This window comes from Lissotriton vulgaris, chromosome 3_1, assembly GCF_964263255.1.
Source record: "Lissotriton vulgaris chromosome 3_1, aLisVul1.2, whole genome shotgun sequence".
Lineage (NCBI taxonomy): Eukaryota > Metazoa > Chordata > Amphibia > Caudata > Salamandridae > Lissotriton > Lissotriton vulgaris.
This window is the reverse complement of record NC_141689.1, coordinates 1,783,294,897-1,783,366,985: the sequence shown is the minus strand read 5'-3', so window position 1 is coordinate 1,783,366,985 and position 72,089 is coordinate 1,783,294,897.

The following is a 72,089-nucleotide window of genomic DNA, read 5'->3' as shown; positions in this document are numbered from 1 at the left end:
GTCTTAAGTTTGCTCCAGTCCCTTGTCTGTGAATTCCAGAGAAGCCCAGCGACCAAACTACTGTCTTCTGATGTTGTCTCGGGAATATGTTTGTTGAGTTAGTGGATAAAATATGCATTTGAGATAGAAACCAACATATTGCACTCAAGGAAATGCCTCAGTGAGGGGTCTTTGTAGGTTATTTGTATGAGAGAAAAATTGGCAGTTGCAGCACTGCTGTCCTACATGAACAGTCATTGTGGTGTCTCCACGTGTGCATGCACCCACCCATACCCATTTGCATGCCTCACTACTCTCAATAGAAGCCAGCCACCACTGGTGGCTGACCCGCAAAATAACAGGCTCCCTAAGCTACAAGGAAAGATCAAGACTTCATCTTGCAAATTGACCAATTCTGATGATGTGGGTAGCTGTGGTATTTAGGCCGGAGCTCAGTCCACACTGAGAGAAACCTACCAGGCCCGGCCATTTCCTAAAACAATGTACCCTATGAATTCTGGGGTGGTGTAGTGTGCATGGATCACCAAACTTTAGCTACATCACAGATTATCCTCTTATTTCTGTGAAGGGAAATTCCAGAATCTGTGAGGATCCACAAGATTCCTACCATCCAGTGGTCCCACAATACTCCCAATAAAACCACTACCCCAAATGTTTCCTAAATATGTATTTAGTGCATTAATTATATAGGACCTCATAACAGCAATTTATTTGGTATGACCATAAAATATATAAAGGTAAAGTTGCTTTTTAGAGGAGTCAATACATGTCAAAAAGCAGATTCATAATCCACAGATAATAATTTACAATATAGAAAATCTGAAATTGTTAGTTGATGTTCTGCAGAGATGTCTAGAGAGGTCAATTATAATACTACTACTAAACGCCTCATATGCCCTGATTATGGTTCCCACATTTAGTTCAAGGAGATTTATCCTCCGTGTGTTGACCCTGGCAGGGTGAACGGCATATTAATCCATTAAACAAATATATATGTTTTTATTGAGTACAATACACAACAATACAGATAGCACTTAGTACATTCTTCAAATCACATTAATGATGCAGTGAAACTTGGGTCAAGCTTTTATAAATAACATTTCTCTTGGACAGAGCAACCCATCTCACTACAAATCTAAGTCTTCTTGGGACGCTTCCGCTGGTAAGTTGGGTGTAGTACATATGTTCCCTTAATAATCATTCCACTTGCTCCATATTTGTTCCCACTTCTTCTGCACCCACTGGATACGTATACTATTTTCTCCCAAAACATGCACCAATCCATGTCTTTTTTCCAGTCCCGTACTGTCGGAACGTCTCTTACTCCCCATTTCCTCGGTATATTCCTCTTAATCACCATCTGACCAAGCGACACCCATGTTCTCGCTTTACCCACCAGATCCATTGGCTCCCACACATTCAGTAGACATCTTTTGGCCTTAGGTATTAGTCTCTTCCCCAGCACCTCCCCCTTGCATTTGACAACTTAATTCTAATATCTACCAACGTGTGGGCACTCCCAAATAATATGGAGGAATGTACCTTCCCGACCGCACTGCCTCCTGCAACTAGGGTCTTTCCTATATCCCATTCTGACCAATGCTGGCAAAGTGACATATATTCTATGTAATATTTTTAACTGCACTAGCCTTAGCTTTGATGAAATCGCCACCTCTTTTCCAGTCCTCCTACTCCAACCCTGCCAAGTCACTCTCCCATTTTGCAGGAAGCTGCAGCAGGTAATCAGGTGAATGGTTGAATAGTTTTGAGTACATCAGGGAGGTTGCTTTGTTAGGCATGTACCCATCAAGGAGCCTATCCTCGACGGGAGAGGCCTCAGGAGTGGTCTCTCTCCTCCGGATCACTGCCCGCAATGCGTGTCTTATCTGCAAGTACCTGAATCTGTCAATCTCCGCCATTTTATATTCTTGTTTTAGTGTCTAGAATGGCACTACCTCCCTCTTTTTCCAAAGGTCACCCACCTTAGTTATCCCGATAGCATCCCATTTGTCGAACCCTTTCATACGCCAGAAAAAAACTTGTTGTTTTGTTTCCCATAGTGGGGTGGCTAGTGTTATTTTTTTTGCACCCAACCCATACTGTATCCCACAGCTGGATCGAATGCTTTGTGGAACTTGTCAGGTTTATTTTCGTGGGCTTCGAATAGAGTGCACAGGTGTGATTACTCCCCGGCAATAGCCATCTGTCCATTGCCTATCCGGGGTCAGTGGGAGATCGATACAAGCACTGATTGATGGCCGCTGGCTGTGCAGCTCCGTAGTACTTCCTGATGTTAGGTAATCCAATACTACCACCATCATACCAACCTTTGACTAATTTTGATATTGAAATTCGTGGTGGACTGTTTCCCCAAAGCAGCACTCTCTATGCACTTTCTACTTTGACAAAATAGGACGCGTTAACCGGGTCCAGAAAATTGTGCAGAGCATACAGGAATCGAGGCAGCAACATCATTTTGTAGAGTGCTGCCCTTCCCATTAGCGATAGCGGTGGATTCTTCAAATACTCTACATCCTGTCTGAGTTGCTGCAGTGGCAGCAACAAATTAGACTTATATTACAATTTGGGATTTCTTGTGATGAAGAGCCCTAGATACTTCAATCCCTCTGTGGTTATTGTCACCTTGCAGTCCCTGGGTAAGGACGGTGGCTTTCCGTGTAATACAAACATGACAAATTTGTCCAGTTGATATTGTAACTGGAGTAGGTACCAGAATTCGTAAATATATTTAATACCATGTGTAGAGATCTCTGTGGGGAGGCCAGATACAATAATATATCATTAGCGTAGAGTGAGATACGGTCTTCCCAATCCTCTGCCCAATGCAATCCCCTTGTTATAGGGTCTTTCCGGATCCAGTAAGCAAGAGGTTGTAACGTCAGGGCAAATAAAAGTGCGGACAGAAGGCAACCATTGCTGTGTCCCTCTGTGTAGGGTAAAGCTGGCTGACGTTTTGTTATTAACCACCACTTGTGAAAGAGGATCAGTATAAAGGAGTCGTATCCAGCCAATGAATTTTTGGACTGAACCCTAGTGCTTCAAGGACAGCAAAGAGATATGCCCACTCCATGGCAGGATCCAGGGACACCGCCACTGCATCTTCCCTAATAGGTTCTATGCACCCCATGCAACTGTCGCAGATTTAATGATGTGTTTCTGGACGGCGTAAATCCTGATTGATCCGGGTGGACCAACCCTGTTATTAACTGGACCAGCCATGTGACCAGTAGCTTTCCCAATATTTTGTCCTCTGCGTTTAACAATGATATTGGTTGGTAGGACAAACATTGATTTTTAGGTTTACCATCTTTGTGTATCACTACCAGAGTCGCTATTCTCTGATCTTTCGGGAGATATCCTCTCTCTAAGCTTTCTTCATCCATTCACTGAAGGTGGAGGGCTATGCCATCAGGTCTCAGTTTGTTGAGTTCTATCGGTAGGCCGTTCGGGACCATTGCTTTCCCGGATTGAAGGGATTCGTATGGCCTGTGCAATTTCTTCCTGTGTTAGTTTAGCATCTAGCAGAGCTAGATGCTGTTATCCCTGGTAGATGCATTTCAGACAGTAACGCCTTCACTTCTATCTCCTTCCTATTGGTCTTAGAAGCATAGATTAGCTCATAGTATCTAGCAAACTCGTCTGCAATTTCCTGCGTGTCTCCTGATTCTGATAGTGGTTCTGTAACTAGTCGGCTCGCTTGCTCTCTCCTATCTAGCCAGGCCAACAGTTTCCCAGCCTTATCTCCCTGCTCTCATATTCATCCTAATTTGTGTCCATATAGTGTTTTTGCCATGTTTCGCGCCTCACTTCTATACTCCGGACTCCACTGGACTGACCACAGCTGCGTCCACTTCAGCTTCAGGAAAACTGCGGCCCACCACCACCCGCAACAGGTTCCCCGCCGGAGCTGGAGCAAGATCACCGCTGAGCAGCTCACCGCCTCCCTCAGCCAGAACACACCCACCAACACAGCGGACCCAAACTAAGCAGCAAGCAACCTCGCCAAGTGGCTGACCGCCTGTGCCGACGACCTGGCACCAATAAAGAACCCTCCCAGCAGAACCGGCAGCAAGAAAACCCCCTGGTTCACCAACGAACTCAAGGAATCCTAGAAGAACTGCCGCACCCTTGAGAAAGCCTGGCGGCTCGACCAGACCACAGACAACAGGACCGCCCTTAAGCACGCCACCCGCAAACACCACCAGCTGATCCGCGCCACTAAGAAATCAGCACTCAAAGAACGACTGGACAACAACGCCCACAACAGCAAGGAACTCTTCAGCATAGTCAAAGAGTTCTCCAACCCCAGCGCCGGAAACAACGATATCACTCCCTCGCAAGACCTCTGTGACTCATTCGCCTCGTTTTTCCACAGCAAGATCGCAGACATACACAACAGCTTTGACAGACCACGCACCCTACCACCGAACCAACCTCCGCCACCACCACCCTCTGCAACCGGACCCCGATCAACACTGAAGACACCACCCGCACGATGAACTCCATCCACTCCGGATCACCAACCGACCCCTGCCCACACCACGTCTTCAACAAAGCCGACTCCATCATGGCACCCCATCTCCGGGACATCATCAACTCCTCCTTCCACACCGCCACCTTCCCGGAGAGCTTGAAGCATGCCGAGCTTACCGCCCTCCTGAAGAAACCAACGGCGGAACCCACCGACCTAAAGAACTACCGTCCCATCTCGCTCCTTCCCTTTCCGGCCAAAGTCATTGAGAAGACCGTAACAGACAGCTTACCACCTTCCTCGAGACGAATGGATCCCTCGACCCCTCGCAGTCCGGGTTTCGGGCCAACCACAGCACCGAGACCGCCCTAATCGCAGCCACCGACGACATCAGAACTCTGATCGACAACGGGGAAACAGCGGCCCTCATCCTCTTGGACCTCTCTGCGGCGTACAACACAGTCTGCCACCGCACCCTAGTGAAGCGCCTCAGCAACATCGGAATCCGAGAGAAAGCACTGGAGTGGATCATCTCGTTCCTCGCCGGAAGAACCCAGAGAGTCCGCCTCCCCCGTTTGGATCCGAGGCCACCGAAGTCATCTGTGGCGTACCACAAGGATCTTCACTCAGTCCAACCCTCTTCAAAGTCTACATGAGCCCCCTCGCAGCCATCGCACGCCAATATGACCTCAACATCATCTCCTACGCCGATGACACCCAGCTGATCCTCTCCCTCATCAACGACCCCACCAACGCCAGAGCCAACCTAGACGAAGGGATGAAAGACGTCGCTGACTGGATGAGGAGCAGCCGCCTTAAACTGAACTCAGACAAGACGGAAGTCCTCATCCTGGGATCATCACCCTCCGCCTGGGACGACACCTGGTGGCCCCCGGCCCTGGGCATCGCTCCCAAGCCAACGGACCACGCACACAACCTGGGCTTCATCCTGGACTCCTACCTGTCGATGACCAGACAAGTCAACGCCGTCTCATCTTCGTGCTTCAACACCCTGCACATGCTCCGCAAGATCTTCAGATGGATCCCCACCGAAACCAGGAAGACCGTCACCCAGGCACTCGTCACCAGCCGACTGGACTACGGGCACACCGTCTACGCCGGAACCACAGCCAAACTTCAAAAAAGACTCCAGCGCATCCAGAACGCCTCCGCACGACTCATCCGAGACATCCCCCGACACAGCCACATCACCGGGCACCTGAGAGACCTGCACTGGCTCCCCGACAGCAAGAGAATCACATTCAGACTCCTGACCCACGCACACAAGGCTCTCCACGACCTGGGCCTCAATTACCTCAACGCCCGCATGATCTTCTACACGCCCACCCGCCAGCTACGATCAAGCAGCCACGCCCTCGCCACCATACCACGCATCCGCAGAGCCACCGCCGGAGGAAGATCCTTCTCCTACCTGGCAGCCAAAACCTGGAACTCCCTCCCCACCCACCTTCGGCGAACCCAGGACCATCTCTCCTTCAGGAAACAGCTCAAGACCTGGCTGTTCGAGCAGTAACATACCCCCCCAGTGCCTTGAGAACCTCCCGGGTGAGTAGCGCGCTTTATAAATGCCGTGATTGATTGATTGATTGATTCTTTTTTTCATTTGAGAAGGTGTACTCTGTCTCGATCTTCTGTTCTGGTAAGATCACTCTCTAGTCCTAAGATTTCTTCATTTAACCCAACTAGTTTTGCCTTCTTTTCCTTTTTAGCTCCTGCTATCTGGGAGACTGCTGTGTATCTACCTAAGTTAACCATGCATTTTGTTTTATTGTCATTGGGAAAGATCGATTATACCCACGCCCTTAGAACCTGTGATGAACCCTGAGCTTGCCACCAGTTGATAGACCCATCTAGCCATGGCCTTGCACGTGTTCCCCATGAGATGTGTTTCCTGGAGCTGTATAAATTCTGGGGCATGTCGCTTAAATCGTTCCACGTCACGGTGGGCCTGTGCATCGGACGGCTGTGGGCCGTCCAATTTCCACACACACACATAAAATCCACCTGCATAGAGGGGAAATTTGTGCCACAGCCAATGGGTTAATGAATTGCAATACAATCCCTTGTTTTATTTTTCCCGAAATCCATTTACATTCCAGGACAGGAGTCTGAAACTTGTATCGCCTGATGTGCCCGTACCTTTGCTCATACCTCTCCTCCAAGCTGGCAGCCCATACTTTTCCTAATAGCTTCAGTGTCCAACCAAGGGGCTGGATGTGTTCCACAGGTTCCACTGATCAAGCCCCCCTTCCAACTTCCCTATCTCGTCCCTATTGCCATTTGTGCATCTGTAACAACATAACAATTCTATTATTTCAAAACCTCCTGTACCCTCCTCCCCTGCTTCCCTGCAGTCTGGGTTTTAAACTGCCCATGTCCCCAACTATACAGAGTGCCTGTTGCCCCACAGTCACTAACTATAAGTAATATTTGGGGGGGCTCCCTCCTTCCAGGCTCCTCCGTCCCTGCCCCTCTACTTGATATGTACTCATGTCTTTAAAGTCTAATATTCAATATCAATGGAGGTACTCAGCATTCTATACTTAACTCAATCCAGCAGCTACATCAGTTTCAAAAGGCTTTTCATCCGTAATTGTCATTCTCCTTCATTGCCGTTGCCAATGGATTCTTCCGCTCTCCCTGCTGTCAATCTTTGCTTTGGGAAAGGTGTTCTCTTCCTTTGCGGTGATTATGTTCTTGCGCCAGTCTCCAGCCCTCCAGCCAGTCTGCCCCTGCTTCTGGCATCTCGAAAAACCAGGATCTTCCCTCTGCTTCAACTCCAAGCTTTTCTGGGAACAGCATTGAGTATCTCATACCTTTTGCTCGTAGTTGTTTCTTAATTTATAGAAAAGTTCTTCTTTTTTTCTGCACAGCAATAGTAAAGTCCGTATAAAAGGTGATTTCACTGTTTTCATATTTGACCGTTGGGGACACACGAGCTGTCTGTAGTATATTGTCTCAGCCTTTGAAATGTAGGAGTCTCGCCAACAGGGGCCTGGGAGTGGCGCCTGGTTTTGGCCTGCCTCCGGGAATCCTGTGTGACCTTTCAACTGTGAAAAAGGTCGATAAAGATTTTGGTTTCAGATAATTGCAAATTAGCCTTTTTACAAAGAGGTCAGCTGCTGCCCCTCTGCCCTCTTAGGGACCCCTAACATCCTGACATTATTCCTCCTTGATCTGCCTTCATAATCGTCCACTAAGCTCTCCATTTTCCTATTGGCAACTTGGAGTTCCTTAATGTCCTGTTTCATGTGCTCTGTCCCCTCACTTAATACTGTGGTCACCGCTTCCATGGTCCTGACTTTTGCACTTATGTTTTTCATATCTGCTCTGGAGCATCACCTCAGTTGTTATCATATCCATTCTATTTTCAAGAGACGTGCGCACTCCCATTATGGCCTCCATAATGTCCTTTAATGACGGGTCTCCGCCTTCAATGCCCAGGTCTGCTGCTTTTCCTCCCTTTTTTTGGGCCGTCGGGATTAGTACGTTTCTGCAGCGTGTATTCATCCAATTTGGTTTTGAGGGAACTCTTCGCTCCCTTGCCCCGGACATGTTTACTCTATGCCGTTCTAGTGCCTTCCAGTGTTTCGGTTCATCCGTGGCCTAAATCCTTCTGTCCCCTCGCTCACTCAATCACTGCCGGAGAGCTCGCCCATCAGGATTACTGTGCCCGCTAACGTCTGCGGGTATTCCGGCTGTTTGCATTTGGCACAGCCGCCTTCCCTTTCTGCTGCCGCTGCAAAACCCACTTACTCACAGTTCGACTTTCATTATTCTGGCTGCATTTTGCAGATCCGTGGCTTACTTGGCATTGTGCTGTGGGTATAAGCGCTAACGACAGCCGCCTTCAATTTCTCTGGCCGTACGCGGCCCATGCTCTTCCCCCTTCCTTTGCTGGGCACAGCCGATAATTGAGCCCGGAGTCTAGACTCCTTTTTAAGCCTCAGCTCTGGGTCCGGTCGCCAATCTCTAGCCCGGCTCCCTTTTTCCCCGCACCGACATTGTCACATCCTCCGATTTCTATCCCAAGCTTCACCGACATGAGTTGCAGCTTTTTTAATGGATTAACTGTGGGCATAAGCTTTGGGAACCATGGAGCTTCACAGAAGTGCGACCATCGCGATCGGTGCCGAAGCCACACCCCCATATAAATCTTTTTTTGAAATATAGTCATAATATAATAGTAGTAATATAGTTATAACAGCCCTTTGTGACATGGTATGCTATTTTGATCCATTTCAGCTTCACACGACTGTTAGGGTATTTGCACCCCTCTGCAGAAGGCACATTAACCTAACAAATTATCTGACTCCTGCAAACAAAATAACAAATCTGTAGAGCAGATACATTAACTCATCAGGCTATATTTCACAATAGGAAGTGTAGGCTGGAGCAATGTCAGTCAAACTTAAATCATACCTGACTTTTGATAACTCTGCTCAGGCACAACAGGTTAAGCAAAGCACCATATCATATTGGAATATGGAGTTTACTGACTGAACAATGCTTATGAATGACTGGTAGGTTTGGTAGTAGCAACCACTTATGTATCAATGTGCAATCCCTTCACACAGTACATTCTTGTTTGACACACCATATGTGAAAGGTGAGAATGGAGTTCAGCTAAGGCCCATTGAATTCTTGGACTCTCAACTTTGGCAGCGATCTAGTGTTGATACTGCCTTTCATAACAGCTCCTCACACCCAACACTGTGGTGTTCCACAGGATTCAATCATATCCCCTCCACTATTCAACATCTACATAACTTAATTATCAAACCTGATTAAATTCTTCAACCTCACCTGTTACAACTATGTAGATGACACCAAATCATTTTTTTAAATGGATGGTCCGGAAGATCTCTACAATTTAAAACTTGATGTCTGACTTTGGGCTTTATCACATGGATGATGAATACCCATCTAAAGCTAAATACTGCTAAGACAGAGCTTAGGACCTGTGGACAATGATAAAAATACCAGCCTACTGCCATATGATTTGAGGGACATGACGCCCTTCCAACAATATCAAGAGAAGTCAGAAACCTAGGAGTAACCATTGAATCAGACCTATATTTTAACAACGTAAACAGAGTGCCTTCTACACAATGAAAATACTACGTACCTATAGCAAAAAGACAATGTTCAAGGCACTTAGCATTGTTTACAGAACCTGCAACAAAAGGACAGCTATAACTACAAGCTTAATTCAAACAATGCAAACAAATCAGGACACTGTGCTCCAGGCTTGCATCACTTATACCAGAATGTATGACGTTACAACACATACATTTACAATGCATGCCTTTACAACGCAGTTTTTACATCGCAACATCCTTTACAACACATTCTTTTACATAGCATACCATTACATCGCATTTTCAGAAACTACCTTTACAACACATTCTATTACATCGCATTATACCTTTAAAACCATACTATTACAATGCATACCATTACATTGAATTTAAAGTAAGTCTTGGATAGTACAGGGGTAATAATTACTATTCTACCTCCAGTGAGTGCAACAGTAGGTTAAGTGTTGGATAGTGTAGGGGTAAACATTACTATTCTAACTCCAGTGTGTGCAACATTAGGGTAAGTGCTGGATAGTGTAGGGTAATATTTACTATTCTAACTCCAGTGAGTGCAACAGTAGGGTAAGTGTCAGATAGTGTAAGGGTACTATGGGTTGTAATGGTATGCGTTGTAATGACTTGCGATGTAATGCCTGCATTGTAGTGACATGCATTGTAATGACATGCGTTGTAGTGACATGCAATGTAATGGCTCCGTTGTAATGACATGCGATGTAAAGGATGCTGTGATGTAATGACTGAAATGTAAAGGTAGTGCGATGTAATGACTGCGTTGTAAAGGTTGTTTCCCCTTATACCACCTTATCACAAAAAATCCATAGGACACACTACTTTCTTAGTATAAGCTGCCAAGCTCTGGGACACACTATCATTAGAAGCATCCAGGAGCCTATGCACTTCAGAGGACAGTTAAAATCATTGCTTTTACGAAGACAACTACACAACCACACATCCTGGCAACAGAACCTGGAAAGTTAGTCACACCCTCAAGCTCAATCTTTAGCTTACAATACACAGATTGGAAAAAACACAACCAGCAAACTACTTTTGATAACCAGGTAAGTAAAGGAGAGTTGACCTATGATTTTCGTGCATTCCCAGATTTACTAAAGCTAGAAAACCTGGGACTGCGTCAAAATGCTATGCCTTCCCCAGTGAGCCACAATGGGGAGAACTATCTTTATTTTTCCTTGTTACTTCCCGATTTTATGTGAGAGTCATTCTGCATCACACATAGATGAGGAATATGCCTCTAAGAATTGTTTTTGTGCACAAAAACAATCCTGCTTGTGTTGTTTCACACCGCGTGCCAGTGGTGGAGACAGCAAAAATGTGCCAAATCATTGTAAATATGGTGCAGCTCTGCTCTCGGACTTTCACACAATGCAGTGCAGCAAGTTGCCTTGCTGAGTTTCATGAAATGTAAGTAAATCCGACCCCAAACCCAGTGCAGTAGCCAGCTAAGCAGACTATAATCATAAGAAATACCATAATGGCGCCCAAGGAGTTCTTCAAAGCTGCCAGTGACTGAAAAGCTATAAACCTTAGTTTATGCGTCTGTGTCTCTCACACCTTATCATCCACCACACTGCTACATGCTGCAACCCATAACACGATAATCCACCTCAGTGGTCATCACTCACTAACAGGAAACACTTTCCTTCCTTGGATCACAAAAAAGGAGACAAAACCGTTCTAACCACACACCACCTATATAGGGTTTAGCATGCTGCCCACATAGGTACAAAAGGGGGTGGTGATGGACGGAGCCTCTGAACCAATCAAACATTCACACCCAGTCAACAGATCTGGCTTTAATCCATCACCATTCTTTAGCCCACTCTGCCACCCCAGTTCAGACATGGCCATATGCAAATCAGTCTGACCCTGTGCCTCATGGGAACAGTCCAGCCCGAACTGCCAAGCCATGCCTTCCCTGGACCGGAAACAAGCTTCCGAGTACTGTTTTCTGGCATTTCAGCCGTCTTCAGCCCGGCTTGCTTGAATCCAGTGGCAAAGTGAGCAAGGGACTCATGTCTGTGCATATCCTGCCAACTTATGGTGACAAAGCGGTACAAAAGGGGGGGTGATGGACGGAGCATCTGAACCAATAAAAAACACACACACCCAGTCAACATATCTGGGTTTAATCCATCACCGCCCACATAGGTAAGCTCTATCCAAATGGGCAATACAATACAATACAATATTCATCACTTTCCTCACCAAGATTTGTTTTGATCCTGCTAAAATCTTTGTGTCCAAAGCACTTCAGAATTAAAAAAACATAATGTATTGCTGGTATATGTTGAAATATGTATACAGTTCATTTACAGGTATATTATTTGATTGTGAATTAGAAACAAATTGCCAACCTACAGTATTTATTTTCACACTCCCTGTACATAAGGCCACTGGAATTGTGAGATTCTGTTGCCATGGGACTAAGCGAATCATAGCGCTACATTTTCAGCACAAATATGAATTTGCCACATTTGCCACATAATCCATCAGCTGCTGCAGATTCTGCAGATTTGAACAAAAGTATTTTGTTTCTAGCTTAAACAGATCAAAATTTACTAAAAATGTTGGAAATGTGCTGCCATGCAAAGGAAGGTCATTCGCAAAGGTTGAATGGCCACCTTTTAGTTACATACAGCTGTATGTGGATATGGAACCAGTACTAATGAAGTGAAACTTTTGCCCAGACAGTTCTAAAGTGTAAACAATGACAAAATAATGAAGTGCTTCGATTAAAAAATGTGGATCTTTAAGGTGCATAATTTGTGTTTTCTTGCCACATAAATTATTCAACATTGCCACAGAATCTAGGCCTCAGCTGCTGCCTTATTCCAGTGGCCCTGGCTATACACCACAGATTGTCACATAGTTCACCTTAAAAAATCCTCTCACTTTCTAAAGGAAGAAAGTAAACAACATTTTTATGTTTCAAGAAGCACTTTGTCAGACGACATAGCCGGATAAATGTCTTGGAACACGCAGAAAATGTAACAAGATAAAAACAACACTTAAAGGGATTTTTATGACACATTCACCTTCTGAACTCCCACACCTCTATAGTGTGCCAGCTGTCTCACTCATTTTATGGGGCCAAAGATTATTCTAGGCTGGCCCAGCCCTCAAATGCTCCCTGTAGCTATAGTCCGGCTTTCACTGAGCAAACAATACCAACGCTCCATCCAGCGGATGCAGTTTTAACCAAGTCACTGATTATTTCTAAGCATGGGCTGAAAATCCGTTCCGCTCGCAGAATTTGCAGATTTTCCGCGTTTTCGCGACCCACGGATCAGCGGGGACGAATTTTCAGCCAAGCACTTACAGGGTTACAGCAGCAGGTGCAAAAGTTGAAGCAAATTTTTTGTAATCCTTTACAAAAGGGTTACAAAGAAATTAACTTCAACTTGGGCACCTGCTGCTGTAAACCTGTAAGTGCTTCCTGGCACCTCGTTGCCTACTTGCAACAATTCTCTGACCCTGCTCTGACCCTGAAGCAGGGTCAGAGAATAGTTACCAGTAGGCAATGAGGCACCTGTCACGAAAATTAAAACTCAACAGGAAGCACTGACAGATATAAAAACAAGCATTTGCAATGCGATAGTTCTCGCATTAGGAAAGTTTGAGCTATTGGTCTTGTAAGTGACAGTTTTTTTTATTTATGTGTTGGTTTTGAAAATAGCTAAATTAATAGCTTTGTCATTTAAAATGCCAATAGTTATAACTTTCGCAAAAGTGACACCTATAGCATTTGTAATGCAACATGTTTTGTATTTACGTGACTTAGCTGTATTGATATTACAAAATACTTAAATAAAAGTGATTTTAATTTATAATGGCAATAGCTTAAAGTTTTGTAAATAACTTTTGTGAAGATTATGTTCAGTGTATTTTATTGTGACGAAAATCCAAGAACAGAAGTGAAATATTAACATCTTTTTGTGACATTTGTAATAAAGTTTGAAACATTGAGAGAACATATTTGAACAAGGTGTTGTTGAATGGTTGTGCCGATTGATGCTGGGGTGGCACTGAGTGGTGCTGTGGTGGTGCTGAGTGGTGCTGTGGTGATGCTGAGTGGTGCTGTGGTGGTGCTGAGTGATACTGGGATGGTGCTGAGTGATGCTGGGGTGATGCTGAGTGGTGCTGTGGTGGTGCTGAGTGATGCTTGGTGGTGCTGAGTGATGCTATGGTGGTGCTGAGTGGTGCTGTGGTGGTGTTGAGTGATAATGTGGTGGTGCTGAGTGATGCTGTGGTGGTGCTGAGTGATGCTGTTGTGGCGCTGAGTGGTGCTGTGGTGGTGCTGATTAGTGCTTTGGTGGTGCTGAGTGATGCTGTGGTGGTGCTGAGTGATGCTGTGGTGGTGCTGAATGGTGTTGTGGTGGTGCTGAGTGATAATGTGGTGGCACTGAGTGATGTTGTGGTGGCGCTGAGTGATGCTGTTGTGGCGCTGAGTGGTGCTGTGGTGGTCCTGAGTGGAGCTGTGGTGGTGCTGAGTGATGCTGTGGTGGTGCTGAGTGGTGCTGTGGTGGTGCTGAGTGATGCTGTGGTGGTGCTGAGTGATGCTGTGGTGGTGCTGTCAGTCAGTCAGTCAAGTAAGCTTTATTCGGCTTTTGAATTTAAAACCATAAAAGCAGCAGAGAAAAAATACAGACATACAAAAATTAACTCAGCAAGTCAATTCATAATTAAAAGAAAACAAACTATTTAAAACAAACTAGAACGGTTTAGCAAATCAACTATTCAAAATAATAACCCAAGATACACAGAGTCCTCCTTTATCACCAGGTATTGTGGTGATTTGATACTCGGGGCCAGGGTAAAAGTCATGCAGGTCCCAAATACGAATGGAGCCATCTCCAACTTTGTGCTGGGTAGAACGTAAGTAGGGGGCAATGTTCCTGTGTTTAAATTTAATTAAAATCAGATCTCCCGGAACGTCTTTTGGCAGAGAACCAAGCCACCCCACCCTCCTGACGCTCAGTATCCCGCCATTTAACACAGATGGTAGCGGTCTATTGTTTTTGAGCCAAAAAATGGCTTTATTCAGTAGGTCCTGGTGTAGTTCACGTTTACCCGGGCTGAGTGCAGGGACCCCAGATAGAACGGTAACGTATGGGGCGGCTTCGGGGGGTAGATCAATTCGATGCCTTCTTTCTGGTACTCTGTGAGGGGCATGTTTGAGATTAAGAGGAGCATTGCGACCACTTAGAATGGATGGTATAAAAGGGGGGTCACAAGTTGGAAGTATACTGGAAGCATTGTTCACAGACCTTCATGAGTGTTAGTGAGGGTAGAGCATGTGGGTGTCATGGTGTTAGCAGTTAGTGGATAGGACCTTTTTACAGTGTTTTCAATCCTGGTCAGCCTGTCCCCCAAATCAATAATTTTTTCGACCAGTGGTGAAAGAGCAGTGTTTAACAGTCGTTCGATTTGGGCCAGTAGGGTCAAGTGAAGGGGGGATACGGGGTCATTTGGTCGAGTTTCAGCCTAATCCAATGTTAATAAGACTGGGTTTGGGGCATATAAATGGGGGCAGCAGATATTTAATTGAGGGGGGCTTGTTTCGGGGGATGCGGGGGGAGTGGGAATTGCTTGGTCAGTGTCTCTACCCGCTATAGGGGGAGTTAGTACATCCTGGACATAGTTTGTGCCACACATGGCATTCAATTCTTCCCAGATGGACATCGTAGTTGGGAGACAGGATACCGGAGACAACAGTATACAGTACAAACCGATAGAGATGGAAAGGATAGCGCCTGACTGTACCTCCTCCTGTGATGGAGCCAAGTGTAGTGGCCCGTCCCGTCCTCCTCTGGCCTCTGAGGGCCACAGAGGGCCCGCCCTTTGCCCGGGCTTCGCCCGCACGCGTCCCGTGACGCGGGAGTTCTGCTTCAGATTTAGGCGCCGGCGGGCACAGCGTCAGCGGCGTCCTGGCCGCAAGTATTGCCGGGATTTGTAGTCCCCCGGTCAGGAAGCACTGCGGAGGTGACCCGGTGTCCCCCGTGGGTCTGGGTGCCTGCGTTGTGCCGTGGAGGTAAGGAGCGTCGTCCTCCGTACTCCGCTCTATGCCCCTTGCTCAGTCCCCCGCTCCCCAGGAGCTCTGCTTCCGATTTAGGCGCCGGCGGGCGCGGGCACAGCGTCAGCGGCGTCCTGGCCGCAAGTATTGCCGGGATTTGTAGTCCCCCGGTCAGGAAGCACTGCGGAGGTGACCCGGTGTCCCCCGTGGGTCTAGGTGCCTGCGTTGTGGCGTGGAGGTAAGGAGCGTCGTCCTCCGTGCTCCGCTCTATGCCCCTTGCTCAGTCCCCCGCTCCCCAGGAGCTCTGCTTCAGATTTAGGCGCCGGCGGGCGCGGGCACAGCGTCAGCGGCGTCCTGGCCGCAAGTATTGCCGGGATTTGTAGTCCCCCGGTCAGGAAGCACTGCGGAGGTGACCCGGTGTCCCCCGTGGGTCTGGGTGCCTGCGTTGTGGCGTGGAGGTAAGGAGCGTCGTCCTCCGTGCTCCGCTCTATGCCCCTTGCTCAGTCCCCCCTGGTGGTGCTGAGTGATGCTGTAGTGGTGCTGAGTGCTGCTGTGGTGGTGCTGAGTGGTGCTGTTATGGTGCTGAGTGATAATGTGGTGGTGCTGAGTGATAATGTGGTGGTGCTGAGTGATGCTGGGGTAGCGCTGAGTGATGCTGTGGTGGTGCTGAATGGTGTTGTGGTGGTGCTGAGTGATAATGTGGTGGCGCTGAGTGATGTTGTGGTGGCGATGAGTGATGCTGTGGTGGCGCTGAGTGGTGCTGTGGTGGTCCTGAGTGGAGCTGTGGTGGTGCTGAGTGATGCTGTAATGGTGCTGAGTGATGCTGTGGTGGTGCTGAGTGATGCTGTGGTGGTGCTGAGTGCTGCTGTGGTGGTGCTGAGTGGTGCTGTGGTGGTGCTGAGTGATAATGTGGTGGCACTGAGTGGTGCTGTGGTGGTGCTGAGTGGTGCTGTGGTGGTGCTGAGTGATGCTGTGGTGGTGCTGAGTGCTGCTGTGGTGGTGCTGAGTGATAATGTGGTGGTGCTGAGTGATAATGTGGTGGTGCTGAGTGATGCTGGGGTAGCGCTGAGTGATGATGTGGTGATGCAGAGGGCAGAAAGGCACAAAAAGCAGTCTTACAAAGGGCAGAAAAACAAGGGAAAACGAGTCTTAACAGAGGGCAGAAGGGCACAAAAAACCAGTCTAACAGAGGACAGAAGGGCAGAAAACAAGGGAAAAACGGGTCTAACAGAGGGCAGAAGGGCACAAAAAACGAGTCTAACGGAACAGAAAGGCACAAAAACGAGTCTAAGAGAGGGCAGAAGGGCACAAAAAACGAGTCTAACAGGGGGCAGAAGGGCAGAAAAACAAGGGAAAAACGAGTCTAACAGAGGGCAGAAGGGCACAAAAAACGAGTCTAACAGGGGGAAGAATGAATCCCGCCCTGCGTGTTTGTCCACGAAGATGCCACCTTTTTATGCAATACCTCTACTCAACTGGAGTACTTTCTACTGTCTAATCAGTAAATGCTCCCTCGTTGGCTAAATGTATAGGGGCAGATTTACAATAACTGGTGCATCCCCAGGGATGCGCCAGTTATTGTGCGCCGCAGCTCCGCCACCCATGATGCGCCGCATTTACAATGCTATTTACAACAAGGGGTGGTGAGGGACAGAGTCTCTGAATTAAACAGAATACTCTCACCCAGTCAAGAGATCAGGGCTAGATCCAACACCGTTTTTTAGCTCACTGCACCATCCCAGTTTCAGAACCTGACTGTATGCAAATTAGTCTGTTCCTGTCCCAGTGCATGATGGGAACAGGGCAAACCAAACTACAAAAGCCAATTCTTACACTGGGAAGGAAACAAGCTACCGGGGACCGGTTTCTGGCATTTCAGCCTCTTCGGCCCGGCTTGCTTGAATCCTGATGGTGCAATGAGCAAGGGACTCACATCTGAGTATACCCTTCCACGCTTAGGGTGGACAAAAATATTTACAACAAGGGGTGGTGAGGGACAGAGTCTCTGAATTAAACAGAATACTCTCACCCAGTCAAGAGATCAGGGCTAGATCCAACACCGTTTTTTAGCTCACTGCACCATCCCAGTTTCAGAACCTGACTGTATGCAAATTAGTCTGTTCCTGTCCCAGTGCATGATGGGAACAGGGCAAACCAAACTACAAAAGCCAATTCTTACACTGGGAAGGAAACAAGCTACCGGGGACCGGTTTCTGGCATTTCAGCCTCTTCGGCCCGGCTTGCTTGAATCCTGATGGTGCAATGAGCAAGGGACTCACATCTGAGTATACCCTTCCACGCTTAGGGTGGACAAAAATATTTACAACAAGGGGTGGTGAGGGACAGAGTCTCTGAATTAAACAGAATACTCTCACCCAGTCAAGAGATCAGGGCTAGATCCAACACCGTTTTTTAGCTCACTGCACCATCCCAGTTTCAGAACCTGACTGTATGCAAATTAGTCTGTTCCTGTCCCAGTGCATGATGGGAACAGGGCAAACCAAACTACAAAAGCCAATTCTTACACTGGGAAGGAAACAAGCTACCGGGGACCGGTTTCTGGCATTTCAGCCTCTTCGGCCCGGCTTGCTTGAATCCTGATGGTGCAATGAGCAAGGGACTCACATCTGAGTATACCCTTCCACGCTTAGGGTGGACAAAAATATTTACAACAAGGGGTGGTGAGGGACAGAGTCTCTGAATTAAACAGAATACTCTCACCCAGTCAAGAGATCAGGGCTAGATCCAACACCGTTTTTTAGCTCACTGCACCATCCCAGTTTCAGAACCTGACTGTATGCAAATTAGTCTGTTCCTGTCCCAGTGCATGATGGGAACAGGGCAAACCAAACTACAAAAGCCAATTCTTACACTGGGAAGGAAACAAGCTACCGGGGACCGGTTTCTGGCATTTCAGCCTCTTCGGCCCGGCTTGCTTGAATCCTGATGGTGCAATGAGCAAGGGACTCACATCTGAGTATACCCTTCCACGCTTAGGGTGGACAAAAATATTTACAACAAGGGGTGGTGAGGGACAGAGTCTCTGAATTAAACAGAATACTCTCACCCAGTCAAGAGATCAGGGCTAGATCCAACACCGTTTTTTAGCTCACTGCACCATCCCAGTTTCAGAACCTGACTGTATGCAAATTAGTCTGTTCCTGTCCCAGTGCATGATGGGAACAGGGCAAACCAAACTACAAAAGCCAATTCTTACACTGGGAAGGAAACAAGCTACCGGGGACCGGTTTCTGGCATTTCAGCCTCTTCGGCCCGGCTTGCTTGAATCCTGATGGTGCAATGAGCAAGGGACTCACATCTGAGTATACCCTTCCACGCTTAGGGTGGACAAAAATATTTACAACAAGGGGTGGTGAGGGACAGAGTCTCTGAATTAAACAGAATACTCTCACCCAGTCAAGAGATCAGGGCTAGATCCAACACCGTTTTTTAGCTCACTGCACCATCCCAGTTTCAGAACCTGACTGTATGCAAATTAGTCTGTTCCTGTCCCAGTGCATGATGGGAACAGGGCAAACCAAACTACAAAAGCCAATTCTTACACTGGGAAGGAAACAAGCTACCGGGGACCGGTTTCTGGCATTTCAGCCTCTTCGGCCCGGCTTGCTTGAATCCTGATGGTGCAATGAGCAAGGGACTCACATCTGAGTATACCCTTCCACGCTTAGGGTGGACAAAAATATTTACAACAAGGGGTGGTGAGGGACAGAGTCTCTGAATTAAACAGAATACTCTCACCCAGTCAAGAGATCAGGGCTAGATCCAACACCGTTTTTTAGCTCACTGCACCATCCCAGTTTCAGAACCTGACTGTATGCAAATTAGTCTGTTCCTGTCCCAGTGCATGATGGGAACAGGGCAAACCAAACTACAAAAGCCAATTCTTACACTGGGATGGAAACAAGCTACCGGGGACCGGTTTCTGGCATTTCAGCCTCTTCGGCCCGGCTTGCTTGAATCCTGATGGTGCAATGAGCAAGGGACTCACATCTGAGTATACCCTTCCACGCTTAGGGTGGACAAAAATATTTACAACAAGGGGTGGTGAGGGACAGAGTCTCTGAATTAAACAGAATACTCTCACCCAGTCAAGAGATCAGGGCTAGATCCAACACCGTTTTTTAGCTCACTGCACCATCCCAGTTTCAGAACCTGACTGTATGCAAATTAGTCTGTTCCTGTCCCAGTGCATGATGGGAACAGGGCAAACCAAACTACAAAAGCCAATTCTTACACTGGGAAGGAAACAAGCTACCGGGGACCGGTTTCTGGCATTTCAGCCTCTTCGGCCCGGCTTGCTTGAATCCTGATGGTGCAATGAGCAAGGGACTCACATCTGAGTATACCCTTCCACGCTTAGGGTGGACAAAAATATTTACAACAAGGGGTGGTGAGGGACAGAGTCTCTGAATTAAACAGAATACTCTCACCCAGTCAAGAGATCAGGGCTAGATCCAACACCGTTTTTTAGCTCACTGCACCATCCCAGTTTCAGAACCTGACTGTATGCAAATTAGTCTGTTCCTGTCCCAGTGCATGATGGGAACAGGGCAAACCAAACTACAAAAGCCAATTCTTACACTGGGAAGGAAACAAGCTACCGGGGACCGGTTTCTGGCATTTCAGCCTCTTCGGCCCGGCTTGCTTGAATCCTGATGGTGCAATGAGCAAGGGACTCACATCTGAGTATACCCTTCCACGCTTAGGGTGGACAAAAATATTTACAACAAGGGGTGGTGAGGGACAGAGTCTCTGAATTAAACAGAATACTCTCACCCAGTCAAGAGATCAGGGCTAGATCCAACACCGTTTTTTAGCTCACTGCACCATCCCAGTTTCAGAACCTGACTGTATGCAAATTAGTCTGTTCCTGTCCCAGTGCATGATGGGAACAGGGCAAACCAAACTACAAAAGCCAATTCTTACACTGGGAAGGAAACAAGCTACCGGGGACCGGTTTCTGGCATTTCAGCCTCTTCGGCCCGGCTTGCTTGAATCCTGATGGTGCAATGAGCAAGGGACTCACATCTGAGTATACCCTTCCACGCTTAGGGTGGACAAAAATATTTACAACAAGGGGTGGTGAGGGACAGAGTCTCTGAATTAAACAGAATACTCTCACCCAGTCAAGAGATCAGGGCTAGATCCAACACCGTTTTTTAGCTCACTGCACCATCCCAGTTTCAGAACCTGACTGTATGCAAATTAGTCTGTTCCTGTCCCAGTGCATGATGGGAACAGGGCAAACCAAACTACAAAAGCCAATTCTTACACTGGGAAGGAAACAAGCTACCGGGGACCGGTTTCTGGCATTTCAGCCTCTTCGGCCCGGCTTGCTTGAATCCTGATGGTGCAATGAGCAAGGGACTCACATCTGAGTATACCCTTCCACGCTTAGGGTGGACAAAAATATTTACAACAAGGGGTGGTGAGGGACAGAGTCTCTGAATTAAACAGAATACTCTCACCCAGTCAAGAGATCAGGGCTAGATCCAACACCGTTTTTTAGCTCACTGCACCATCCCAGTTTCAGAACCTGACTGTATGCAAATTAGTCTGTTCCTGTCCCAGTGCATGATGGGAACAGGGCAAACCAAACTACAAAAGCCAATTCTTACACTGGGAAGGAAACAAGCTACCGGGGACCGGTTTCTGGCATTTCAGCCTCTTCGGCCCGGCTTGCTTGAATCCTGATGGTGCAATGAGCAAGGGACTCACATCTGAGTATACCCTTCCACGCTTAGGGTGGACAAAAATATTTACAACAAGGGGTGGTGAGGGACAGAGTCTCTGAATTAAACAGAATACTCTCACCCAGTCAAGAGATCAGGGCTAGATCCAACACCGTTTTTTAGCTCACTGCACCATCCCAGTTTCAGAACCTGACTGTATGCAAATTAGTCTGTTCCTGTCCCAGTGCATGATGGGAACAGGGCAAACCAAACTACAAAAGCCAATTCTTACACTGGGAAGGAAACAAGCTACCGGGGACCGGTTTCTGGCATTTCAGCCTCTTCGGCCCGGCTTGCTTGAATCCTGATGGTGCAATGAGCAAGGGACTCACATCTGAGTATACCCTTCCACGCTTAGGGTGGACAAAAATATTTACAACAAGGGGTGGTGAGGGACAGAGTCTCTGAATTAAACAGAATACTCTCACCCAGTCAAGAGATCAGGGCTAGATCCAACACCGTTTTTTAGCTCACTGCACCATCCCAGTTTCAGAACCTGACTGTATGCAAATTAGTCTGTTCCTGTCCCAGTGCATGATGGGAACAGGGCAAACCAAACTACAAAAGCCAATTCTTACACTGGGAAGGAAACAAGCTACCGGGGACCGGTTTCTGGCATTTCAGCCTCTTCGGTGTGGCAGGGTATACTCAGACATGAGTCCCTTTCTCACTGCTCCATCAGGATTCAAGCAAGCCGGGCCGAAGAGGCTGAAATGCCAGAAACCGGTCCCCGGTAGCTTGTCTCCTTTCTGGTAAAGAATTGGCTTTGTAGTTTAGTCTGCCCTGTTCCCATGACTGATTTGCATATAGCCAGGTTCTGAGCTGGGATGGGGCAGTGAGATAAATAACGGTGATGGATCAAGCCCTGATCTTTGGACTGGGTAAGAGTGGTCTGCTCAATTCAGACACTCTGTTCATCACCACCCCCTTTTGTAAATCGCATTTACAATGCGGCGCACCATGTGGCAAAAACGGCACAGATGCGTCATGCATCTGTGGCATAAAAGCAGCATTGCTGGAGCTGCGTCGCGCTGGCAACGCAGCTCCAGCAATGCTCTGGGGAGCCCTATATCCCCAATGCTGCATCAAGCCTTGCGCCTGCTTCAAGCAGGCGCATGGTTTTGACGCAGCATTGGCCGAAAAGTGACTGAATGAAATCTTGTTGATTACACTCAGCCACTTTTAGGAGGCGTTCCAGTGCAGGAACGCCCTCCCCTGCGCCAGAACGCCTCCTGATGGCACAGGGCTTTACAACATGACGCATCTCTCAGAATCGTCACGTTGTTAATACCCAGCACCAGGGCGCATCTTTTGTGCTGCCGCTGCGTCACAAAAGGTCTTTGTAGAGGGTGGCAGTGGTGAACTAGAGGGGGGCAGTGATGACAGTGATGAACCAGAGGGCGGCAGGGGTGAACCAGAGGGTGACAGGGCTGAACCAGAGGGTGGCAGTGCTGAACCAGAGGGTGGCAGAGGCGAACCTGAGGGTGGCAGGGGTGAACCAGAGGGTGGCAGTGATGAACCAGATGGTGGCAGGGGTGAACCAGAGGGTGGCAGTGGTGAACCAGAGGGTGGCATGGGTGAACCAGAGGGTGGCAGTGGTGAACCAGAGAGTGGCAGTGGTGAACCAGAGTGTGGCAGTGCTGAACCAGAGGGTGACAGTGGTTAACCAGAGGGTGGCAGTGGTGAACCAGAGGTGCTGTGATGAACCAGAGGGTGGCAGTCGTGAACCCGAGGGCTGCAGTGGTGAACCAGAGGGTGACAGTGCTGAACCAGAGGGTGGCAGGGGTGAACCAGAGGGTGCTGTGATGAACCAGAGGGTGGCAGTGGCGAACCAGAGGGTGGCAGGGATGAACCAGAGGGTGGCAGTGGTGAACCAGAGGGTGGCAGTGCTGAACCAGAGGGTGACAGTGGTTAACCAGAGGGTGGCAGTGGTGAACCAGAGGTGCTGTGATGAACCAGAGGGTAGCAGTTGTGAACCAGAGAGTGGCAGTGGTGAACCAGATTGTGACAGTGCTGAACCAGAGGGTGGCAGGGGTGAACCAGAGGGTGGCATTGGTAAACCAGAGGGTGGCAGTGATGAATCAGAGGGTGGCAGTGGTGAACCAGAGGGTGTTGTGCCCATACACGACCGCATGGGTAACTTTGCTATGCAAGCGTCCCGCGAACACGCAAAAAGCCCCGCGAACACGCAAAAAAACCAAAATCCGCAAATTAGCACGAATTTGCGGATTTTGAGGATTGCAAATTTGATCTCGTGCAAATTCGCGGAACGCGAATTTGCAAATTTCACCCATACTTAATTATTTCACATGCCTGAAGTTTGCAACTAGCACACTTGATGGTGACAAAGAATTGTAACTGCAGATAGTTCCTTCTTTAACCAAAGTATTAACTTTTCTAAGGTCTAAAAACAAAATACAGAAAAGACTTGAAAGACTTCTGCACAGAAAGTTTTATCTATCTATCTATCTATCTATCTATCTATCTATCTATCTATCTATCTATCTATCTATCTATCTATCTATCTATCGTTCTCCACTAAGTAGTTAGAACTGCTTTTCCATTGACAGAGCATATTTTTTGGTCTGTTAATAACTTTGGCCACGTTTGTCAAATCTTCACAAAACTTTCTAAAAAAATGTTCTTCCACCTCAGCTCTTTCCTGAAAGGTTTTGGTGCTATCCATCAGGCGGGACAGAGAAAAAAGGGGGGTCCTGGGATATCCTGACCCCTTAGGGCCCATGTGGAAGACCAAGGCAGACCCCCCAATGGGACCAAAATAATAAAAACTGCAAAAGACTCTTGCAGGATAGGAAAAAATAACAAAATGACGGGTGGTCCGCATGTAAATATATATTAGGCCCCGGGGAGCCTACCCCTGGGGCTGTGTTTAGAAAGGTGAAAGGGCCTGTGCTGTGGTAAATAAAATATTACCCTGATATAATTTCTATACATTAAAAAGGAATAAGGATAGCTCATAAAATGAGAGGCAGAGTCCGTGGTGTCCAATTCAAAAGGGCTTTAATACAATGACTCGAGTCACTGGAGAATCGGGTTCCATCGCCACTAAGGTTCAGGAAGGGTCGTCATCTAAATCTTTATTCACATAACACATTATATATAGTGAAACCATACAATTGCATTGAATAGAGAAGGCGGAGCGCTCCAGGCGGAGCAAGTGAAAGAGAGAGATAAGAACACATAGGCGTGAAAGAAGGCGTGTAAGGAGGCGTACACGTGGGTGTTCACTTGACGAGTCATAGGTGTGTTATAGGTGGGTGGATGCATGAGGAGGTCTGCAGGGTCAGCAGGAACCTTTACCCTACTTTGTGCGCGCAAAACTGGTCATGACGTGAAATTGACGTGTAACTGGGGAGAGCTGGGGGGGAGCTGACTTTAGCACTAGTAGAGGAGTCTGGGATGTCAGAACGACCTGCACCTTTGGCATGTCTGATATCTTGTGTTTGGAGGATGTATTGTCTGAAGTAAAGGTCTCTCGAGCAAAAGCTGTTCATCACTAAATGCTAGGGTGTGCATACATTTCTTCGTGCATTGCGTGGGGGCCATGGGCCTTCTATGGCAACGGGTTCAGTAAATCACTCGAATGGAGACAGAAAGGCTAGGCCCTATGTTCTGCATGCGGAATATGTTTACCCCTTTCACTAGACTGGAATGTGTTGTTTCGGAGCTGAGCAGATAACTGTAGGCAAAATACCGTCTTGGCAGGCCAGGCTGGGCACCTCTTGGCTGAGCAGGAAGTAAGGGAGAGGTCAGGGATGCATAATTAAACTGCAGCTTTCAGAGTCAGAGGAGGCTTGGAGCCTGAATTCAGAGCCTGGCTCGGCTGTGCCACAAAAACGTGTGCATCTCGCATTTCAAACGTGTACCATGTAAATGCATTGGCAACATAGGCCTCAATGCAGAATTAACGTTTCATTCATGGAAGGCCTAATAACTGACATGCTAACGTTGAACGGAAATGCAGAGGCATTATTATTACAGGCATGAGAAGGGAATTACATGATAACATGGACGTACATGGGGCGTAGGTACATGGATAGGGTGCAAGTGGGGGACACACTGGCCACGTAAAATTTCTATTTCCTCATTCCCTCCTTGTCCCCTACTGTGCCCTTCAGGACACATCTATATTCATGAGACCATCTATTTGTTCATATAGCATCATTTGCTCATCCTTTTTCATTTGTGTACGGGAATGTGAACGTGGACGGGGAATACAGGCAGTGGCACACAAGCCGCAAATCGCTGGGCCACATTGCAGACAGAGACAGCAACTGAATACTACGAGCAGTATTATTCCTAGGAATGACAGTACTTTCCATCCCCAGGCTGATATCACACTCCAGAGCCAACCGGACCAAGTCCAGGTGCCTGGATTCTGGTGTATCTCGTGAGCTATCTTATGGAGCCTTGTTATTGCTGCATACACTGATGGTGCATTATTAGGAATAAACACACAACAACTCGAGCCGATCACTCTACAAGCTCCGCCCCTATCGGCCAGGATGACGTCAAGAACAAGGCGGTTCTGAAGAACAGCAAGTCTCATAGCAGACTGCTCCTCGGTCAAGTTACCTAAGGCAGAAGTAGTCTCATTCACTACTGCTTCCAAAGTTCTGGTTAATCTACGTATTAATTTACTATTTTGGACGGGACCTATGAACCAAAAATATCCTTTAATGAAATCCTTATACTGTTCCCACGTTGACTCAGTCTGATCGACAACTGGGGAATCGATCTCCCTCTTGTGTCTAACATGTACGAGTCGCGAATCTCGATGATAATGGGATGGGGCTAGAAAAACAGGTGGCAGTAGGAACGCAATATAACACGTTCCACCCCAGTCTAAGGGCAGACGTACATAGGCTGTCTGACCACAAATAAAATAGGAATGGCGAGAGGCTTCGAAAGTAGACTTTCCTTTATCATTGAATTCGACCACAGTATTACAATCACTGTGTCCTAAGTGCACTGAACCATTCTTTCTAACACATAATTCACCTTTTACTGGTAAGACTGTTATGAACGGTGAACCTGTATTTGTCTCGGACTGGACGTTCAGAATCATGAGGCTAAGGGAAACATTTCCTAATTCGTACACTTCATTTTCTAGATCTGTACCTTTCCTCTGGGGAAAACCATCTTTATCGGGAAAACATGCCTTATTCATTACTATATTCAGGTCCCCCCAAATCCATTCACTCTGGGAATCTGTGAACTTTCTGTCTTGTGTTGATGACATTAAAGCAAACCATGCTCCGCACGAACCATTGTGCGAAAACGGATAAGGAAAGAGGGGCAGAACTCCCTTCGTTTTCTGATAAGGTGGGAGTCGGCCACATACCCAGCAATTCGTTACATTGCTGGCCTGGTGAGAATGGTGTAACATACGAATAAAAGTATTGTTGCGCAAGGCTAGTCGATATGACAGTTCATGGGGTGGCAAATCACTGAATGTGTGCTCTACAGTGTCATTAAAGGAAGAATGTAAGTGTGAACCAAGAGGAGGAAAGAAAACATGTAGCGTCAAGCTTATACATATAATCGATACACTTAGGAAAAACATAATGATCAGAGTTACTATACATCTGCTGCGTAAGTTTTTACAGTATTTTTCTTTTTTATCTCTCTGTCTATCTCTCTGTCTACTTCTTTGTCTATTTGGGTCTACGATCTTATACATGTCAGGAACCTGTCTAACCGCTTCACCCGAGGGGGACTTAAACAATTAAACGCTGTCTGACTTACTAGACCGTAATTTCAGTTTATACTCTTGTTGCGGAGTCTTTTCTAACAAAGGGAGTTTAGAGTCACTGTTTTCAAGGCAGTCCTTAGAGTCTTTTACCGTACCAAGTCCATGGAATCGTTTCACGTGGTGGGCATGTAGCCAGCCCTTCCTCCCCTCGACCTTGACGGCGGTCCTCGTCGTGAGAAGAACCAGCTTGGGTGCGCGCCAGCGGGGCTCGAGAGGACTTGAACGATCAAAATTTCGGACAAACACCAGGTCTCCCGGGACAATCGAATGATTCTTCACCTGGGTGTTGTCGGGGAAGGCAGCTGCAACCTGTGAACGACAAGAAAGGAGTGCAGACATCAAGGAAGCCAGGTAATCTGTCAGCATATTACTGTCGACATCCGTTATTCTTTTGGGCATAGGCGTACCCCACATATTCGGCGGTCTACCAAAAACCACCTCGTACGGGGATAGTCCGGTTCTGGAATGAGCTACCATACGCATGTAAAAGAGGGCAACCGGCAAGGCTACCATCCAATCCATGCCTTTTTCTGCAAAGACCTTCACTAGCTTGGTTTTGAGTGTCTGATTGTGCCTCTCTACGAAACCTGCTGCCTCTGGGTGTCGGACGCAATGGAATTTCCACTGGTACCCTAACAGAAGAGATACTTGTTTCATCAGTTCAGAAGAGAATGGCTGACCGTTATCTGAGTACACAACACGGGGCAAGCCGTATCGCGGAAAGAATTCTCGGACCAACTGTTTGGCAGTGGTCACAGCAGTATAATCTGGGACTGGGTACGCTTCTGTCCATCTAGATAGGGCACATACAACTACAAGGACATACTTGAATCCTCCACATCTGTCCATCTGAATATAATCCATTTGGAGGACCTCAAAAGGGTGGTCAGGAGGATGGAATCCACCTTGTTCCACGGGAATGCCTTTGCCTGGATTGAACTGACAACAGATCATGCAGGTATGCACTTTCTGTTTCGCTGCTGCACGTAAATGCTTGTTGAACCAGAGGTTCTGTAAACTGTCTAACATGGCTTTTTCTCCTAAGTGTGCTGGACTATGTGCTGTATTTATGATAGCTTGAACCATAGAGTCAGGGAGAAACCACGTGGCTTTGCCTTTTGTCATCCAACCCTGATCTGTCTGGACCCCTCCTTGTTCAGTCCATTTCTTGATTTCGTCTGAAGTGGCATGTGTCTGTATGTCGAGTACATCCTGTGAGGGATCCCTGACTGTCATGCAATTCGTCAGTGATGGTACTTCTGTCTTTGTCATTGTGGGAATGTCTGTTTGTGCCTGGGCTGTAAGTTTAGCTGTTCGATCTGCCAGGTCGTTACCCTGGGAAATGGTGTCAGTGACCTTCGTATGTGCTTGGCACTTCATGATAGCTATGGCTGTAGGCAAGTGTATTGCATCTAACAGAGCCTGAATGAGGGGACCGTGCTGTATCTTGGCCCCATAAGAGGTCAGAAAACCTCTCTCCTGCCAGAGGACTCCAAAGTCGTGAACGACTCCGAAGGCATACTGTGAATCTGTGTATATGTTTACTTTCACGTTATTGGCTCCTATACAGGCTTGGGTCAGAGCGATGAGCTCTGCTGCTTGGGCAGACAAGGTATCAATTCGATGTGTCTCTATAACTTCAGTATCAGTGGTCACTTCATATGCGGCCACTAACTCTCATGTGCTTGTTCTCATGCATGAACCATCTACATAAAGTGTCAGGTCTGGGTCGGGTAATGCAATGTCTGTCAAGTCTTGTCTTGGCTTCGTCACTGTATTAATTACTTCCACACAGTCATGTGGTGCAGTGTCTGTTGTGCTTGAGGGCAAGAGTGTAGCAGGGTTCAGGGTGTTGCATCATCTGATCTCTATGTGTGGCTGGAACAATGTCAGTTCGTATCCTGTCAGTCTTGCTATAGTCAGATGTTGTGTCTGAGTCCTGTTCAAGAGAACTTCCACTGAGTGTGGGACCTGTACTGTCAGGGGATGTCCTAAAACGATGGAATCGCTTTGCCTGATTGCTAGGGCTGTTGCTGCAACTGATTTCAGGCACGCAGGCAGAGCCTGGGCCACTGGATCCAATGTACTAGAAAAGTAAGCACAAGGCTTGTGTCTTCCCGCTTGATCTTGTGTAAGTACAGATAATGCTGTGCCTTCGCGTTCAGTGACAAAAAATGTAAAAGGCTTGCTGTAACATGGTGTCGCTAAAACTGGTGCTTGACATAGAGCTTTTTTCAATTCCTCAAATGCAAGTGTATGTTCCTGTGTCCAAGGGAGGACAGTCGAAGTCGCTGCCTCCTGTGTTGTCAACTGTATGAGTGGTTTGGCTAGATATGCGTACTGAGGAATCCATTGTCTGCAGTAAGAAGTGAGGCCAATGAAGGCCCATACTTCCTTTTGTGTCTTGGGCTGTGGAAGATGTGCGATTAACTGAATGCGGTCTGGTGTCAGCTGTCTACCCCTCTTGGACAGCAAGTGTCCAAGGTACACCACTTGCTGTGCACAGAATTGTAACTTTGAAGGGGACACTTTGTGCCCCTTTTCTGCCAGGAAGTATAATACTTTCAGTGATGCACGTTCACAGTCTCGTTCTGTTCGTGCTGTGATCAAAAGATCGTCAACATATTGGAGTAATGCAGTGTCAGTAGGCATGCGAATGCTGTCTAGTTGTCTTTTCAATGCTTCACTGTAAATACTAGGACTTTCTGTGAACCCTTGAGGAGCCCTCGTAAATTTGAAGCTGCGTCCATTTAAACAGAATCCGAAGAGGTACTGGCTTTCTGGATGTATTGGGACACTAAAGAAGGCGTTCTTGAGATCGATTACAGTAAAGAACGTCGCTTCGGAATCAATAGCAGTCAATAATGAAGAAATGTCTGGGACCACTGGGTACTGTGGTATTATGCATTTGTTCAGTTCTCGGAGATCAATCACTAGTCTGTAGACTGGTGGTGCATTTGGGTCAGTTCGTTTAAGAATCGGAATGATAGGAGAATTACATACATTGGAGTCAGTTTCTACAACCACTCCCTGTGTAATGAGTTCGTCAACAATTTTCAGTAATGCTACTACAGCATCAGGTGGTAACTTGTATTGTCGGATTCGTGGCAGTACAACTCCTTGCTTGAGAGTGACACGGTGCGGTGTAATGTGCATATAACCTACATCAGTCGGACCTTGCGCCCATAAATGCTGTGGTACATTCTGGAGTCTAGGATCAAAATCTCTCAATACATAATGTCCTTTAAAATCTCGTAAAAACAATCTCACTCCTTCCGGAGAACAACAAATCCCTGCTCCTAGTTCTTTCAATGTTTTTATACCAAGCAAGTTTTCAGGACATGATTTAGTAAGCAACAAGTCTGTGGTGCGGGACAATGGACCGACACCTAAAGAAACTGGCTTTGACACTTCGTTAACAATAGGCTTTCCTGAAAATCCCAGGGAAACATTCTGTGAGCCTGAGAGAGGTGCCCCTGGAACCTCGTCATGACTGATGGTGGTTCTGCTCGCCCCTGTGTAAATCAGAAATTTCCTGTCTTTTCCCAATACACGACTATGTACATAGGGACCCTCTTGATCTACAGGTACCTCAATAAGGGGCAAGCCAACCTCCCTCTCTAGGCTGTTTCATGAGTACTGTTGATAGTCTGGGTAGTCTGACTGTGCATACTGGTACATTTGTTGCGTGACATGTTGTGTGGCAGCAATGGGTTGGGGTACAGTTACTATCTGTTGCGTGTTCTGTGGCGTTTGTGTGTTCTGCGGGATGTTATCCTGTCTAGGAAGACGCGGTCTTTCTTTTGTCTTGCCTGTAGCTATATTGTGTTTCAGGACAGCACATTCATTTACATAGTGACCTGGTTGTTTGCAGTAATTACAGTTCCCTTTGACAGGTGCCGCGCCCTTTTTATGGCCATCAGCGGGAACTGATTGTGCAACTAATACTTTCATTTTCGTATCTTTCATGCGTCTCTTTTCATGTTCCTGTTCTTCTCTAATTTGGTTCTGGTGATATTGTAACCGTTGCAACATTTGGGAAGGGCTATTTGCTTGCCAGGTACTCTCAACCTTCAGTACTCTATTTTTGATCAGGGGTAAGGAATTCTCTACTAATTTGCTCACAAAAAGATGTGGGTATGATTCACTATTTGGCTTCAGGCCACTGTTAATAATAAAACATTTTTCGAATCTAGAATAAAAATCACTAGTGTCTTCATCTGGTTTCTGTTTGCAGGCAGAAATAGCATCCCAATCTTCCTTTTTAGTAATCAATAATCTCGGCAAAACCTGTATCAATAGTTCGGGTAATTCTTTAGCTTTGGCCCCAAGACCAACACCAGGGCCTCGAAGTTTATCCTCATCTTCCAATTCTGCCCAACTGATCTTTTTCTCTCCCACCTCCCAGTCTTTTTCTTTAAGCTTTTCGTAAATGCCTGCTGGTAACAGTACTTTCAATAATTTAATGATATCAGCGTATGTGTAATCCCCTATGCGGAGCATGTCTTTTAATTCACGGTGGAACCCCCCTGGGTCTTTATCATGACAGGGCAGTAATTTTTTCATTTCCAATAATTCCATTTTCGTCAAGGGTGTGTAAACGTATACTCATTGAAGCTCACCCCCTGCAGTTCTAACGGGATGAACCTCTCGTAGGGGGTTCTGTCTGTCTATGTGGAAGGTCTTTCTTTCTCGTGTGGGGCAGGAATCAAGTGCGGGGTCAGAAAAGTCAAGTACTTATGTCGTTGATCTAGGATGACATTAATTAACTCGGCACCTAGGCCTCTCCATCTCGCTAGGAGTAAATCGTCCAGTAATTTATACAAGGGACCTGGATCAGAATGCTGACTCTCGTACAATGTGATGAGATGCTGAACCATGTAAATACCAGCTAAACGCTGTTCTTCCGGAGGAAGGCTTAAAAATGTTTGTGCTACTATGTCATCCTTATATATGTTAGAATTACAAGCCCATTGAACTGCTGACCGGGCTAGTTCCTGTTCATGCATAGTACAAAGTTCACTGCCCCCTACTCGTTTTTCCAGTGCATGTTCAGTAGCTTGGAATAGGTGTTCGAGAGAATATCTTTCTGGTATTGGAGAGAGGGAACGTTTACTGTAATCTAGGCCTTTAGGCCTGTCAAACGGTCTTGCCCTGCCTACGTAATTCATTTTATCCATCTCCTCTGTTTCTGTCTTTCCCTCATCTGTGACTACCTCGTCCTCTTTCTTGGCTTGCTCTTTCTTGTGTATATTCAGAATTTCTTTACGAATTTTCCTGTACATACACTCTATTCTTGACAATGTATCATGTTTACCGACAGCTATATTGTCACTCCAAGTGATCATACCTTTAGTCACTTCTCTATTTGGCTGGTCTTGTTCCCTGATCAAACAATTAATCAAAAATCGTAAAAGCATGCTTTGAAGCTCCTCCTTTCTATGCGCCATGGCCTCATGTATACTTTCTGGTCCCTCCCCCGTTCTAATGAAGTGGTATATTCTGTCTAAATGTTCCTTCATGTCTGGTAAAGTGATCAAATAGTCTGCAACGCGTCTTAAACGTACTGAGTATGTGAGCATTGAGCCCACACCTGGTACTGGATCATATATACAATTGGAAAGAGTTTGTCTAAGGGATGTTGTTGTCGTTGTCGTTCTTGGCGTGCATTGTAGTGCCAATTCTCGTAGTGTTCGTGATGGTGGTGGTGTGTGCAGTATGTCTCTAGTGGGCCCCCCTCCCGATGCCCCTTGACTGGAGTCGCCTTGGCTTGAATTGTCTTCCACTGTCAGTGTTACTGCTGGTGCGGGTTGATCTTGTGCTACGGGTGGTTGGTGAAAAGGATTGTTAGGGTGGTTGACAGGAAGAGGAGGAGGAAGGTCTACATTAACGTAATCTGGAGCAGCGTCTTCTAAATAGGAGGAAAGAAAAATGTCCGCTGCTGTCTGTTTATGACTATGGACTTTTGTCGGGGTCAGTGGTGGCGGTAAGTTACTGGGTACTTCCGGGGTCACTTTAGGTAGTCCTTCGGCGAGGACGGGCTACATGCCTTTAATAAGGGCATTTCTTTGTCTATCTACTTGTTCTGCCTTAACCCGTTCACCTTCTTCCTTTAGCTCTTTTTCTTTGGCTTTCTCTGATGCTTCTCTACTTCTCTCTGCTTTGTGGATTTCTTTCTCTGTTCTCCTATGCGCTTCTTTACGCCACAACTCTATGGCATCTTTCTGGGATTGTCTAGCTTTCTTTTTCCACAGTGCTTCCTCTACTCTCATGATGCAATCAGCATCCCATGTCCCTGAGACAGGCCATCTATATTTCTCTTCCAGATCCTTCGTGTAATCTACCCATAAGTCTAAAAACAGTATGGCATCTAGCCCATGTTTCTGGTACATAAAATGACCAGGAGTGTCCCTAGGCGGGACGGGAACTGCCTCTTCGAGTATCCCTTTCCTGGTCCCTATCTGACCTAATTTCGGAAACAGCGGCATGTTTGAACTAACTTGAACGAAAACACAATAAGCACAAGAATAGACTGGAAACAATCACTCATACCACGACATTAAAACATTAAGAACAGATACATCTTAACTAGTACATAGAAAAAACACAATCCTGAAAAAACTCGTTTACTTTATGCACTGCTAGAACAGTACAGCCATACCGGTCTCATAAAGAGACACGTCTTTACCGCATCCACCTAAACGGACACGTCTGTACCGGATCTGTGTACCCAGACCCGTCTTGACCGGGCTCAAATAAATGAACCCGTCTCTATGCTTTCCCAACAACGGTACTCACCGGGAAGCAAAACTGAAGGCCTCGAAAACTCGATACTAGACTGGACTGCTACGGCTTCTGGTACTGCTGCTGCTGCTTGCTGCTTGCTGCGCATGCGCCTTGGAACAGGTGGGCCTCGGGATACCTCGGACCTTGCTCTCTCGGCTTGGGCTCTGGTCGGGATGGTCCGCAATCCTCACCGCCTCGTGTGGATGCCTGGTCGCAGTCTCCGTCTCCTCCGTGGGCCTGAGGGAGTTGGCAGGAAGTCCCGCTGTCGTGTACACTTGAAGTCCGTCACGGCTATAGAAGGGGTCAGGGGGCTGGACCTACATCGCCGGCGCGTGGGGAAGGGGACCAGTCCCTATTCGGGCGCCAGATTAATGTGGTAAATAAAATATTACCCTGTCATAATTTCTATACATTAAAAAGGAATAAGGATAGCTCATAAAATGAGAGGCAAAGTCCGTGGTGTCCGATTCAAAAGGGCTTTAATACAATGACTCGAGTCACTGGAGAATCGGGTTCCATCACCACTAAGGTTCAGGAAGGGTCGTCATCTAAATCTTTATTCACATAACACATTATATATAGTGAAACCATACAATTGCATTGAATAGAGAAGGCGGAGCGCTCCAGGCGGAGCAAGTGAAAGAGAGAGATAAGAACACATAGGCGTGAAAGAAGGCGTGTAAGGAGGCGTACACGTGGGTGTTCACTTGACGAGTCATAGGTGTGTTATAGGTGGGTGGATGCATGAGGAGGTCTGCAGGGTCAGCAGGAACCTTTACCCTACTTTGTGCGCGCAAAACTGGTCATGACGTGAAATTGACGTGTAACTGGGGAGAGCTGGGGGGGAGCTGACTTTAGCACTAGTAGAGGAGTCTGGGATGTCAGAACGACCTGCACCTTTGGCATGTCTGATATCTTGTGTTTGGAGGATGTATTGTCTGAAGTAAAGGTCTCTCGAGCAAAAGCTGTTCATCACTAAATGCTAGGGTGTGCATACATTTCTTCGTGCATTGCGTGGGGGCCATGGGCCTTCTATGGCAACGGGTTCAGTAAATCACTCGAATGGAGACAGAAAGGCTAGGCCCTATGTTCTGCAGGCGGAATATGTTTACCCCTTTCACTAGACTGGAATGTGTTGTTTCGGAGCTGAGCAGATAACTGTAGGCAAAATACCGTCTTGGCAGGCCAGGCTGGGCACCTCTTGGCTGAGCAGGAAGTAAGGGAGAGGTCAGGGATGCATAATTAAACTGCAGCTTTCAGAGTCAGAGGAGGCTTGGAGCCTGAATTCAGAGCCTGGCTCGGCTGTGCCACAAAAACGTGTGCATCTCGCATTTTAAACGTGTACCATGTAAATGCATTGGCAACATAGGCCTCAATGCAGAATTAACGTTTCATTCATGGAAGGCCTAATAACTGACATGCTAACGTTGAACGGAAATGCAGAGGCATTATTATTACAGGCATGAGAAGGGAATTACATGATAACATGGACTCATAGGTACATGGATAGGGTGCAAGTGGGGGACACACTGGCCACGTAAAATTTCTATTTCCTCAGTGCTGCCCCCTCTCCAAGCCATTGGAGCGGCCCCGGGGGTAGGGACCCTACCCCCGGGGACGCTCGTATTTATTATGAGAGGGGGCAGCACAGCCCCCTTCTCTGTGTCTTTAGAGGCCCCAGGTAGCCCACCCCTTAAGACAACATAATTTTTATGGGGAGGAGGGGCTACCCGGCCCGCCTCCTTGAACCTCCAAAGGCATCAGGGAGCCCACCCCAGAGCCAAAAAGGCATAATATGGGAAGGAGGGCCATGCAGTTCCCCCCCAAGCCTGAAAAGGATCCAGGGTGATTCTTTGAAGGGATAAAAGCAGCCCACACTCTGTCGTGCATGGCGGAAGGCTGTGCTCAGTGGGGGTCTGCATTTATGTATGGCAATTTAGTATTACTTTACGTAAAAACAACGTAGAAATTCACTGAAAAAAACAAGTCTAAAGTAATGTTATAGTTAGGTGTGATAAAAGAATCAGATTGTTTTATGAAACCATAGAAATTCACTGAAAAGCCAAAGATTAAGGTAACTTTTTCATTTGGTGAATATGTCAGTGATAACATTAAAGTTTTGAACTACGAAAAACACAGAAATTTACCAGATATAATTTGCAGTACTAACTATAACTTCCGCCCCCACCATTCACTGCTTATGACCTCACATACACATCACTTAAAACATGTTATATGACATCATTTATGACATCACTGTTGACATCTCAAAGGACATTATTTATGACATCACTGTTGACATCAACCAATGAGTGTGCTAGTTTGCTTTACAGTTTACATAGTGGTGCCACTACAATATTACTTTTTTACTTACGTTTGTACAGCTTGTGTCCAACTAATGGACGTACGTGTTTTCAAAATACCTGTGCTCCTAATGCACCATAGATATGTAGCAGTATTGAACACGTTATTAATGTTTGCTTTCAAGAGTAAGTCTGTGTGCAAATGACAATTGACTTTTCTTCATTATGCTCCACACAACGTTTTGATTCGGCAGAAACAGTTTCCAACTGGAAAAAGAGTCTATGTCATAAGTAATGTTACTGACCATGAGTCATGAGTGATGTGACATGTGATGTCAAATGCAGTGTATTGGGGGGGTGTAAGTTATAATTATCTAAAGTAACTATAACTGCTGAATTTCTATCGTTTTGTATGTGTGAAATCTGAGCCTAAGTAAAAAGTCACTGGGCCCAATTCACAAAAGTCTTCTGAGACAAAATCCTTTCGGTATGTGTGAAATCTGAGCTTAACTAAAAAGTCACTTGGCCCAATTCACAAAAGTAATCTGAGACAAAATCCTTTCGGTATTCACAAAAGGCATTTAGTAGTAGTAAAGTTAGGAATCCTAACTTAACTACTATTAAACTGAGAAAAATCCGAACTTTACGACTTTCGGTATTCACAAAAGGCATTTAGTAGTAGTAAAGTTAGGACTCCTAACTTTACTACTACTAAATGCCTTTTGGTTTGCAGATCACTCTTTCAGTTATCTAAGGTAAATCCATTCAGTAGTTGTTGAGAAATGTAAGGAAATCCAAATTTGTATATCTGCGATCACGGCTAATACACATGATTTTGCGATTAATCACAAATGCACACACCAAAAGTAATGTCGTGATTGGCTGGCCACAACTTGAACAGAGACGTGCAGCTGCCATTTTATCTCATCAGAGCAGTACCCGTAGCTCAAACCAAATGGTAAAAAGTGGAATAAAGGGTCAGTTTGCATATGCCCCTACCCCATGAGAAGAATATAGAGGTGTTGAGGAACCCCTTATGAGTATAATATATCAAAAGAAAGTTTTTTTTCCCACTCATGATATTCGTGAAATAATCGCAATCGTTAGCTTATCCCCGTGTAACATCACAACATGAATATCACTCAATGTATATATTTACACCTACCATCAGTTTCACTTAGACTCTCACATACCCACTCATCCACCCACTCAGATGCAGTGACTGACAAACCCACTCAGATACTCACTCACCAACTGACAGACCCACTCAGAGACTTGTGTACCCACTCACAGACCCAGACAGACACTCACGTACCCACTCACAGACCCACTCAGAAATTTACAGACCTCCTCACAAACCCACTCAGAGACTCTCACAGCCACTCGCAGATCCACTCAGACACTCATATACTCACTCAGAGACCCACTCATTTTGTAAGGAATTCACTAAGAAACACATACAGACACTTACCCACTCATGCACAGACCCATTGATATTCTGACACAGTTACTCACATACTAACTCAGACACATATACATCCGCTCAGAACCCTACAGAGAGACTCATGCATCCACTCACAGACCCTGTCAGAGACATGGATGCCCACTCAAAGACCCACTCAGACACTTACACACCCAATACCAGACTCACTCAAAGACTCACACAGCCAGTCACATAACCACACAGAGGTGGACGTGCCCACTGAACTACCCACTAAGACACTGACGCAGCTATTCACAGACCCCGTCATACACTGTCCCCGGCCCACTCATAAACGTATGTACCCACTCAAAAACTCACACAGAGTCATACACCCACCACTGACTCACTCTGACTTTCATGCACCCACTCACAGACTCAATCAGAAACTCATACTCCTACTCATAAACCCAATTAGAGACTCAGGGATCTACTCACAGACCCACTCAAAACTCATACACCCATTCAGAGAGCCGCTGACAGATTTGCACACCCACTCACAGACCCACTCAGAGAGTGATGCATTGACTCACAGATCAACTCAGACACTAACACGTTCGCTCAAAGGCCTACTCATATTCTCATGGACTAACTCAGAGTGAAACTTACACAGTCACTCACAGACTCATTGATATTCTGACGTAGTCACTCACAGACCCACTCAGATGCTCATACACCCACTGGGAGACCCTCTGAGAGACTCATGCATCCACTCACAGACCCCTTCAGAGACTAGGACACCCACTCATACACTGACGCACCCACTCACAGGCCCATTCAGATGATCATCCGCCAGTGACACACCGACTCATAGACTGACACATCCACTGACAGACCCACGCAGATACTCATGTGCCCACTCACAGACTCATGTGCTCACTCACAGACCCAGCCAGACACCCATTCATCCATTCACAGACCCTACTCAGACACTCAAGCACCCATTCACAGGCCCCCTCAGAGACTGATACACTCACTCAGATACTTACACACCCACTCACAGACCCACTCAGACACTCACACACCCACTCACATTCCCTTTCAAATAATCATACACCCATTCAGAGACTCACTGATACACTCATGCACCCAATCACAGATCCCACTCAAACACTGATATACACTGTTAGAAACACATTCAGAGTTTCATGTATGTTTTTGTAGATTTATTTGGATATTGATGTATTTAGTGTGATAGTTAGAATAAATTATATAGTTTTAAATTTTGAATATTATGCTAGCTATGGAATGTCTGCTTTTGTTTTACAAATCTGCGAAACATCCGTGAATATTGCATCGTTGTTGCCAATATTTATAAAAACGTCATTTTAAAAAGATATTTATAAAAAAATGAAAATGAGGGTGGCTCTAAGAAGAGCCTTTGCGTTCATTGTGGGTATATGGCAGCTACACTTAAGACCAGATGCAGAGTTTCAGACTGCTTAGAAACACCCTGTTGCCTTCGTCTGGAAAGTGAACTCCATCACTTCTATAGATTCCATGCATGTCAAAACACAGGTGGTAGTTTTAGGTACAGCCCATATTATGGTCTCTGAGCAATGCAGAAACAGTTTTATTAACACGTTTCCTGGCTTTGTCAATCCGTGGACAGAATCGATTAGACCACTTCCATTTCTTCCTTTGGCATATGTTGGAGTACATCAAGACAGTGTGAGAGAAAAGTGTCATTAATTGCTCAAAGGTATCCTTCTTTAGGCTTTTCAATCCTACCCCAGTCAGTGTGCCTAGGCCATTGTCACCACAGTGTACAAGCATGAGGTCAGGGGTTTGGACACCACAATGCTTTTAACCAAAGGCAGCAATTACAGCCACTTCAACCCTCTTTGGCTAACCACAATAATGTTCTCATAAGGCATACCGCTTTTTCTAGCAGCCTCTCTAGCCCAGAAGGCATAACTGTGACCCACAATCTACACTCTAACCATTTTGAAGTGAAGCAGCAGTAGCAGATAGTAGAAGACTGGAGCTGAATGAGACATTTTTCAAAAATGAAAGGCAGTTAAAATGAAGGTGTGCTACTGATTGAAAAAAACATTCTTGATTGGATGCTCTGAATATGGAGGTGAATAAATTGGGCACATTTTTGAAAGTATAAGTAGCCACATCTAGGACTGGCTGCAGAAAACATAAAAAAAGAGTAAAGCAGACTTAGATATACTTTAATTTTGGACTGTAAACCACATCTGCTGCACCTCATTTTGTAACTAGTATAGCCCTTCCAAAATTAACTTGCAGTGCATGTGACCTACTGGTGCTATCATGTTGCTTTGGAGACTTTACCAAGAGTGTACTGGGCAGCCGTGGTCCGTGGAGGGAGTTCCGGTGGGGGAGGCAGGCAGGGCAGGGGCAGGGGGGAGGGTGATAAACACCGCAATATAAATGATGGCAGGTAAGTAACCAATTAAATTAATAAAACGAATTTTGTTTTGTTCCCTGCATCGCAAAATGCGTTGCAGGGCACAGAACGAAATTCATTTTATTAATTTAATTGGTTACTTACCTGCAATCATCCATATTCCCCATATTCCGGTGTTTATCACCCCCCACCCTGCCCCTCCCCCGCCCCGCCTTCCTGCCCCACCGGAACTCCCTCCACGGACCGCAGCTGGTACTGGGGAAAGGGTATTAAAGAGAGAGTTGTCTGTTTTAAGAAATTAGAGTTCATTAGACTGATTGGTGTGTAACAAGGATTACATTTCCTATTAAGGGCTTGTTAATGAAGTGTACTTAAAGTCATAAAAGTACCAAGCTAAATATGTTTTGGACTTTTTGTGTGAATTTATCTCAATGATCACAAATAATTAGCAACTATGCACCAAAAATCTACCATATTGGGCTTCATTATAAAAATGTATAAAAGGGTTAAGACACATAACCCTTCAGAAGTGGAGTTACAAAATAAAACAAAATGAAAGATGTGTTTTTATTTGCTGCCTTTAGCTCTATCATGGAGTGCAAAGTTCAAAAGGTTGCGATTAAGGGTTGCTTTGTACGAGAGTGGTGTCTCATTCTTATACAAAAATATTTTGATTCATAAACTCAACTTTCAGGTATGTAATTTGAAGAAAAAAGGCGTAAACATGTATATGTGTGTGCTTGAATGTTAAAATACAGTATAAATTATTCCTAAATAAATATTCAAACCACATGAGATGGTCTATGAGTGGTAGTGTGAGGGTTGTTATATATTTATATTTAATAAAATGTGAGTAAGATGCTTTATGAGTGTATAAATATGTAACAGTTTGTTTGATGTGAAAACTAGGAGCCTGATTACAAGTTTTGTAGTCTAACCTCCTAAGAACCGCATCTGCACCCTCCATAGACCTCATCACTGGCGGATTATAGACCACAGTATTATGAGTTGATGACGGTGCCGGAGGTGCGGATGCGGAGATCATACGGCAGTGGCGAGTACTTTTTCCAAATATATTGATGCCTGTGTGTTCATTTCGACTGAATATGTATCATATGCACACATATGCATGATTCATGTGGAAAAATACTATCTTCCCATATGTGGGCAGACTAGGCAATGGGTATATGGTACTAAAGGGAGTCACTTGTAGATCATTGCAAACAGGGTTGTAATTCTCTGGATGAAGATCCTGCTGTGAAGGGGAGACCTGCAGAAAGGGATCCATGTTGCACTCTGCCTGGAAGTACAAGAAAGGGGTGAGTATGCACCCCAAATCATTTGTGTCTGTCACCTTGAAGCAGTGAGCTCGTGGAAATGGCAAGTTGTAATACAGACAGAGGTGTAGCTACCCTGTACTGCCATATGGCAGCTGCCTTTCCCAAAACGCAAATCCAGTGGTCAGCGCTCTGCTGGTGGGTCAGCCAGAGTCTTCAGAAAAGCGATCTACCCAACTCGTAATACAACAGTTGGACAGCCGAGTTCACTGCGGTCAGACCACAGACTGCCAAACTTGTAATAAGGCCCTCGGTGCATGAGAAGTTGCTTGACAATATGTTGCATTGGAATTGAATATGGTACATCTGCTGTTGTACTGCATGGCCTAATTTCTGGAAACAAAAACTGTATGTTAAGGTTTAAACCTATACTTAACAATGTATTAAAAGATGTGGAAAGATTACATGTAAATAATATATGATGTGCTGTTCACAAGAAATATTTTTCTTTGAATTCTGGGACTTGTAGTCCTGTTTATTGAATTTTAAAACATAAATACAAGACTCGGAAAGGAAAGGAAAAAACTTGCTCTGTATCTGTAGATCACACTTGAATCTGTGAAAATTTCCAGCTATGTATTAGATCCCCTTTAGGGTAGGTGTAGGTCAATTATAGGGCAGGTTTATAAGTACTTAGCTGGTAAGATATGCTATTTAAACTAATGTGATATGCAGTGTGAGAGTCATAGGAAAAGTGAAACATGCAGGGCCCGAATCACAAAGGTAAACTGAGACAAAAATCTTCTTTTATTATACAGTTAATTAAAACCGTAACATACAAACATCATATTAAAAATTGTGTACATATTTATGAAACCTGGTAATACGAAATAAATGTCAATTCCAAAAGCAGCCTTTAAGGTTGATGGCAATATATCACAATTAGCCGTTTAGTCCAAAAGGGAAGTGTATACTATGAAAGACAATGACAAAAGTGCTTATTACTAATAGTTAACTCTCATCAACGTTCACTTGTGCAATGAGAATAGAACTTGTCTGTTTCTTAATGCTGGTCATTATGCAATGCTGTTAAAATAATGTTAACACACTTCCCAGCCCTTGCTAGAACTTGGGCTGAACTATTACTGAAGCACAAAATGAAGGCTTTCCTGCAATGTCTCAGTGACTTTGCCTGATAGACTGGGACCAGTAGACGTCTGCGATCATTGGCAAGATGAGGACAACAACATAGCAGATGTAACCAAGACTCATGTTGATAATTGTAGAGCCTACATGTTAGCTGACTGCTCCACCAAACCCACAGCAGGTTAAAATCATGAATTGGAAGGGCTAACAGCATCATATAAATAATTTTATTATGAGTCTGTGATTGGAGAGCATAATTAAAATATGGTTGAGGTTTCCCCTTGATATACTAGGCATCCAGAGATGTAAGGAGTGTTTTTTTGCGAAGCCAAGCAATGTCTCTCTCGAATGACACTAGAGTAATTTGGCTTTTTATTGTTTTTTTCTACGTTGACAGGGGAATAATTGGATTACAGAAGTTTATGATTTCAACCTTCAATGTGGAAATGGCCAAGTGCAGCTATCTGTACCAAGGAAAGAGTTTGTCTGTGAACACTGATTGTAATTGTTCTTTCATGGATTGAGCGAGTGCACGCAGAGTGTAGATGTAGAATTTAAATAAGTCTCCTAGACAGTGAAGATATGCACTTGCCAGACCCAGCTCAAGTCTCAGCCTCGCCCTTCTTGCATCCTGGGGAGCCTAAAATAGTTTATTTTAGGCCATTATTTGATAGTTCACAAGAAATGAATCTATTTTACCAGGGAAAGTCAGATGTTCATAAGACACTGCCTGGAGCAGTTTGGAGCCTAGGCCCCGTAAGACTGGCTCGGCTGTAAGGCCGTGCAAATGCCGATTCAAGCGCCTCAGACTATGAATTACCCCTGCTCCCTTGGGCCAAAGATGTTTGAGATGGGCTACTTGATTTGCTCTTTCGTTAAACCAAACTCCTAGATAATTATAGATAGTGCAGGTCGCTATATGTAAATCACCTGCTCGCCAAGACAGGATTTTCTTTTTTTGATGCTTCCAAAAATTATGACTTTAGTTTTTGACTCATCAGAAGATTGTTTTTTATATTGTATGTGTTAAGGGCAGTGAGCTCTCTTTGTAGACCTGTTTTTGTATGTTCTATAATAATAATGTCGTCAGCATATTGCATGATCTGTTTTCGTGTGCCACCCAAGTTTCACCTGCCAATTCGTTAAGCAAGTCAGCGGCATAAAGATTAAAAAGTAGTGGGGCTAAGACGCAACCTTGCTTTAGACCATTTTTGTTGCAATTTTTGCATATACTGTTGTTGCACTTGTTTTATTCCTCACCCAGGTTTTCAGATGCAGTGACATCAGTGCAGAAAGAAGTGCAGATGGCATCCCCCAGGAATTTAGTTTGTTCCATAGCGTCCCTCGGTTGACTCTATCGAATGCTGCACTGAAGTACACAAAACAGCAGAATAGAGGTAGATGATTGGCCAAAGTGGCTCTCCACGACAGGTAGGACAGCGCTATTATATTGTCTGTCATGGAGCAGCCAGATCTAAAACCTGACTGAGTAAGGTGGAGGATGCTGTTTTCTGTAACCCAGTTTTCGAGTTCTGCCAGCAAGACACGAGCATAGGCCCTAGCTTTGATGTCCAATAAAGCTATTAGCCTATAATTGGCCAGATTTGAGCGGTTACCCTTTTTGTAACGTGGATGTAATATTGAGCCCTGCCAGGTGGATGAAATTGTAGCTGTAAGAAAGGCTTGTTTAAAGAGCGGTGTAAAGAGTTCTGCCCAAAAGGATTGATTTGATTTTAAAACTGTAGCGGGTATTCCATTTGGCCTTGGCACACCATCATTCCTCATGCGACTAATGATCTTGATCAGTTCGGCTTCAGACAAAAGTCTAACTTTACGACGTTTGGTATTTACAAAGGACATTTACTACTTGAAAATGCCCTTTGTAAATATCGAAAGTTTAACTTTACATATTTTGGTATTCACAAAGGGTATTTATGAGTGGTAAATGCCCTCTTTGAATACGGACAGTCATAAAGTTAGACTTTCATCTCAGTTTGCCTTTGTGAATAGGGTCTATAGTGTTTAAACATTGGTAAAGCCTTCTATTTGCGACCCTGTCTCTGCAGTCTCACTTGCAGCTTCACTTGCCATGTAAAACCTGTTTTTCAAATGCACGTTTTAGTGCACACAAGTCACCTCTGAAATACACTGTAGGTAGGCTATAAAGTATCATGCTTTGTGCGTAAAAGATAAGAGATGACCTTTCGAGTTCAATAAGTTACTTGTGCTCTTACAGGCCTCTATGCCAAGTGCTGCATAGAGTATGTCACTCATGAAACAATTAACATACATGCTTCTAAAAGCACAGAGCCTCTCTCCCACCCTATCCCATAGCTAAAGAAGGACTTATATAATTGGTCACTTACTATGAAACTACTTCTGTATGCCGGAGACTCAAAGGCAGCTGCAGCCACATCTAAATACCCCTCTATTCCCTAACACAGGCACTAAGGTATTTGTTCAGACACTTACATACACATTTAGAGAGCCATAAAGGTACTAAACAGACAGTCACATACCGGCACATTGTAAAACATCTCATGACACTGCTCCAGGTGTACTCCTACACTCAATCAAATATGTAGGCAAGTAGTGACACAATCTTGTCACCCATGCAGACAAATAGTCATTTAAACATGGGTCAGTCCTACTTGTGTGGACCCTCTTGGTGCACTCTCACTGTCAGCTGCACTTGGCATCTAATAGCTGTTTCTCAAGTGTCAAACCCACGTATTAGTACATATAACTCATCTCTGAGATACATTGTAGGTAGGATGTAAAGCATGGTGCTTTGTTTTTAAAAGATGAGAGCTGTCGTTTAGAGTTTTAGAAATGTATTTATGCACTTGCAGACCCCTATGCAGTACGTACAGCATACCATACGCTGTGTTATGAGTACAAAAAAACTCAGCAAGACAACACAGATAAGTGATGAAAGTTTGCACCCTTTTTATTTGTAGGGGAACGCTTTGGCTGTTCCACACAAAAAATTATATGTAAGCACTGTTATAATAAGTTGGAGGGCAATAAAATGCCATCTAAAGCAGTCCACAACAAGTTAAAATGTGCTCAATCCCTCTAGAACGACAAACTTAAAATTGTTATGAATCAATTCAAATACAGTCTATTCATCAATTACAAGCTATAGTCCATATGGAGCCAGAGACGGGGAAGTTACCTCCAAAAGAACTACATTAATGTCTTAAGGGTAGAACTGTGTACTTGCCATTAGATTTCAGGCAGAATATTGAAACTGTAGTGGTGCAGAAATATTTAGAAAAATCACTTATTATTCTACTAAATGGTGTCCCTATGAAGAGTAAAACATATGGTTATAGCTAGTAGATGTCAGTAAACTAAAAAAGCAACATTATATCTAGTACAAAATAATATTTATTATAAAGATGTAGAAGTTCTTCAAAATGTAGCGCATCTGGAGGATGACACATCAGTATCAAGAGGTTAGATTGAAAAGATGGATTGATACTGATCAGAAGAAATTTATGAACACTACTGGTTCCACCCTCTGCATTCTATAGAGATTATTGGTGATGCAATTGATCTCTTTCAAATGAGAGAAGCAAGAGGAGCTCCCTTGAGTTAGAGGGAGAAAAGTTTAGAAGCTCTATTTATTCTGCATCTCTTCCCCACAGGAATGGGTGGTAGGTATGCTGACCGGTCTGTACAGATACTGGCAGATGAGTACAGATCAACTACGTGATATGTTATGTTAGCGGGATTTGTAAAGCACATTACTGCCCAGGGGTGCCTAAGCACTACTAAGTCCCAACTCAGAGTGTTGCAGGACTGCAAAAGCTACCAATGCCTGAACAACCAGGCCTTTACATCTTTCCTGAAGGCAAGGAGACTTAGGGGGCCAGATGTATGACTTTTTTTGCAGTTGCAAATGGCATTCTGCTCATTTGCGACAGCAAAACAGGTCTGCCCCATGTATCAAGCATATTTTGCGAGTTGCTAACCTATTAATGACTCACAAAATATGGTTTGCGACTCACTATTAGGAAGGGGCATGCCAAGGGCATCCCTTCCTTATAGCGAATCTCAAACCTATGGATGATTATTCTACAACTGCATTTGCAGTCTCAAAACACTTGCAGTTTACCACCCTTCGCATAAAGGTGGTAAGCCACTGGCAAATGGAACGGGGTCCCCAGGGGACCCCTTCCCCTTTGTGAATGGGTTTGGAAATATTTTTTAAGAGCAGGCAGTGGACCCAGGGACGACTGCCTGTCATTGAATAATGAAACCGAAAAGTTTCATTTTTATTTTTTAAATGCATTCCGTTTTCCTTTAAGGAATGGCTTTATAAGCTAGACATAAAACCTTAAAGGTGACTCTTTTTTTAATAGAAAGCCAATGCTAAATTTTTATGTTTTAAGACTCTGAGCAAAATGTAGGGATTTTTAGCAAAAGTCTAGCTGCAGCGACTTGGAGTTTATTAATATTGTACTTATGAGTGGTCAGAAGCAGACTGTTACAGTAGTCTATTTTAGTTAGGATTATAGAGGTGATTAATGTCTTTTTCAGTTTGGCAGGTATAAAAGGCAAACTCTTTTTGATTATTCTAAGGATGTTAAAAGTGGTTGAAGTGAGCTTGTTTACCTGATCTGTGAAGTTAAGTTTATTATAAATATTCACTCCCAAGTTGCGAGCCTTTTCCACTGGAGGAGGAATGAGGCCCATAGACTATCCTCAGAGAATCCTAGATTTCACCAGTGTATTCCCTATATATCTCACCTTTTATTTGAGAGCAACTTGTCAGGCCTATCTTGTGCTGTAAACCACATTCTCAAGACAGGAGTGAATTATCACTGCAACGGGATTTGGGGTCGAAATTCAAGGAAAAGATGCGAACCTGGAATACAATTTGGTTAATTTGGTGGCGTGCCAATGTGGCACCATTTAATATATTCAATCGTCATCATAATGAGCTGAAATGCATGTTGAAAAACCTAGGAGCACCAACTTGGTTCCTAGCACTTATTTGTGCTGAGTATGCATGGGATGACCTCCTGGAATTCCTATAAGAAGCAAACTAAAACATGAAAGACATCAATTTGAAGACACCAGTAGAACTTTGTTCACTGGATCCTGCAAACGTTTGCAGACATTTTAACATCAGGTTTCAAGCGATGATAGCTTTCCTTTGAAACAAAACAAATCCACCTCTTGGGCAAGTACCTAAATTATTTTGGCATAAAGAGCACCAAGCTAGAGGTGCTCCACATTTTCACATGCTGTTATGGGTAAAATATGCTCCAAAATTTGGAACAGACAGTGATGAATCTGTCTTGTCTTTCATGTAACAGTATGCAGCATGCATCATTTCAAAAGGGGGTCTACATGGGCTTCAGACAACAGGTTCTCCAGTTTCAAACTCATAGATGTGGGAAGTACTGTCAACAAAAATATAGACGTAAAGGAAACTTTTACACCTGAAGTTATTTTGGATTCTCACGACCCTTCATCTCTGAAGGAAGAGTCAACAGCTTTTGCCCACAGTCAGACATACCCTGACACGGAAATCACCAGAAAATACATACAACTTGAGAAGACCAGACGTTTCCAAGTATATCAATGACTACAACCCTTTGATTCTCAAGACATGGAATCCACAATCTGTTGCGGATAACGCCATCGATGTTGCTCGCTACATCACTCCATATATAACAAAATCAGAGAGGAAAGAGATGTGAGAGGAGATTTCTGCAGCCTTACCAATAAATTTTACACCTTCAGCTTGAAAATACTTTACCGCAGAGAAATAGGATCCTCCAAATGTTCTCCAAGTCAATATAAATTGTATGGGTAAGCCTAGGCCACGTAGGCAGACAAACAAGTACTAAAGACTTTCCCAGAAATACAGTACCTTGCACCATGCTGGATAATACTATCCAAGAAGGAGTCCTCATCTTCAAAACTTGTGTCTCTATGAATTACTTCAGCACTCTACATATGGAAGTATTGTAACTGAAAACATAGAAGAAGGAAGATATGCAGTACTTTGACATGATCGTTGTTTGGTGAGACACAACAAAGGAAATCTAATTAACCACAAAAGTATAGTTGCCATACCCCAGAGAGAAGAGAGGTTTTCTATTTGGCACTTTTGCAGTTGTTCAAGCAATGGCGTGCTGAATCAGATTTACTTTGACGCCATGATTGTTACAAAGACTCTTTCAATGCTGTGAAAGACAGCATTGAGTGCTCAGTCTTTCCAAACTACCTGCAAATGTTAAAAGATGAGATTGAACAAGAAGAAATCATAGCTGCTGAGATAGCCAAGAAGAGTTCACAAAACAGTCAAAGTTCTGCATCAGCAAGTCAAGATCCACTTCGAGAATCAATTATTCAAAATGAAGCAACTATAATTATGAATGAGGTGGAGACTGCAATGCAGCAAGCAAAAGAGGAAACTGTAGATTTCGAAAAACTTAGTGGAGCAACTGAACAATAAACAAACAGAAATTGATAACGAAGACAATGATAAAATAGAACATGGGTTTCTCCAAGAGAGAAACCAATGTGATTGTTCTTCATACAAATCATTATTACTATACATCAGTGAACAAGCTGGCACTGAAATAAGCTTTCAAATTAAAGTTCTCACTAGTTACCTACAGAAGACTACAGAATGAAATTTGTCATGTTGTAACAGCACCAACAGGATTAGCTGCACATAACATTAAAGGGATTGCTTTACATCACCTCTAATGCTACCTGGTTGTGTGACAGCTTAGATGAATAAGTGCCTGAATAATTGAGCGAGTTGCTCTGTGACTAACTGTAAATCTGCTCAATTGCATTGACAGATTTAATTACAAAATAGTCAAAAAAAACTAATGGAAGCTATGGCAAGAGTACTTTATGTTCAAAAACACTCTCCATGGATATCTGTAAGTAATATGTCTATGGTAGAAAACAAGTTTTGAGCCATCTAACGACGTTCAACTGCAGCCGCTATTGAAAAAGAACATGAATATATATTAGTATTTCACAATCAAAATTAGAGAATCATAACAATACACATTACGTATACTGTAACACTGTTATAATGTAGTAAAAATATAATTATCCTTTTTTTAATTTTCCGAGCTTTCATACTTCTTCACTATAAACAGTTGTCTGTATGAAGCATCATCCTTGAACAGTAGGGAAAAAACAATTAATGGATTGTAAATGTGTTTTTAAAAACAAGGCCCCACAGTAGACCACTTCAAGTAAGTGGCACTGTGCATTCTCTCACTCTAATTAGTTAAGCTGTTGCTTTTTTGGAGTTACTGCTGTAATGTAACACCCCTATGTTAAAAATATTTCTTAAACTATTATATCTGGTTCAATATTACAAAAAAATACAAAGCACTCTCCAATTTTGTAGATCCTTTTGCCAACATCACCCCTGGACGGCCAAATGATGTTTAAATAGTGGTGATCCATATAGACAACATCCCATAGTGTAGTTTGTTTCCACAAATGTTATGTAGAAGTTTGGTTGATGAAACAAAAGGCATAATTATTTTGCTACAAAGGCAGTTTTTGCTTTCAACTAAAAGTTGCTGTAATCAGATTGTGTCTATTCAGGTTCTGACTTGAATTACACAGTGTAGTATTTAGATGGGATATCAACTCTTTTGTGGAAGATAAAAGTGTGAGAAGTTGGTCTGGCATATGCTGTCCACTATTCTAGTGGGCAACTTGCACAGTCCAAACGACCCTTATTGATGGTAGGTTTAAAGACAACCTATATAGAAAGCTATCCTAGTGGTAGCTGTGGAGAGCAGACTTCAGACTAAATCTTGAAGGAATGTAAAGCAGCTTGTTTTACCAGTGAATGACCACATGAAAGGAGACCCACACCAGGTATATATATAAAATATATGTATTTATTCTAAATACCTCCCTTTAGTCTCTTTACGAGGCTAGAGGCAAAAGTACATTCAGTAAACTTATTATATATATGTGTATATATGTATATATGTATATATGTTGAGCCCCAGGGGCGTACCAAACCATATATATCAGGAAAGTGGTATAAGAACCACAACTGACATAGATACAAGGCCTAGAGCCTTTAAAACCACTGGGGCCACCAGGAACCACCCAAGGTAGTGACACAGGGGGCACGTGCAGTGTCTAAACACAGCTGCAAATCACCATTAACTTCAATGGGGAAAATCGCAGATGGCATTTTAAAGATTAAGGACACTTAGAAGAGGACTTGGAGCAAACCCCTTTAGAACTAGGCAGTTCTGGTGTCAATACCCATGGGAGCACCAGAGTACTCGAGTTACCTCACCCAGGGAAGCCGGGTGCATAGGTGTCTTTTGGTGTTGGGTTTCGTCATCGATTTCAATTACGAGTGCTGCTGGCGACCAAGTCGAAAGTGTCTGGGTGGATCCAAGGGTGGATCAGAGATGTGAAGAACCTGAAAGCAGAGGGGACACAGTCTGGGTCACTAGCCAGTGACCAGGAAGGCGATGAGAGGATGCCCGCCCATTTTAGGTGCTTGTAGGTGAAGAAAGTGAAGATTGACTCTTCAGCCACGAGGACCAGGAGGCGTCAATGACAACCAGATGCTCGTTCCAAGCTGTCCCACAAAGGATGTCGAGTCCTGCAGTGTCGGTTTCCGGATAGGACCCAACAAGCCTTGGCAACAGCAACCTATGCAGAAAGCAAAGATTGGCTTTAGTGCAGACCAGCAAGGTCTGAAGGACTCACCACTTGGTGGGGAGTCAGGGCATGTCTGGAGCAACCAGGAAAGCCAAAATGAAAGAAGAGTTACCTTCATGGGGACCCGTTAGTCGATGGACGAGGGATCGCAAAGGAGCCTCAAGCGTAAATGCTAGAAACTGGTCCACGGAACACTGGTGGAGTGTAGGCCCACAACCGTCAGTGCAGATCGTGCTCGGGGCTTGGACTACAAGTAGCCTAAAGCACAACTTCAGGAAAGATCGGAAAGTTGATGCACTTACAAATGTTGACTATGTACAGGAGTTCTGGTTTCACATCACTCGTAAGGGCTGCAGGTCTCAGCTTTGCTGGAATCTCGTGTCGGCTTCTGAGAAGTCTGGAAGTCCATGTCATGGGTTGCAAATACTTCGGAGTCCGGCCAGAGCTTCGGAAAAGAAGACCGGCAAGATGCTTCTTTGGTGCCTGTTTGAACAAGGGAATCACTCCTTGATCCCAAGGTAGATTAATCCGTCTTCTAGTTGTGTAGAATGTCGAAGAGTATGTCCAAGAAGGGGTTGGACATACTCTGGGGTCCCACTTATGGGAGGGTCTGGAAAGAGGGGTGGTTACACCCATTCCCTTTGTCCAGTTTCACGCCAGAGGAGGGCTGAGTGCCCTTGCAATCGGTTTGAACTGGGGTATGCACAGGGACACCAAGTGTGCCCCCAGAACTGTCTCAAAAGAATTCTCTGAATGAATCCACCCAGCCCCAGTACACTAAAGCATGTCTGGGAGGTTGTCACACCTCTCTGTGACATGAAACCTAATGTCCTATCCTCCACTGCCGGAGTTTCATCCAGCAGCAGGAGGTAAGACCCATGTCTGTGGCATCCATTTTCTGATGCCAGGGCTCTTTTAAACTATAACCGGTCAGACCAGTATGTACATGTCTCTCCCTCTAGAAGGGTGGAATTCTACCTCCGCCACCAGGACTGGTGGTGGGGTAGGATTCCAAAGTGTTTGACACCAAACACGACATGTTTCCACGCAGCCATACCAAAGTTAGCATTTACCGTGAGGTAATAATACACTTAAGAGTATATAGTCTGGCTGCATCACGGAACAGCCTCAGAGAATAGATTCCAAAAGCTGTAGAGGGGTCCTGCTCATGCATGGGCACCCTCTTACACAAAACCAAGCCCCCTACCTTTAGGATTGATAAGGCCTGCCACAGGAGTGACTTGTAGGTTTATATGTGTCAGTGAATAAAGGTAGATATAGGTAACCTATATCTTAGTAAGGGGTGCGTGCACCACCTTACCCAGGCTGCAGTAGCAGACCTGTGGAGCCATGTTGGAAGGCTTCCCAGGGGTGGCATAATACATGCTTCAGCCCCTGGTAGGCCTCTGGGGTACCTATGCCCTGAGTACCTAAGGTACCGTATACTAGGGACTCACAAGGGTAACCCAGTAACCAATCTGGAGTGTACCTAAAGTACATGCAATCATTTAAGAGAGGAAGTAGCTAGGCTGGGTCCTGAATAGCAGGGCCCCAGTTAGACTAAAGTTGAAAAACAGTGAAACACCAGCAAAAAGTGGGGGTAACCATAGTAAGCAGATCCTACTCTCCTACAAAAAGGACTGTCGAATTTTGAATAAGACTTTAAAGACATTACCCACAATAGGCTGAATAATGTATGTGCTGTTTTCAAGTTCCTTCACTTGGAACGGGAGCAGTGACTTGAGACCCTCACAGGGGAGTACTCACAATTTTTAAGTCCTTGATTGATTGATTGGCTGGTAGGTTTTGAGTTAGCTAGGGTCGGCAGAGGTCTTTCTGAGTAGTGTTCTGACTTCGGCATGTTTCTCAGCACTGAGAAATGTTGCGATGATAATAGAGGTGTTGAGTAGGGTGGTTACTGTTATCTGAGGTTGAAGATGTGGTGCAGGTATGGGTCTATGGGTGCTCCTTAGGGCGGATTTCAAGGGGGAGTTGGTGTCCTGGGTGGAGAGGATATTGCAGGTAGTCAATGTGTGGTTCGTGTCAGGTACTGTGGCTGCTTATCTGTTGAGGTAGTCTGTACGACTGGGTTGAGGTTTAAAGTTTCTGTATATGGTTGCGATCTTGTCATGGGAGAAGTGGGCCAGGATGTCGCACAGCTCCTCTAAGGGTGTGATGTTATTTTAACTGAGTTGGAGAATTCCTCAACAACATTGAAAAGTTCCTTGGTGTTGCTGGGGCTGGTTTTGATGCATGTGGCAAGGGCTGTCTTCTTTGTTGCCCTCAGCAGGTGGTGGTAACGGTTGATGGAGGTCTTGAAGGCTGCCCTGTCAGAGGTGTCCTTGCTGGTGCATCATGTCCTCTCCAATTGTTTACTGTGTCTTTTGAAGTTCTGACTCCTTGGATGTACCAGCTGGGCTTTTTTGAGGATTTTTTCTTTTGGGAGGTTGCTCATGCTGGGGATGATGCTGTCAGTATGTTAGTACAATTGGTGATCCAGGAATTGAAGTTTTTCATTTCCAGTTTGAGGTTGGTGGTGGTAGCAGGGTTGGAGGTGTTGACAGCGTTTGCCCAGCTGGGATCTGAGATTTTTTTCCACCTCTGTTTGAGGGCATTTTTCATATTGGGGGTGGTGGTGTAGGGGCTGGAGATTCTTTAGTGGATGATGAAGTGATCTTTCCATGCTTGCATACTGAGTGTGTGTTGCGAATGATTTTTGTTCAGGTGGTGTCTGTTGTATGTTCAGAGTGGGAGCTGGTTGGTGGGCTGGTGTGTGTGCAGTGGTAGGTGAAGAGGCAGTGGGTGCAGGTGAAAGTTCCTGCACCTGATTTTAACATGACATTGGAGCCTACAGTGGGCAGATCACATTCCATAGCAATCATTGATTTCTCCACACCCCTTGACATAGGGTCTAGGGGATCTAAAGTTGATAGACATATGGTGCAGACACCATGTAGGTGAAAGGGACTACACATTTGTTTCCCTTGTGCAGAGAATAAGCTCCAGGATTTACTATATTTTTGTTACCAAACCAGTCTACTCCTAGGGGGAGTTCTCTGTGAGAGGTAACCAGATTGTGTCAAACCACTCACTAGTGTCCATATTTAAGGGAATAGCCCCACCTGATGACCCATCCATCTTCTTGGGGAGAATGAAGGAAACACCATGTTGGGTACGGGTACTTTAAGAGAAAGTTTGGAATGGGTTAGTCACTTACTTTAAGGAAAAGGAGTCTGAAGAGCTGTAATGGGCAACAATATGGGATGCCACAAAGCGGTAATAGGAGAGAAACTTACCAACTATATCGCTACGTTTTTGAGGTTAGCTTGGGATATACGATTAGATCTAGAAGCCAAAATGGGCATATTGGAAACATACTTAAATACTGAGCCTAGTCTTAGAAACCCAGCACTCCTTACGGAAAGCCAAGTGAGAACTGGAAGCTCTTCTGATGAAGGACGTTATGCAGAGATTGTCTGAGATGAAGCAGCTCTACTATGAGAGGGGTGATAAAGCAGACAGTTTGCTCACTCACAAGACACTCATTCATCAACTGTGGAATCATATTCCATCAATGTTCAACCCTAGAAGAAAACTTTATATGATGGATTGAGAGATTCTGGAGATTTTAACCTTGTACTGCACACCTCTGTATAGTAGTGTGCCAAGTTCCCCTGAGGTGCAGGCTAGATATCTGGTGTGGTCTCCTTGCCACCCAGAGGATCTGGAGGGAAGGAAAAGGAGGAGGAAAACTTTCTCTCTATCAAGTCTTTACCAAACAAGTCCCTCAGACCAGAGGAGTTTTCTTATTCCTTTTATAAAGCCTTTCCTGGGGTTTTGATGGCATACCTGGTGAAGGTATGCAACTTGTTCCTAGCTATCCTAGAGGCTACCCCATCAATTATTGAGTCCCTGCTTACATTGAGTATTAAGCTAGATAGGGACCCCCAATGGCGCGTTTCATACCAGCTGATTGCACTTTTGAACACAGCAATAACGCCTTCCAACTGGTGGCAGCATTTCAAATTATGTGCCAGTAGTTGACAGCGATGGCAGTGGAAAGCGACTCCCCTGCTTCCAGAGCAATTGCTGTGCAACATGGGTTCTGCCTGGAACCGGTGAGAATATGATATTTGAAGGTGATGATTCCACTCTCTGTTAATGGGGTATATTCTAGCAATGTTCTACATTTACTAGATGCAGTGTTTATTCACCCATACAGATGAGGAAGGCCTAATATCTCTTGGGTAAGCAGGATAAACTGCCTAAAGATTACGATTTTGCCCAGATCCCTAAAACGTTTGCTTCCTTTCAGTCTGCATACCCTGAGACACTTAAAAAACCCTAAATAGGAAGGAGTGGGCCTTCATATGGGACAGGAAACCACCATGGGTGGTCAGAGCTCCATTAACAAGGGGTCTGGAAGAGGGGTTTATGAATGTGGGACATTGGGTTATAACAATTCGCCACACAGATCTCCCCAGCCCTGGTGTGGCCGCCATAAGTGTGGCAGGTTATGCTCAGACGTGAGTCCCTTGCTCACTTTGTCACTGGATTCAAGCAAGCCGGGCTGAAGACGGCTGGAATGCCAGAAACCGGTCCTCGGAAGCTTGTTTCCGGTCCAGGGAAGGCATGGCTTGGCAGTTCGGGCTGGACTGTTCCCATGAGGCACAGGGTCAGACTGATTTGCATATAGCCATGTCTGAACTGGGGTGGCAGAGTGGGCTAAAGAACAGTGATGGATTAAACCCAGATCTTTTGACTGGGTGTGAGTGTTTGATTGGTTCAGATGCTCCGTCCATTATCACCCCATTTTGTACCGCTTTTGACCGCCATAAGTGTGGCAGGGTATGCTCAGACGTGAGTCCCTTGCTAACTTTGCCACTGGATTCAAGCAAGCCGGGCTGAAGACGGCTGGAATGCCAGAAACCGATCCTCTGAAGCTTGTTTCCGGTCCAGGGAAGGCAAGGCTTGGCAGTTCGGGCTGAACTGTTCCCATGAGGCACAGGGTCAGACTGATTTGCATATAGCCATGTCTGAACTAGGGTGGGAGAGTGGGCTAAAGAACGATGATGGATTAAACCCAGATCTTTTGACCGGGTGTGAGTGTTTGATTGGTTCAGATGCTCCGTCCATTACCACACCCTTTTGTACCGCTTTTGGCCGCCATAAGTGTGGCAGGGTATGCTCAGACGTGAGTCCCTTGTTCACTTTGCCACTGGATTCAAGCAAGCCGGGCTGAAGACGGCTGGAATGCCAGAAACCGGTCCTCGGAAGCTAGTTTCCGGTCCAGGGAAGGCATGGCTTGGCTGTTCAGGCTAGACTGTTCCCATGAGGCACAGGGTCAGAATGATTTGCATAAAGCCATGTCTGAACTGGGGTGGCAGAGTGGGCTAAAAAATGGTGATGGATTAAACCCAGATCTTTTGACTGGGTGTGAGTGTTTGATTGGTTCAGATGCTCAGTCCATTACCACCCCCTTTTGTACCGCTTTTGGCCGCCATAAGTGTGGCAGGGTGTACTCAGACGTGAGTCCCTTGCTCTCTTTGCCACTGGATTCAATCAAGCCGGGCTGAAGACGGCTGGAATGCCAGAACCCGGTCCTCGGAAGCTTGTTTCCGGTCCCAGGAAGGCATGGCTTGGCAGTTCCGGCTGGACTGTTCCCATGAGGCACAGGGTCAGACTGATTTGCAAATTGCCATGTCTGAACTGGGGTGGCAGAGTGGGCTAAAGAACGGTGATGGATTAAACCCAGATCTCTTGACTGGGTGTGAGTGTTTGATTGGTTTAGATGCTCAGTCCATTACCACCCCCTTTTGTACCGCTTTTGGCCGCTATAAGTGTGGCAGGGTATGCTCAGACGTGAGTCTCTTTCTCACTTTGCCACTGGATTCAAGCAAGCCGCGCTGAAGACGGCTGGAATGCCAGAAACCGGTCCTCGGAAGCTTGTTTCTGGTCCAGAGAAGGCATGGCTTGGCAGTTCGGGCTGGACTGTTCCCATGAGGCACAGGGTCAGACTGATTTGCATATACCCATGTCTGAACTGGGGTGGCAGAGTGGGCTAAAGAACGGTGATGGATTAAACCCAGATCTTTTGACTGGGTGTGAGTGTTTGATTGGTTCAGATGCTCAGTCCATTACCACCCCCTTTTGTACCGCTTTTGGCCGCCTCAAGTGTGGCAGGGTATGCTCAGACGTGAGTCCCTTGCTCACTTTGCCACTGGATTCAAGCAAGCTGCGCTGAAGATGGATGGAATGCCAGAAACTGGTCCTCGGAAGCTTGTTTCTGGTCCAGAGAAGGCATGGCTTGGCAGTTCTGGCTGGGCTGTTCTCATGAGGCACAGGGTCAGACTGATTTGCATATAGCCATATCTGAACTGGGGTGGCAGAGTGGACTAAAGAACGGTGATGGATTAAACCCAGATCTTTTGACTGGGTGTGAGTGTTTGATTGGTTCAGATGCTCCGTCCATTACCACACCCTTTTGTACCGCTTTTGGCCGCCATAAGTGTGGCAGGGTATGCTCAGACGTGAGTCCCTTGTTCACTTTGCCGCTGGATTCAAGCAAGCCGGGCTGAAGACGGCTGGAATGCCAGAAATCAGTCCTCGGAAGCTAGTTTCTGGTCCAGGGAAGGCATGGCTTGGCTGTTCGGGCTGGACTGTTCCCATGAGGCACAGGGTCAGACTGATTTGCATATAGCCATGTCTGAACTGGGGTGGCAGAGTGGGCTAAAGAACGGTGATGGATTAAACCCAGATCTTTTGACTGGTTGTGAGTGTTTGATTGGTTCAGATGCTCAGTCCATTACCACCCCCTTTTGTACCGCTTTTGGCCGCCATAAGTGTAGCAGGGTATGCTCAGACGTGAGTCCCTTGCTCTCTTTGCCACTGGATTCAAGCAAGCCGGGCTGAAGACGGCTGGAATGCCAGAACCCGGTCCTCGGAAGCTTGTTTCCGGTCCCGGGAAGGCATGGCTTGGCAGTTCGGGCTGGACTGTTCCCATGAGGCACAGGATCAGACTGATTTGCAAATTGCCATGTCTGAACTGGGGTGGCAGAGTGGGCTAAAGAACGGTGATGGATTAAACCCAGATCTTTTGACTGGGTGTGAGTGTTTGATTGGTTCAGATGCTCAGTCCATTACCACCCCCTTTTGTACCGCTTTTGGCCGCTATAAGTGTGGCAGGGTATGCTCAGACGTGAGTCTCTTTCTCACTTTGCCACTGGATTCAAGCAAGCTGCGCTGAAGACGGCTGGAATGCCAGAAACCGGTCCTCGGAAGCTTGTTTCTGGTCCAGAGAAGGCATGGCTTGGCAGTTCGGGCTGGACTGTTCCCATGAGGCACAGGGTCAGACTGATTTGCATATAGCCATGTCTGAACTGGGGTGGCAGAGTGGGCTAAAGAACGGTGATGGATTAAACCCAGATCTTTTGACTGGGTGTGAGTGTTTGATTGGTTCAGATGCTCCGTCCATTACCACCCCCTTTTGTACCGCTTTTGGCCGCCATAAGTGTGGCAGGGTATGCTCAGACGTGAGTCCCATGCTCTCTTTGCCACTGGATTCAAGCAAGCCGGGCTGAAGACGGCTGGAATGCTGGAAACCGGTCCTCGGAAGCTTGTTTCCGGTCCAGGGAAGGCATGGCTTGGCAGTTCAGGCTGGACTGTTCCCATTAGGCACAGGTTCAGACTGATTTGCATATAGCCATGTCTGAACTGGGGTGGCAGAGTGGGCTAAAGAACGGTGATGGATTAAACCCAGATCTTTTGACTGGGTGTGAGTGTTTGATTGGTTCAGATGCTCCGTCCATTACCACCCCCTTTTGTACCGCTTTTGGCCGCCATAAGTGTGACAGGGTATGCTCAGACGTGAATCCGTTGCTCACTTTGCCACTGTATTCAAGCAAGCCGGGCTAAAGACGGCTGGAATGCCAGAAACCGGTCCTTGGAAGCTTGTTTCCGGTCCAGGGAAGGCATGGCTTGGCAGTTCGGGCTGGACTGTTCCCATGAGGCACAGGGTCAGATTGATTTGCATATTGCCATGTCTGAACTGGGGTGGCAGAGTGGGCTAAAGAACGGTGATGGAGTAAACCCAGATATTTTGACTGGGTGTGAGTGTTTGATTGGTTCAGATGCTCTGTCCATTACCACCCCCTTTTGTACCGCTTTTGGCCGCCCTAAGTGTAGCAGGGTATGCTAAGACGTGAGTCCCTTGTTCACTTTGCCACTGGATTCAAGCAAGCCGGGCTGAAGACGGCTGGAATGCCAGAAACCGGTCCTCGGAAGCTTGTTTCCGGTCCAGGGAAGGCATGGCTTGGCAGTTCGGGCTGGACTGTTCCCATGAGGCACAGGGTCAGACTGATTTGCATATAGCCATGTCTGAACTGGGGTGGCAGAGTGGGCTAAAGAACGGTGATTGATTAAACCCAGATCTTTTGACTGGGTGTGAGTGTTTAATTGGTTCAGATGCTCCGTCCATTACCACCCCCTTTTGTACCGCTTTTAGCCGCCATAAGTGGTGCAGGGTATGCTCAGACGTGAATCCGTTGCTCACTTTGCCACTGTATTCAAGCAAGCCGGGCAGAAGACGGCTGGAATGCCAGAAACCGGCCCTCGGAAGCTTGTTTCTGGTCCAGGGAAGGCATGGCTTGGCAGTTCGGGCTGGAATGTTCCCATGAGGCACAGGGTCAGACTGATTTGCATATAGCCATGTCTGAACTGGGGTGGCAGAGTGGGCTAAAGAAGGGTGATGGATTAAACCCAGATCTTTTGACTGGGTGTGAGTGTTTGATTGGTTCAGATGCTCAGTCCATTACCACCCCCTTTTGTACTGCTTTTGGCCGCCATAAGTGTGGCAGGGTATGCTCAGACGTGAGTCCCTTGCTCTCTTTGCCACTGGATTCAAGCAAGCCGGGCTGAAGACTGCTGGAATGCCAGAACCCGGTCCTCGGAAGCTTGTTTCCGGTCCAGGGAAGGCATGGCTTGGCAGTTCGGGCTGGACTGTTCCCATGAGGTACAGGGTCAGACTGATTTGCAAATTGCCATGTCTGAACTGGGGTGGCAGAGTGGGCTAAAGAACGGTGATGGATTAAACCCAGATCTTTTGACAGGGTGTGAGTGTTTGATTGGTTCAGATGCTCCGTCCATTACCACACCCTTTTGTTCCGCTTTTGGCCGCCATAAGTGTGGCAGGGTATGCTCAGACGTGAGTCCCTTGCTCACTTTGCCACTGGATTCAAGCAAGCCGGGCTGAAGACGGCTGGAATGCCAGAAACCGGTCCTCGGAAGCTTGTTTCCGGTCCAGGGAAGGCATGGCTTGGCAGTTCGGGCTGGACTGTTCCCATGAGTCACAGGGTCAGACTGATTTGCATATAGCCATGTCTGAACTGGGGTGGCAGAGTGGGCTAAAGAACGGTGATGGATTAAACCCAGATCTTTTGACTGGGTGTGAGTGTTTGATTGGTTCAGATGCTCCGTCCATTACCACCCCCCTTTTGTACCCCAGACACTGAAAAACGCTGGTATAGATGGAGCAGGAAAGTTACCCACTCCCCCTTCATCTCTTGTTATGGTTGCCTCCACAATATTTAGACCTCACTTTTGCCTTGGAATGGTCTATGATGGTAACTATAATGGTATATTATTGGATAAATGACAAGAGGATGATCTTCTCCCTTGACCCCAGTTGTGGGGAACCCACATTTTGCACTGGAAATCATAGACACTATCCACCTTGGAGGGATGGCAATAAATTATTCCAAGGACAGCTACACTCAGTGGTCACTCCAAAGACCAGTGGGTAAATCACTTTCAGTTGGGTTCTCGAAATTTATATCATATCATATAATTCCTACACTTGGCAAGACAACTGGAAGGTTGCAAGCAAGGAGCGCACAAGATCAAAATAATTGAGGATATGTTCTCGGAGGGAGATACCTCCAGAATGCTGTTTCGCATGTAAAAAGTTGTGGCCAACAGTATTCCCATAAGACAACTCTCATACACATGTCAATAGGGGAAAGGCTTAGATTTAGAATTGATGGAGGGGATTGGATAATATTATGGAGGCAGGTCATTCACTCCTCTATATGCCTCCCTCCAACATAGGAGAATGCCTTTAAGATTATGTTATATTGGTATTTGACCCCCATACACCTCAAACCAATGACAAATGCCATTGAAACATGTTTGAGAGGCTGTGTGTCAAGAGGGACATATCTATATATGTGATGGAAGTTTCTTCACACACAACAAATCTGGGCTCAGGGGATAGGCGTAATTAAGGACATTACAAAGTTAACGTTTCTACGCAGCCATCCCTAGCCCTATTGAATATGGTTGACACTGGGCATTTAGTAGAGCAATATTTGAAATATTCATGCCATGGTGTGGCTTACTGCCCTTGTGCTTGTTGCCACCCCCAAATACAAAAATATGTGGACTCCTTTTCCTAGACATGAAAAGCGTGACAGGGAAATGGCTTGTCTCTCTGAACTGGTTTATCTGATGGGAGAGTGGGCTACGGGGTGACAGGGTATGGGCCTTGAGGGGAGAGATCTGTGGGAGCGGGTGAGGGACTGAATCACCACTTGGGAGCAAATTATATGAACATTTCAAAATGTTTGGATTAAACACCACCAGTGGTGATATGAAGAGATTTGGACCCTGATGTAATGTATAGATGATGGTGTCTATATGGCATGATGAAACCCAGGCTGGTGGCTGCAAATGTTAAATAAAGTGGGTATAAATAAAGATTTTGACTTAATCTAGGAAAGCATTGTCTCTGCTCCTGCACTTCAGGCTTATGTGAAAGCTCATGAGACTTTTGTAAGCGTTTATTCTAATGTTTATGGCAAGGGAGCCATTCTGTCATAGTTAGATGGTGGTAAAGAAGTCACAATTATTTTTGCATCTAGATGAATGAAACAGGCAGAAACAAGGTATTCTGTGATAGGAAAGGTGATGCTAGCTTGTGTTTGGGGTATAGAGAGGTTCAAAGAATGTTTTGTTTAAGAACTGACCCTATACCTTTGGATATTATCCAAACATTATCTGGCTTCAAAATAAAGACGGCAGCAGCTACATTAGAAATATTGGCAACCAGGTTACTGGAGTTGATTTCAAAGTAATGCACAGTACAGGTGGAAAGAATGTAAGAGCAGATGTTTTGTTCATTTTACGAGTAAATGAAGATTAGAGTTGATAAAATGTGCATGAAGAAATAAAAGAGTGAATCATTGCTAAATTCGAAGACTACATGATGTGTTCTGACATTGACATATGACACAATGCTCTTAAGAAGGTTGTGAGGTTTGTAACAGTAGGTTGACCAAAAGAAGATATTTTGATACGTCTCTGTAATTTTACTGTAAGGTTTCTGATGATTTCTCTAAAGAAGATAGGTGAATAGTAAGAGGTGACAAATTGGTTCCACCAGTTTTTTCAAGCAGAGAATTCTGAAATCAGCCCATACAGGTCACTTAGACATGATTGCAACTAAACATAGGATTAAAAGTGACTTTTGGTGGCCTGGGTTGATGGAGAAGAAGAGAGTCTGGCACGAAAATGTGTGCAGTGTTGCTATACTGATACATATTTGGTTTTTGCTATACCTCTTCTGGTGCTTATGATGTGTCTTGATAGAGTGTGGCAAAAAAGTACCAGGTGATTTTTTGGGGATCTTTTCACACATTAACTCGAAAAATGCATTATTTTATTGTGTAAATGGATCATTTTTCTAGCTGGGTGGAAGTGAGTGTAGTGACAGAACCTAATCCAAAAAATTTTACTTGTTTTGCTCAAGAGGTATTTACTCAAAAAAGTGTCCCTGATGACATTCTTACGGATAAAGATGTACAGTTTACCTCCTCCACCATGAACCTTGCTGGAGCACCTCGTGGAAGTCTCACAATAAGAGATCTGAACACAACTCCTACTTGATTCAGTCCCGAATGTGGTCAGTTGTAGCCATTCTACGTAGTTTTCCAGTAAACATTTGTTGATGGGCTCTTTTATGCCTAGTATGCATCTATTGTGGCACGGAAGCATGCCTCTAGATACTCTATCCCAGCTGCGATGACTTGCAACACTTTTTCCCATGTTCAACAGATTTTCACTCTTTGCTGTAAAATTGCCCTCTGTTATAGACCTCCTCAATTCTGTCTTGGTCAGCCAGCCATTTTGTTTCTCGTGTTTTCTTGAAATTGAGTGCATTCTTGCATTTAAAGTGTCCGCCTTGTTTTCAATGGACGTCAAGCTTTTCTACAAAGCTTTCAAAAGACATGTTATATCCATGTCTCCATCATGGTATTGCTGCAATGAGACCTTCATGTCTGCTGAACCGGGGTCAGTCACATTCAGTCTCGTATCACTACTGGATTTAAATGTTGATTGGACACTCAAGTGTAACACTGTAGTTTTGCAAATATTTCTGGTGCGATAACTGGGTTTGGTGAAGTATTAACCCCTCCCATGCTCGTGATGGAACGGTTCCGTCACGAGCCTCGGGTGTGCTGTGCTGGTGACGGAACGGTTCCGCCACGGCCCTCTCGCCACACCTGGGCGGCGCGAATTCCGCGCCTGCGCTAACGTTCTGAAGCACGGGCGGGGCCGTGACGGAACCGTTCCGTCACAAGCACAGCTCACCCGCGTGCCGTGACGTAGCGGTTCCGTCACGAGCACGGGACCGCCGTGCGGCCCCCAACCCCCTTAGCACTGCGGCAGAATAGTCGCCGCAGTGAAGGGGTTGAAAGGGCTAGCCATCAGCCCTTCAAGAAAGGTCACACCTCAGCTCCTCAATGTTGCTTTTATCAATGGTCAGAGACAGGGGGCACACGAGCAGGCCCACATTTTCAAGAGACGCTCATCTAGTCACATATGACAAAGGCTGTGTGATATCGAGTTCTTCAACTGGAGGTTCATCGTTTTAGATATATGAGACTCACCTGCATGTAAATGAGAATTCCTCAACCCACTCCCAACTATGGCTTGTTTTAGGCCACGTAATCTTGTCTCGTCTGATTAAGTGTGGTATAATTACTCTCCTCCAGGGGGCTGAGCCATGGTGCCACGTCTGATTAAGTGTGGTATAATTACTTTCCTCCAGGGGGCTGAGCCATGGTGCCACACTAGGCACAACCCTTGCTTTTTTCCATTTGCGTTTCCCAAAATTGCACCCCTGCTCATCTGTGCCTTCAGATGGGCTATTCATTTGTTCTTCATGTGACCCACTGCTCTGTCCCTTGGTAGGCATTCATATCACTTTCATCTCCTCTGATGGCCAGGATTGTGTAAACACCGTATCAGTTGTCTCCACTGCTTTTGGTCCTGTCTATAGCAATTGTATTTCTTTCCTTATGCCTACTCCTTATTCCTCTTCAACTGTGAATAAAATCCCCAAAACTAAATGTTGAATGGCTTCTCCATGTTGATGGATACCCCAACCGGCATCTTAGCTTTTCAGTTACATTAGCTGAGAACATGGAAGAGGTCTGATCTTTGTCATTGAAAATCGTGTTGGTCCAAAGCCTGGATAAGAGATACTAAACAGAGCAACTGGAATGAGCTTCAAACTAGTCCAAGGAAACTCATACTGTAGAGATGACTAATGTGGAATGTTAATGGTTGCCTAGCAGCTTAGAATGTTATCTTTTGAGAGATGAAACTGAGCTGTGAAGCAGACTGTGGATGAGCTGGAGGTTCCTGTACCTATTCTTCAATAAAGACTACAATTTTAATGTTTTCTTGGACTCATCTTTACATTGGCGACTAGGGAAACCTTTCTGCGCAAGGGGCAGATGCTGGGTACCTCCACCCTTGGATTTTGGAACAGTTTAAATACATCATCCACCGATTTGTGAGTAATTGATTAAATTCTGCACTCAACTGATTGAATTCTGAACTCAACTTCGAACTAATTTGCATTCAGATTGACTATTTTAGATATTTTTAAAATATTATCCGAAAGTTCGTGTGAATTGCTGCCGATATTTACAAGCCTTCTGCATGAAAATGTTTAATAGCGCTTGTGAAATCCTAGCTGATGGAAGTAGACAGCGCTGAGAAGGGTTCTTCATGCACATCTCTACTGGTTTATAAATTGGAAGTTCGTGTGAATTGCTGCCGATATTTACAAGCCTTCTGTGTAGTAAACTACTTCTCTGTGCTGCTCTACTGATTGGAATGTTGATGACATCATAGAATGCCTGGGGTGACTCTCTGGCTCTTAACGTCAGTTGATCTACTCAGGCTGAGCTGATGAGAGCTAGCTCCTGGTGGGGTTATTTCTATCTTACTTCTGTACCTGTTATCTTGGAAGGAACTTACATTAAAGGAACATATATCCACAGTGGACTCTTGTACTTCCTTTACCACAGTTTGGCGACATTTTTGAACTGGATTGATCTACGCGTGCAGTTAAGAATAAGGAATTAATTAAGCAACTACAGAGTAAGGAATCCAAGCCTTTAAGAAATGAGGAAAATTCGCATTTAAACTAGAGGTAATGCCCAGCTGACCCCACCAGTGTCGTGTTTCACCTAGACAGCCTGCACCCTGGGCGTGTGCCTTTATGTTCATCTCTGCGTGTCTCTGAGCAGCCTGCAATCTACGCCTTTTATGCTAAGACAACAGGTCTGGTGAAAGCTGTGTTCCAGTTGTGGGAGGCAGAAACAAGCGTGTTTGTTTAGCCGTCACTTTGGCATTCCTTCAGCGATTTTGGGCACTACTTTCCTGGTGATTGCAGCGCCGGGGCTTTCAGACATCAGATGACATCCAAGTCAGCGCTTGGTATTCGGATTTTGCTCTACTTGTGGGACGACGAAAGGAACAACTGTTTTTGAGCAATTCTCCCATTTGTGTACATTTCTGGGCCATGACTGTGACCTCGCGCTATCTTGCTCTACTTGTGGGACGACGAAAGGAACAGCTGTTTTCGAGCAATTGCCTCGTTTGTGTACATTTCTGAGCCGTGACTGTGACCTCGCGCTTCAGAGTGAGTTCAACATATTTTTAAAGTACATTTTTTGGGGTTTTCTTTCACTCACTGTGGCCGAGCAGTTTAACCGCTCAGTTTCAAATCTTTCTCGTGTCTTCCACCGCGTGCACACCGCACGCCATCTGCCTCGCTCCTCTCACTGTTTGTGACGTCTGTTCATCAATCAGTCGTCACTCTCCACAGCACGTCTTTGCCGTGAGCCATCCGGCAGAGGCGTATCAGCGCGCAGTGCGCTGTTCCAGGCTTCCGTCGTAAGCGCGTCTTGTGCTGTGCATTCTGTCAGCGAGCTTGAGACATTTTTGAGGGGTCTCTCATTTGGCGTGATTACTGAGTCTTTCAGTTTCGGCAAACAAGTTGAATCTGTACTAATCCACCTCTATGAACACTTTGAAGGTGCGCAGCTACGGAGTCGAAGGGACTTTCTTCGTAGATTGGATTGTTTTCTTTTCTAATGGCCATATTCAACGGCGATTGTGGGAACTTCAGTGGCGTCTGCAGGGAGCAGACTACAATGACCCCGGGTGAGAGGTCGCTCACCGGAGCAAGTGTTATTTATTTATTTATGACAGCTAATTTTTCCATTGCACACTATTGAATTTAGCCTTATTTTGTGGTGGTGTGGTGTGTAGCAAATTTGTCTTGCTCTAATTTAAATTCTGTATGGTGTGTTTGGTTGTGTCCTGGTTGGATGTTGTTGAGTAGTCAATTCCCATCCATATTTTTAAGATTTGTTTTCTTAAATGTGTGCTTGGTGGTGTGTCTGTGTGGGTAGTCAGTGCCCCAGTGTTCCTTTGAGTTTGCATCATTTGTTTGGTGGTAGTCCATGCCCCATTTTTGTTCCTAGGAATATGGTCCTACGGTGTACCCTACATAGGGGAGGTTGTGTGGTTGTGTCTGTGAATGGGTAGTCAATGCCCATTTATTTTAGTTTGTTGAGGTAGTGGTCTGTGCGTCCATGCCCTACTTAGGGGATGTTGTGGATTTTAGGGTAGTCAATGCCCATTTATTTTAGTTTGTTGAGGTAGTGGTCTGTGCGTCCATGCCCAATTGTGGTCCCAGGTTTTCTATCCTGTTGTGCACCCTACATAGGGGAGGTAGTCTGTGTGGGTAGTCCATGCCCCATTTTGGTTCCCAGGTATTGTCCTGTGGTGTACCCTACATAGGGGAGGTTGTTTGTGTGGGTAGTCCATGTCCCATTTTGGTTTCCAGGTATTGTCCTGCGGTGTACCCTACTTAGGGGAGGTTGTGTCTGTGGGTGGTCAAAGCCCATTTCTTTTAGCTTTTTGTGGTAGTGGTGTGTGCGTGTAGCCCGTGCCCCATGTCCCAGGTTCACTACCCTGCGGTGTACCCTTTTGAGGAGAGGTTGTTGATTTGTGGCCAAGGGTTTCATGTTGGTGGGACTTTGGGTGAGAAGTTTCATTTTTCTCTGTCAGATTGTTTTGTTAGGGGAGCTTGTAAAGGGTCTGTGTCTACGCTTGCCTTTTTTTCAGGGGGTTTTCTCTCTGGTGTATCCAGTTGGCAGCGTGACCATTTTTCTTTGCTACTCTGCTCTTTATTCATCCATGCCATGTTTTTACTCTAAGGGAAGGGGATGTGGCATATAGTAGCATTTAGTAGTTTATTTTCATCTAGAATTTAGCATGTTGTTCTATTTCTGCTCATACTTATGATTATAGTATTTCTGTTCATGCTAATCATACCTCATGCAGTACTTGTTGTACTTTATTTATTTGCATACTTCACTTTTGTACTTTTATGCAAATGTCACACTTGAGGTATCTTTGTTGGTGTTTTCTTCTTTCTTTCCTCATTCACTAAGGAGAGAGGATGTGTAGTAAACTACTTCTCTGTGGTGCTCTACTGATTAGAATGTTGATGACATAGAATGCCTGGGGTGACTCTCTGGCTCTTAACGTCAGTTGATCTACTCAGGCTGAGCTGATGAGAGCTGGCTCCTGGTGGGGTTTTATCTATCTTACTTCTGTACCTGTAATCTTGGAAGGAACTTACATTAAAGGAACCTATATCTACAGTGGACTCTGTTACTTCCTTTACTACATTTTGGCGACGTTTCTTAAAAGGATGAACCTACGCGTGAACTAAGGAGAAAGGACGACTAAGGAACTAAAAGACAAGGTACTAAAGACTTTTTGGACTTTCAAATCTCTAATGGTAACCCAAAGGCAACGCCCCAGCCAACCCCACCAGTGTCCTGTACCATCTGGACAGCCTACAATCTGGGCGTAAGTTACTTGATGAGCCTGCTGTCTCCCTGCTGCTGTCTGGATAAAGTCTTTCCAGCAAAGCTCTTCCCTGAGGCCTGTGGTATTTATCTATTTTATCTGGCCTTCATTCTGAGTGGGAAGCGTCTTGGTATTACAGTTGTTTTTATCTACTTCATGTGTCCCATATGAGGATGTTGGCAGTGCGCAACTGGGAGCACTCTTTAAACATCAGCTGGATTGGCAGTTTTAGTGACAGTCACAGCCTGAAGGAAGCTACCATCAGTGTTTTTACAGAGTAGCTGGCTGAGTATTGTGTTACTTGAGGAGCAGTATCCTCTTTGACAAGTGGAACTTTTTGTCATTTGCGCTAAAGTCTCCAATGTTGGCTTATCTCTAATGACTGTCTTTTTGAGAGGCGTCATCTCTGGACAATTGATACACACGTCAGGTAGGGTGCTGTCTGTGCCTGCGTGTTCGGGGCTGCATGTTTCTTTGTGTTTTGAAGTACTTTACTATATAATACTGGATGCTCACGCAGTTTCTGTGGCAGGGTATACTCAGACATGAGTCCCTTTCTCACTGCTCCATCAGGATTCAAGCAAGCCGGGCCGAAGAAGGCTGAAATGCCAGAAACCGGTCCCCGGTAGCTTGTCTCCTTTCTGGTGAAGAATTGGCTTGGTAGTTTAGTCTGCCCTGTTCCCATGATGCACTGGGCCAGGGACAGACTGATTTGCATATAGCCAGGTTCTGAGCTGGGATGGGGCAGTGAGATAAATAATGGTGATGGATCAAGCCCTGATCTTTGGACTGGGTAAGAATGGTCTGTTTAACTCAGACACTCTGTTCATCACCACCCCCTTTTCTAAATCGTTTTTGGCCACTATAGGTGTGGCAGGGTATACTCAGACATGAGTCCCTTTCTCACTGCTCCATCAGGATTCAAGCAAGCCGGGCCGAAGAAGGCTGAAATGCCAGAAACCGGTCCCCCGTAGCTTGTCTCCTTTCTGGTGAAGAATTGGCTTTGTAGTTTAGTCTGCCCTGTTCCCATGATGCACTGGGCCAGGGACAGACTGATTTGCATATAGCCAGGTTCTGAGCTGGGATGGGGCAGTGAGATAAATAATGGTGATGGATCAAGCCCTGATCTTTGGACTGGGTAAGAATGGTCTGTTTAACTCAGACACTCTGTTCATCACCACCCCCTTTTCTAAATCGTTTTTGGCCACTATAGGTGTGGCAGGGTATACTCAGACATGAATCCCTTTCTCACTGCTCCATCAGGATTCAAGCAAGCCGGGCCGAAGAAGGCTGAAATGCCAGAAACCGGTCCCCGGTAGCTTGTCTCCTTTCTGGTGAAGAATTGGCTTGGTAGTTTAGTCTGCCCTGTTCCCATGATGCACTGGGCCAGGGACAGACTGATTTGCATATAGCCAGGTTCTGAGCTGGGATGGGGCAGTGAGATAAATAATGGTGATGGATCAAGCCCTGATCTTTGGACTGGGTAAGAATGGTCTGTTTAACTCAGACACTCTGTTCATCACCACCCCCTTTTCTAAATCGTTTTTGGCCACTATAGGTGTGGCAGGGTATACTCAGACATGAGTCCCTTTCTCACTGCTCCATCAGGATTCAAGCAAGCCGGGCCGAAGAAGGCTGAAATGCCAGAAACCGGTCCCCGGTAGCTTGTCTCCTTTCTGGTGAAGAATTGGCTTGGTAGTTTAGTCTGCCCTGTTCCCATGATGCACTGGGCCAGGGACAGACTGATTTGCATATAGCCAGGTTCTGAGCTGGGATGGGGCAGTGAGATAAATAATGGTGATGGATCAAGCCCTGATCTTTGGACTGGGTAAGAATGGTCTGTTTAACTCAGACACTCTGTTCATCACCACCCCCTTTTCTAAATCGTTTTTGGCCACTATAGGTGTGGCAGGGTATACTCAGACATGAGTCCCTTTCTCACTGCTCCATCAGGATTCAAGCAAGCCGGGCCGAAGAAGGCTGAAATGCCAGAAACCGGTCCCCGGTAGCTTGTCTCCTTTCTGGTGAAGAATTGGCTTGGTAGTTTAGTCTGCCCTGTTCCCATGATGCACTGGGCCAGGGACAGACTGATTTGCATATAGCCAGGTTCTGAGCTGGGATGGGGCAGTGAGATAAATAATGGTGATGGATCAAGCCCTGATCTTTGGACTGGGTAAGAATGGTCTGTTTAACTCAGACACTCTGTTCATCACCACCCCCTTTTCTAAATCGTTTTTGGCCACTATAGGTGTGGCAGGGTATACTCAGACATGAGTCCCTTTCTCACTGCTCCATCAGGATTCAAGCAAGCCGGGCCGAAGAAGGCTGAAATGTCAGAAACCGGTCCCCGGTAGCTTGTCTCCTTTCTGGTGAAGAATTGGCTTGGTAGTTTAGTCTGCCCTGTTCCCATGATGCACTGGGCCAGGGACAGACTGATTTGCATATAGCCAGGTTCTGAGCTGGGATGGGGCAGTGAGATAAATAATGGTGATGGATCAAGCCCTGATCTTTGGACTGGGTAAGAATGGTCTGTTTAACTCAGACACTCTGTTCATCACCACCCCCTTTTCTAAATCGTTTTTGGCCACTATAGGTGTGGCAGGGTATACTCAGACATGAGTCCCTTTCTCACTGCTCCATCAGGATTCAAGCAAGCCGGGCCGAAGAAGGCTGAAATGCCAGAAACCGGTCCCTGGTAGCTTGTCTCCTTTCTGGTGAAGAATTGGCTTGGTAGTTTAGTCTGCCCTGTTCCCATGATGCACTGGGCCAGGGACAGACTGATTTGCATATAGCCAGGTTCTGAGCTGGGATGGGGCAGTGAGATAAATAATGGTGATGGATCAAGCCCTGATCTTTGGACTGGGTAAGAATGGTCTGTTTAACTCAGACACTCTGTTCATCACCACCCCCTTTTCTAAATCGTTTTTGGCCACTATAGGTGTGGCAGGGTATACTCAGACATGAGTCCCTTTCTCACTGCTCCATCAGGATTCAAGCAAGCCGGGCCGAAGAAGGCTGAAATGCCAGAAACCGGTCCCCGGTAGCTTGTCTCCTTTCTGGTGAAGAATTGGCTTGGTAGTTTAGTCTGCCCTGTTCCCATGATGCACTGGGCCAGGGACAGACTGATTTGCATATAGCCAGGTTCTGAGCTGGGATGGGGCAGTGAGATAAATAATGGTGATGGATCAAGCCCTGATCTTTGGACTGGGTAAGAATGGTCTGTTTAACTCAGACACTCTGTTCATCACCACCCCCTTTTCTAAATCGTTTTTGGCCACTATAGGTGTGGCAGGGTATACTCAGACATGAGTCCCTTTCTCACTGCTCCATCAGGATTCAAGCAAGCCGGGCCGAAGAAGGCTGAAATGCCAGAAACCGGTCCCCGGTAGCTTGTCTCCTTTCTGGTGAAGAATTGGCTTGGTAGTTTAGTCTGCCCTGTTCCCATGATGCACTGGGCCAGGGACAGACTGATTTGCATATAGCCAGGTTCTGAGCTGGGATGGGGCAGTGAGATAAATAATGGTGATGGATCAAGCCCTGATCTTTGGACTGGGTAAGAATGGTCTGTTTAACTCAGACACTCTGTTCATCACCACCCCCTTTTCTAAATCGT